The sequence below is a fragment of the Grampus griseus genome, assembly GCF_964374135.1.
Source record: "Grampus griseus genome assembly, chromosome: 6".
NCBI lineage: Eukaryota > Metazoa > Chordata > Mammalia > Artiodactyla > Delphinidae > Grampus > Grampus griseus.
In genome coordinates, this window is record NC_139000.1 from 12207277 (window position 1) to 12279365 (window position 72089).

General features: G+C 46.4%; 1 protein-coding gene across 1 annotated transcript; it reads right to left on the minus strand.

Annotated features, from left to right (window-relative positions):
* Nucleotides 1-37607: 37607 nt before the first annotated feature.
* Nucleotides 37608-58359, minus strand: PTGS1 (prostaglandin-endoperoxide synthase 1). Its single transcript, XM_082656942.1, has 11 exons — nt 58296-58359; nt 58114-58203; nt 51537-51653; nt 50966-51106; nt 50494-50637; nt 48968-49149; nt 48773-48856; nt 46778-47024; nt 44412-44698; nt 39667-39814; nt 37608-38150 (listed from the first exon to the last, which is right to left on the minus strand). Exons 1-11 carry the CDS (start codon nt 58300-58302, stop codon nt 37795-37797), a joined length of 1803 nt encoding a protein of 600 aa, XP_082513068.1. The 5' UTR covers nt 58303-58359; the 3' UTR covers nt 37608-37794.
* Between the last annotated feature and the right edge of the window lie 13730 nt (nt 58360-72089).

Below are 72089 nucleotides of genomic sequence, written 5' to 3' on the forward strand. Positions count from 1 at the left end.
GGCATGTGGGATCTTCCCAGACCGGGGCACGAACCCGTGTCCCCTGCATCAGCAGGCGGACTCTCAACCACTGCGCCACTAGGGAAGCCCTATATGTTAATCTTTTATCTCTTCAAAATTGATTTTGGTTTCAGGAGTGAGGTTGAGATTTAAATGTATTTATTGAGTTATGAAAACACCATTCCTTGTATAATTCATCTTTTCCTAATTGATTTGAAGTGCACCTTGATTATATGCTGAATTCTCACATTCATTTGTGACTATGTTTAGACTTAATATTTTTTGCCTTCTCATATCTCTCTATTCATTACCCAGTACCAAACTCTTAACTAATAAATGTGGTATTTTTGTTTTTGGCTGTTCACAAACATTTCAGTTCCCTCTCTTTCCAGGCACATGGCAGGATTGTACTTGTCCATTCCTTTGAAATTAGATGTGGCCATGAGACTTACTTTGGCAATGAAGTTAAAGTGGCAATTATGTGTTTCGCTTATAGGTGGGAGTTTAAGATCTAGGATGCAATTTGCCATACTCCTTCTTTCCTGTCCTTGTAACAAGCAACACTCTGCATGGAGGCATTGTCAGCCTGTACTTCCAATCAAGGCTGATGCAAAGCAGAGTCCCTTTATCAAACTTCAGGGAATTTACAGAGTCACTGGAAAACAAACTCTATAGTTTTAATTCATTTCTACTTTGGGTCTGTTTGTTAATGCAGAATGATCTAGTCTATCTCTTTTTTTTTAACATCTTTATTGGAGTATAATTGCTTTACAATGGTTTGTTAGTTGCTGCTGTATAACAAAGTGAATCAGCTAAACATATACATATATCCCCATATCTCCTCCTTCTTGACTCTCCCTCCCACCCTCCCTATCCCATCCCTCTAGGTGGTCACAAAGCACCAAGCTGATCTTTATTGATGTAGAATTTGTGTCTAGAATGGGAGTAGTACACATAACCAAAACCTAAAAAGTAAGGTTTAGGGGCAGGGTAGGGGATGTAGGGAAGTTGTTATTGGAGAGTGGAGATATGTCAATACAGATTATAGTGGAATATTTGGTAAAACTTTTGCCGTTGACAACTTGAGAAGCAGATCATATTACTAATGAATTTGGAGCTCTAGAAGAAAAACTCAGGCATCTGAATGTTACTAGCATATGTTGGTGGATATCGGCTGCTTTTGAAAAGGTATTATAAGAAAGAGTTGAAGTCAGAAAAGATTTGGCCAATTTGTAAATAGGTCTGGAAAGGGATAGAAATAATGGATGAATTCAGAGGCTTGATAGGGATGGATGAGACAAATGCTTTCAACATCAAACAGTGAAACATATAACTAAGGAAGTCTTGGTGAAACAAAGGCCAATTAACATTCATATATGTGGGAAAGTTAAATTACAGGTGTACCAATTACTGAACCCTCTGAATTGATTAAGGTGTCATGGAGTAAAAATTCTGTGAGGTATCTGATAAATTCCTACAATGGACTAGATGGCTCAAAGGAAATAGAATAAGAATAGATTCTCCCAGGCCCTGAACCAAGATGGCGGAGTAGACGGATGTGCTCTCACTCCCTCCTGTGAGAACACCAGAATCACAACTAGCTACTGGACAATCATCAACAGGAAGACACTGAAACTCACCAAAAAAGATACCACACATCCAAAGACAAAGGAGAAGCCACAATGAGATGGTAGGAGGGGGCGCAATCACAGTAAAATCAAATCCCATAACTGCTGGGTGGGTAACTCACAGACTGGAGAACACTTATGCCACAGAAGTCCACCCACTGGAGTGAAGGTTCTGAGCCCCACATCAAGCCTCCCAACCTGGGGGTCCGGCAACGGGAGGAGGAATTCCTAGAGAATCAGACTTTGAAGGCTAGTGGGATTTGATTGCAGGACTTCGACAGGACTGGGGGGAACAGAGACTGCACTCTTGGAGGGTACACACAAAGTAGCATGCACATCAGGACCCGGGGGAAGGAGCAGTGACCCCAGGGGAGACTGAACCAGACATACCTGCTAGTATTGGAGGGTCTCCTGCAGAGGTGGGGGGTGGCTGTGACATACCGTGGGGACAAGGACACTGCCAACAGAAGTTCCGGAAAGTACTCCTTGGCGTGAGCCCTCCCAGAGTCTGCAATTAGCCTCACCAAAGATCTCAGCTAGGCTCCAGTGTTGGGTTGCCTCAGGCCAAACAACCATCAGGGAGGGAACCCAGCCCCACCCATCAGCACTCAACCAGATTAAAGTTTTACTGAGCTCTGCCCACCAGAGCAACAGTCAGCTCTACCCACCACCAGTCCCTCCCATCAGGAAACTTGCACAAGCCTCTTAGATAGCCTCATCCACCAGAGGGCAGACAGCAGAAGCAAGAAGAACTACAATCCTGCAGCCTGTGGAACAAAAACCACATTGACAGAAAGTTAGACAAGATGAAAAGGCAGAGGGCTATGTACCAGATGAAGGAACAAGATAAAACCCCAGAAAAACAACTAAATGAAGTGGAGATGGTCAACCTTCCAGAAAAAGAATTTAGAAGAATGATAGTGAAGGTGATGCAGGACCTCGTAAAAAGAATGGAGGCAAAGATAGAGAAGATGCAAGAAATGTTTAACAAAGACCTAGAAGAATTAAAGAACAAACAAACAGAGATGAACAATACAATAACTAAAATGAAAAATACACTAGAAGGAATTGAGAGCAGAATAACTGAGGCAGAAGAACAGATAAGTGACCTGGAAGACAGAATGGTGGAATTCACTGCTGCGGGACAGAATAAAGAAAAAAAAAATGAAAAGAAATGAAGACAGCCTAAGAGACCTCTGGGACAACATTAAACGCAACAACATTAGCATTATAGGGGTCCCAGAAGGAGAAGAGAGGGAGAGAAAGGACCAGAGAAAATATCTGAAGAGATTATAGTCGAAAACTTCCCTAACATGGGAAAGGAAATAACCACCAAAGTCCAGGAAGTGCAGAGAGTCCCATACAGGATAAACCCAAGGAGAAACACGCCAAGACACATAGTAATCAAATTGGCAAAAATTAAAGACAAAGAAAAATTATTGAAAACAGCAAAGGAAAAACGACAAATAACATACAAGGGAACTCCCATAAGGTTAACAGCTGATTTCTCAGCAGAAACTCTACAGGCCAGAAGGGAGTGGCATGATATACTTAAAGTGATGAAAGGGAAGAACCTACAACCAAGATTACTCTACGCGGCAAGGATCTCATTCAGATTCGATGGAGAAATCAAAAGCTTTACAGACAAGCAAAAGCCAAGAGAATTCAGCACCACCAAACCAGCTCTACAACAAATGCTAAAGGAACTTCTCTAAGTGGGAAACACAAGACAAGAAAAGGACCTACAAAAAAAAAAATAAACCAAAGCAATTAAGAAAATGGCAATAGGAACATACATATCGATAATTACCTTAAAGGTGAATGGATTAAATGCTCCAACCAAAAGACATGGGCTTGCTGAATGGATACAAAAACAAGACACATCTATATGCTGTCTACAAGAGACCCACTTCAGACCTAGGGACACATACAGACTGAAAGTGAGGGGATGGAAAAAGATATTCCATGCAAATGGAAATCAAAAGAAAGCTGGAGTAGCAATACTCATGTCAGATAAAATAGACTTCTTTAAAATAAAGAATGTTACAAGAGACAAGGAAGGAAACTACATAATAATCAAGGGATCAATCCAAGAAGAAGATATAACAATTATAAATATATATGCACTAAATCTAGGAGCACCCCAATACATAAGGCAACTGCTAACAGCTATAAAAGAAGAAATCAACAGTAACACAATAATAGTGGGAGACTTTAACACCTCACTTACACCAATGGACAGATCATCCAAACAGAAAATTAATAAGGAAATACAAGCTTTAAATGACACAATAGACCAGATAGATTTAATTGATATTTATAGGACATTCCATCCAAAAACAGCAGATTACACTTTCTTCTCAAGTGCACAGGGAACATTCTCCAGGATAGATCACATCTTGGGTCACAAATAAACCCTCAGTAAATTTCAGAAAATTGAAATCATATCAAGCACCTTTTCTGACCACCACGCTATGAGATTAGAAATGAATTACAGGGAAAAAAATGTAAAAAACACAAACACATGGAAGCTAAACAATACGTTATTAAATAGCCAAGAGATCACTAAAGAAATAAAAGAGGAAATCAAAAAATACCTAGAGACAAATGACAATGAAAACACGATGATCCAAAACCTATGGGATGCAGCAAAAGCCGTTCTAAGAGGGAAGTTTACAGATATACAAGCCTACCTCAGGAAACAAGAAAAATCTCAAATAAACAATCTAACCTTACACCTAAAGGAACTAGAGAAAGAAGAACAAACAAAACCCAAAGTTAGCAGAAGGAAAGAAATCATAAAGATCAGAGCAGAAATAAATGAAATAGAAGCAAAGAAAACGATAGCAAAGATCAATAAAACTAAAAGCTGGTTCTCTGAGAATATAAACAAAAGTGATAACCGTTAGCCAGACTCATCAAGAAAAAGAGGGAGAGGACTCAAGTCAATAAAATTAGAAATGAAAAAGGAAAAGTTACAACAGACACCGCAGAAATACAAAGCATCCTAAGAGACTACTACAAGCAACTCTATGCCAATAAAATGGACAACCTGGAAGAAATGGGCAAATTCTTAGACAGGTATAACCTTCCAAGACTGAACCAGGAAGAAATAGAAAATATGAACAGACCAATCACAAGTAATGAAATTGAAACTGTGATTAAAAATCTTCCAACAAACAAAAGTCAAGGACCAGATGGATTCACAGGTGAATTCTATCAAACATTTAGGGAAGAGCTTACACCCATCCTTCTCAAACTCTTCCAAAAAATTGCAGAGGAAGGAACACTCCCAAACTCATTCTATGAGACCACCATCACCTTGATACCAAAACCAGACAAAGATACTACAAAAAAAGAAAATTACAGACCCATATGACTGATAAATACAGATGCAAAAATCCTCAACAAAATACTAGCAAACAGAATCAAACAGCACATTAAAAGGATCATACACCATGATCAAGTGGGAGTTATACCAGGGATGCAAGGATTCTTCAACATATGGAAATCAATCAATGTGATTCATCATATTAACAAATTGAAGAATAAAAACCATATGATCATCTCAGTAGATGCAGAAAAAGCTTTTGACAAAATTCAACACCCATTTATTGTTTAAAAAACTCTCCAGAAAGTGGGCATTGAGGGAACCTACCTCAACATAATAAAGGCCATATACAACAAACCCACAGCAAGCATCATTCTCAATGGTGAAAAACTGAAAACATTTCCTCTAAAATCAGGAAAAAGACAAGGATGTCCACTCTCACCACTATTATTCAACATAGTTTTGGAAGTCCTAGCCACGGCAATCAGACAAGAAAAAGAAATAAAAGGAATACAAATTGGAAAAGGAGAAGTAAAATTGTCACTGTTTGCAGATGACATGATACTATACATAGAGAATCCTAAAGATGCCACCAGAAAACTACTAGAGCTAATCAATGAATTTGGTAAAGTTGCAGGATACAAAATTAATGCACAGAAATCTCTTGCATTCCTATACACTAATGATGAAAAATCTGAAAGAGAAATTAAGGAAACACTCCCATTTACCATTGCAACAAAAAGAATAAAATATCTAGGAATAAACCTACCTAGGGAGAGAAAAGGCATGCATGTTTTGCACAGCAAAGGAAACCATAAACAAGACAAAAAGACAACCCTCAGAATGGGAGAAACTATTTGCAAATGAAGCAACTGACAAAGGGTTAATCTCCAAAATTTACAAGCAGCTCATGCAGCTCAATATCAAGAAAACAACCCATCCAAAAATTGGCAGAAGACCTAAATAGACATTTCTCCAAAGAAGATATACAGATTGCAAACAAACACATGAAAGAATGCTCAACATCATTAATCATTAGAGAAATGCAAATCAAAACTACAATGAGATACCATCTCACACCGGTCAGCATGGCCATCATCAAAAAATCTAGAAACAATAAATGCTGGAGAGGGTGTGGAGAAAAGGGAACCCTCTTGCACTGTTGGTGGGAATGTAAATTGATACACCCACTATGGAGAACAGTATGGAGGTTACTTAAAAAACTAAAAATAGAACTACCATACGACCCAGCAACCCCACTACTGGGCGTATACCCTGAGAAAACCATAATTCAAAAAGAGTCATGTACCAAAATGTTCATTGCAGCTCTATTTACAATAGCCAGGACATGGAAGCAACCTAAGTGTCCATCAACAGATGAATGGATAAAGAAGATGTGGCACATATATACAATGGAATATTACTCAGCCATAAAAGGAAACGAAATTGAGCTATTTATAATGAGGTGGATAGACCTAGAGTCTGTCATACAGAGTGAAGTAAGTCAGAAAGAGAAAAACAAATACCATATGCTAACACATATATATGGAATCTAAGAAAAAAAAAAAAAGGTCATGAAGAACCTAGGGGTAAGATGGGAATAAAGACACAGACCTACTAGAGAATGGACTTGAGGATATGGGGAGGGGGAAGGGTAAGCTGTTACAAAGTGAGAGAGTGGCATGGACATATATATACTACCAAACGTAAAATAGATAGCTAGTGGGAAGCAGCCACATAGCACAGGGAGATCAGCTCGATGGTTTGTGACCACCTAGAGGGGTGGGATAAGGAGGGTGGGAGGGAGGGAGACGCAAGAGGGAAGAGACATGGGAACACATATATATGTATAACTGATTTACTTTGTTATAAAGCAGAAACTAACACGCCATTGTAAAGCAATTATACTCCAATAAAGATGTTAAAAAAAAGAAACAACTATGTAAGAATCATTTTAAAAAGAAAAAGAAAACTATAAGACACTGATGAAAGAAAGTAAAGATGATACCAACAATTGGAGAGATGTATCATGTTCTTGGATTGGAAGAATCAATACTGTGAAAATGACTATACTACCCAAAGCAATCTACAGATTCAATGCAATCCCTATCAAATCACTAATGGCAGTTTTTACGAAACTAGGACAAAAAATCTTAAAATTTGTATGGAGACACAAAAGACCCAGAATAGCCAAAGCAGTCTTGAGGGAAAAAAACAGACCTGGAAGAATCAGACTCCCTGACTTCAGACTATACTACAAAGCTACAGTAATCAAGACAATATCGTACTGGCACAAAAACAGAAACATAGATCAATGGAACAAGATAGAAAGCCCAGAGATAAACCCACACACCTATGGTCAACTAGTCTATGACAAAGGAGGCAAGGATATACAATGGAGAAAAGACAGTCTCTTCAGTAAGTGGTGCTGGGAAAACTGGACAGCTACATGTAAAAGAATGAAATTGGAACACTCCCTAACACCATACACAAAAATAAACTCAAAATGGATTAGAGACCTAAATGTAAGACCGGACACTATAAAACTCTTAGAGCAAAACATAGGAAGAACACTCTTTGACATAAATCACAGCAAGATCTTTTTTGATCCACCTCCTAGAGTAATGGAAATAAAAACAAAAATAAACAAATGAGACCTAATGAAACTTCAAAGGTTTTGCACAGCAAAGGAAACCATAAACAAGACGAAAAGACAACCCTCAGAATGGGAGAAACTATTTGCAAATGAAGCAACAAAGGATTAATCTCCAAAATATATAAACAGCTCATGCAGCTCAATATTAAAAAAACAAACAACCCAATGCAAAAATGTGCAGAAGATGTAAATAGACGTTTCTCCAAAGAAGACATACAGATGGCCAAGAAGCACATGAAAAGCTGTTCAACATCACTAATTATTAGAGAAATGCAAATCAAAACTACAGTGAGGTATCACCTCACACCAGTTAGAATGGGCATCATCAGAAAATCTACAAACAACAAATGCTGGAGAGGGTGTGGAGTAAAGGGAACCCTCTTGCACTGTTGGTGGGAGTGTAAATTGATACACCCACTATGGAGAACAGTATGGAGGTTCCTTAAAAAACTAAAAATAGAATTACCATATGACCCAGCAATCCCACTACTGGGCGTATACCCTGAGAAAACCATAATTCAAAAAGAGTCATGTACCAAAATGTTCATTGCAGCTCTATTTACAATAGCCAGGACATGGAAGCAACCTAAGTGTCCATCAACAGATGAATGGATAAAGAAGATGTGGCACATATATACAATGGAATATTACTCAGCCATAAAAAGAAATGAAATTGAGCTATTTATAATGAGGTGAATAGACCTAGAGTCTGTCATACAGAGTGAAGTAAGTCAGAAAGAGAAAGACAAATACCATATGCTAACACATATATATGGAATTTAAGAAAAAACAATGTCATGAAGAACCTAGGGGTAAGACAGGAATAAAGACACAGACCTACTAGAGAATGGGCTTGAGGATATGGGGAGGGGGAAGGGTGAGCTGTGACAAAGCGAGAGAGAGGCATGGACATATATACACTACCAAACGTAAGGTAGATAGCTAGTGGGAAGCAGCCGCATAGCACAGGGAGATCAGCTCCGTGCTTTGTGACCACATAGAGGGGTGGGATAGGGAGGGTGGGAGGGAGGGAGACGCAAGAGGGAAGAGATATGGGAACATATGTATATGTATAACTGATTCACTTTGTTATAAAGCAGAAACTAACACATCATTGTAAAGCAATTATACCCCAATAAAGATGTTAAAAAAATTTTTTTTGATTGGAGTGTTGTTGATTTACAGTGTTGTGTTAGTTTCAGGTGTACAACAAAGTGAGTCAGTTATACATATACATATATCCACTCTGTTTTTTGTTTTTTTAGATTCTTTTCCCATATAGGCCATTACAGAGTATTGAGTAGAGTTCCCTGTGCTGTACAGCAGGTTCTTATTAATGATCTATTTTACATATAGTAGTGTGTATATGTCAATACTTTGGGATTGGGCATCAAAATGATTTTGAGCTGAATGCATTTAGTTTCTGAAATCCCATATCTGCCTAAAAGCAGAGCCTCCCCAAAGATCTCAAAAGTCACTAAATCTTCTTCTGCAAAGCAACTGTAATCTTCTCATCACACCCAAACAGACTTTGTCACAAGACTGACATATCCCCCATTGGTTCTTCTAAGGTCCCTTTGATCTTTCCAAGATGTCATTTGTTTTTCTATAAATGCCCTTTCTCCCCTTCCCCTTCCCCTAGTGAATTAGGTCTATAGACCCCAAATTCCAACCATCCCTTTGAGGTATTCATCTCTGAGTTCTCCCTTGTGTATGCTCAATGCACATGTAAATGAATTTGTTTTTCTCTTGTTAAAAAAAAAAAAGTGGGGCTTCCCTGGTGGCAGTGGTTGGGAGTCCACCTGCCAATGCAGGGGACGTGGGTTCGTGCCCCAGTCTGGGAGGATCCCACATGCCGCGGAGCAGCTGGGCCCGTGAGCCATGGCCGCTGAGCCTGCGCGTCTGGAGCCTGTGCAGCAGGAGAGGCCACAGCAGTGAGAGGCCCACGTACCGAAGGAAAAAAAAAAAAAAAGTGAACTCATAACAAATCAAAGTTCTTATAATTGTTTCCATTTTTCTTTAAATTGGAATGTACAAACTAGGAAAGACCTTTTCTTGCTAATAAGCTAATACATTCAGAAGAGTAAAAGTTGTGAATTAATTTCTGTCACACTAAATTGTTTTCTTCATGCTGTATCAAAGTTTCAATGACTTAAAAAAAGTTGACACAAAGGACTTATTTTATAAAATATGTTTCAGTTCGAAGAGTTTAGTCTTTAAACATAAATTGTTCAATAGACATGTTAAAGATGTTGGGCAATTATTTCATGCTTGCTTTGGGACAAGCCATTTTGATGGTATGTAGAATTCCTTAACAACATCAAAATTGGGTGATCTCATTTTTATGTTATTTTGTTGCAATTGCCATGGTAAATAAATATACGAGTACAAGCTCTGGAATTTCATGAATTAGGCTTCTAAAAAGAGGCCTCCAGAGTCCATTATATTACTTGCTGCCAAAGATCAAACATAGGCCTGAGTCCCTGCCTCCCATGATTTAATCAGCTGATCACTGTGTTTGTTCTGTCTCACTTACATGAATAGGATTAAAGCACCATAAAATTGTGTGAAAGCATATTTTATTATTTTAAAAGATAATAACACGTCGATCCCTATTTTTTTATGGATTATGGGTGTTTAATTATCCTAGTGATAAGATTGGAGAATGGGTTAGCTAATTGATTGTGAAAACAAAGGAAATAATGAGGAAAAAAAACCCCTTAATCCCATCAATATTTACTCTTGGTAAACACTCGGTTGGAGAATGATATTCAAGCTAGGACATTTCATTGGGTAAGGAATTAGGCTGAATGAGAGAAGGATTGTCACTCGTTGGCCATTTATCCAGCCACTCTTTCTTGAGTGCTTGCTTTGTGCCAGACACCATGCTAGGCACTGGATACAGAGGTTAATGAACCACAGCCTCTTCCCTCCAGGAGCACAGAGTCAAATAGAGGAATTGAGCTTTTCAAAGTGCATCCTACCAACATGTGAAAAACCTGAATTCACTTTGGTTGTGTAATACCCACAGTGATTGTAGCAGTAATGGTGGCAGCAACAAGAACAATTATTATTTGAGCCTTTTACTACATGGCATCCCTATAAGCATGTAATACTTAGCCAGTGTTGTAGACACATTTCAGATAAGAACACTAATTAAAAGACATATGATGTTGTTTAAATGAAACTAAATCATTTAGTGGTGGCATTAATATTGGGGATTTTAAATTCAAGTCCAGCTCTGAATCTTTGTTAAATTAAGACTGTGGAGAACCTCAGTGATCTACTTTTGAAATATTTCAACAGGAATAACAATTCTTGTGTGCTTTTTCCTACGTATAAGGCCTGTTTTAAGCATTTTACAAATCTCATTTATAGGTATGAACTGTTATTACCCCCATTTACCAATGAGAAAACTGAGGTGCATATAGGTTAAGATTTTTGCCCAAGATCACATAGTTGGTGAGCGGTGGAGGTGGGGTTATAACTTCCCAGTCTATTAGCCTAAACACTAAGCTATTCTGCCTTTCAAAGTACTAACCCCAAAGTGCTGTTGTGAGCACAAAATGAACAAAGCATGTAACACTTAGCATGGTATCTGTCACACAGTCAACACACAACATATATTAACTAGTATTTTGTCATCACTACCCTCCATATACCTCAGAGCCATTTCCGTCCTGGAGAAATGTGTCCCCTTTTCATCTTGGTCAATGAACAACGTCATCAACCAGCTCTTCTCCAGTCACTATAATCAGAACTTTATATATAACATTCTAATCCTTAAAGCAATCATTTATTTAAAAACTTGGTGTTATTAGCACTTTATACATAAACAGACTAGAAAAAAATAGACTAGAGCTCAGAGATGTTAAATACCTGCCAAATTCACAGAATTTGTAAGTGGTAGATCTCAGCATTATATTTACTTTTATTTGGCTCCAGAGCTATATGTTGGGCCATTATATCATGCTTATTATTCCACAGGAAGAAAATAAAGTGATGACTGAGTGAATGATTTGGGTGATGAGACAGAAGTGTCTGCCATTTGTGAGGTCTGGGCATTGATGAAGTAGTCTCCCATCCTATCAGTATCAGTGGCATGAAGTTGTTGCCAGGGACTTGAGGTGCGTTTAAACTTCCCTTGAGAGTATGTCCATACTTTCTTGCCCCTGCAATGGCAGGCATTGTACCTGACTTCCCCCATGTGGCTCTAGAGGAAAGATCTCAGGGACCCCACAATCTCTAAATCTCACCTCGACTCCCTAGTCCTGACTTCCAGCCCCATGCACTGATTTGTCCTTCAGCACCATGGCCAGATCCCTGAAATCTGACAGAAGGCTGGAGTCACAAAGTCCAGGGTCAGAGAAGTCCTTTCTTGCCAGGTGAGTGTGTGGGTAGGGAAACTAGACTTCATTCTACATCTTGTTTCCCCCTGACCAATTTTTATCTTTCTTGATCAATAACCTGTCTCTCACTCTGGATCCATCCTGTTTAACATCATCCTTTCTCCTTTAGGTCCTCACAGCCATTCCCCTCTCTTTCCTCACCCTAACAATCTCTCTCACCAGCCCTCCTTTCTGTTCCTACTCTGATGTTCCATTTTTCACACCTGACCAGTTATTTTTCATTTACACCATATCATGACCCCCCATTCTGCTCTCCTTCTTCCCTTTCCCTTTTTTTTTTTTTTTTTTTTGCAGTATGCGGGCCTCTCACTGTTGTGGCCTCTCCCGTTGCGGAGCACAGGCTCCGGACGCGCAGGCTCAGAGGCCATGGCTCACGGGCCCAGCCGCTCCGCGGCATGTGGGATCTTCCCAGACCGGGGCACGAACCCGTGTCCCCTGCATCGGCAGGCGGACTCTCAACCACGGGGCCACCAGGGAAGCCCCCCTTCTTCCCTTTCTACATTCCCACCTTTCTCCTAGTCATCATTCACATGCCTTCCTCCTTTCTCCCCCAAATCTTTATTTCTGCTCATTATCTCTGCCCCAGTCATTAAGTTTTCCATCTTCAATTATGCTCCTCTTCTCATTTCAAAAGTTCTTCCTCTTATTTCCTTATTTTCTTTCCATTCATCCATTCACTCTGTACTCTCTTTCCATCCTACATTTCCATTCTCTCATTCCCACCACTTTGCATTCTTTCTTTGTTTCCCCTTCCCATTTATTCTTTTCTCCACTGTGTCTTCATTTCTATGTCTCTGCTCAGCGTTCCATTCAATCATCTCTTCATGGAAACCACACAATTATTTTTAGAAATATGGAACATCCAGAATGAAAGTTTAGAAGAAACTCCCATTTGAGAGTAAATTCTGCTTTCCAATCATTATTTTCTGAATTTTTGTCACATACATGCAGCTTATAATCAACATACACACATATGCACACACACGCACACACACATGCACACACAGGCACACAGACAGTGTGGCACACAGACACATTCACTTCATTCAGAATGCCAGCTGTTCTCTAAGTAAAACAGAGGGCAGTTTTGGTATCAACTAGAAGAGTTTTTACGTGTTACACCCTGCTGTGATTTTGTTATCACCTGGAAATCTCTTCATGACCTCAGCCCATCCTTGACCTCACCTAAGGCTGAGATGGGACCTGCTCCAAATAAGTTCCACCAGCCCCTTTGCTTATATTTGTTGCATCACTTATCATGCTGCTTTTCATCCAATGTTGATCTTCCTTTCTTTCCATACTGTGGTTTCTTCATGGCAGAGTCTTTGTGTAGTGTGTCTTCATGTCCCATTATAGAAAAGAAATATTTGTAGAACAGATAAATCAATCAATAAGTGGACAATAAAGAAACGATCTACTGGATCATGTGATTACCTTCTGCCCTTGATCTAGCCAAAATTATTTACTGGGAACCATAGGCAGATTCAGGTATTCAGATAAATTTTTTAAAACCTAACCCTTCTCTTCTCTCTCCTCTCATATACTTCCAGAGGCACAGATTACAGTTGCCCATCACTATTCAAAGTAACAGTTGTGCTTTGTGAGAAAAGTAGTCTTTGCAGTTGCTTTTATAAACTATCAAAAATCTCCATTGTGACTGATTTGTAGTAATTAGATCTACATTTTCTTCCCTGCTCCATACTCCACCGCCTTTCCTGCTTTTCTGTTGATGGTCCCTGTGTCTCTTTTTCTCTTCCAATCCTCATTATTCTTTCTGGGTCCTTCGTCTATATTATTAACCCTCCCTATATACTCTGCTTCACTATGTACTTCATTTTCTACCAGAACTATAGCATGGATCCTTCAGCCCTTTATTGTAGCAGTGAGGTCAGCAAGGTTTGGAGATATGGATTTATGAATAATCAGTATTAAGTTGGTCAGTGAGGCTCTAGAACTAAATAGGTTTTTCAGGTTTGCTCTTGGGGACCTTGCATGGTGAAGGAGAAGGGAGAAGAAGAGAAAAACTGTAGATAGAAAAGAGCTAACCACTGAGAGAAGGAAGAAGAAATTCATAATTTTGCAGCATAAAGGAGATTAGAAAAAAACCAATGTCAAGAATGTGGGGGATAGTGGTTAATAAAGCCGTCATTAGAGAAGGAAAATTAAGAAGGGTTGAGAGAAAGTCATAACGATGTCCAAGTCTCTGTGTTAGAATTCTAGCTCTGCCATTGACTAGCTGCGCGGTATTAAAGCAAGTTTCTTAATTTCTCTGTGCCTCAGTTTCCTCATCTATAAAATGAGAATAAAATAGTATTTAATAAAATACAGGTTTAATAAAATCACGCATGCAGAGTGCTTTGTACTGTATTTGGCATATAGCAAGGTCTCCAAAAATGTTACTTATTACTACTACTATTGTTAAAACTACCAACATTGTTACATACCACTGCAAATGGTGAAGACTGTTCGTTGGTAACCTTGGAAGCAAAACTTTGAATTGATTATTTTATAAGTAAACTATATTTAATTATACTAAGTGTATGAAGTGGAGCAAATAGTTGATAGAGTATAAGATATGAATTATATTTTTTAAAACACTAATTGGCATTTTATTGTATTCTTCTAACAACTCTGCAAAAGTAGTTTCTAAGTCTATTCTGTGGTGGAGGAATCTGAGGCTCAGACAAGTCAAGACACTTGCCCATGTAAAAGAGTTAGTAACTTGGAACACAGAAATATAAACTTATGTCCATACTCTGTGTAGCAGACGTAAGTAGACAACCCAAAGACACATCACAGAGAGTGGATAAATACATTGTGGTGTATCCACACAAAAGGCTATTATATAGCAATGAAAAATAAATGAACAACAGCTATCACCAATGGTATCAGTGAATCTAAGTAATATAATATTGAGGCATAAAATCAGGTCACCACAAATTACTTAAAATTTGTTATCCTTAAAAAAAAAAATTTGTTATCCTTTTATAAATTTCGTGTCATCTTCAACTTAATATTCTTCTTGGAATACCAATAGCAGATACGTATCAAATATTAATATATATTAACAAAGGAAAGAGAATGACTACCCCGAGATTCAGAAGGTTGGTTACCTTAGGCAAGGAGTGACGGGGAGAGGTGAAGGAGAATGTTCGTAGAAGTAGATATGAATTATAATCAAAGTTCTAGTTTCTGTGTTGAACAGTAAGTTAATGGTTGTTTATAATCATATTCAAAGCCAAGGGAGCAAGCAAGAAGGTGATGCTCAGACCAACGAAGAAAATGTAGCGTAAACCAAGGATTATGATTAATCCGGTCCCGGGCTCCTGAGGCTGGAGGAATACAGGCAATTATGGATCCTCCACCTTTGTCTTTTACAGTCTTGCTGAAGATTTCTCCCTCCTATTCCAGAGTCCTGTCTAAAATATTTTTCTGGCTCTAGATCTCTAGAATCAGCCCCCAAAGAAAGAGCTTCCATCAGAAACTCACTATAGAACTTACTAGAGTGAGAGAGAAATAGGAACAGTAATTAGAAACATGGGATATACCTGAGATTAGGGAAAAACAATTTAGGGAAACTTCTTGGTTCATTGGTTTCTTGTAGGTCTGACAGTTATAGTGCACATGTATTGTGACATCTTTCTTTTTTCCATAAGGTTTTGGAAAATTGTTTTGAAGCTAAATCTCGGGTTCTCCCCATTCTAAGGTAAATGTGACCTAATTTTGGATTCTCCATGATATAATGGCTTGAATGTCCTGATGCTGAGTGTGTGATTGAATTAACTATTTGAGCTAGAAAGGTGTGCTTAGCCTTATGAAAGAATAAAGAAAATATAAGAAAATGCTCTTATATTTCAGTAGTTACCCTTGCCTTTACTGTTTATGTTTTTAATAGGAAATTTGCATAATGTAGATATAGAGACCAAGACAATGAAACACATATATGTAATAGTCAACTTTAACAAAACTTACCATTTGCCCTTTTTGTTTCAATTCTTATTTTGGAAAAATAAACTGCTACTCATACAATTAAAATCCAAACTACTTCTCTAGCCTATTCTTTATCCTTCCTCCTTCCCCAAAGAAGGTACCCACTGTCCTAAATAAAGTAGTCATAATATATATTATATCTGCTTTACAAAAATAATACAGTATTTTCATGTCTTAAAATTTCATCTGTCGTACTTTTCTAACATCCTGAACCGGCAGTTTTCAGTTAACATGATGTCTTGAAGACTTAAGCTTATTGATGCATGGGGTTCTGCTTTCAACTACTTTGTAATATGAGTATATCACAAGTTAAAATATCTGTATATAGTTATGGTACAATATTTAAGTGAATAATACATCCTCATTCACCAAGAATGCCATCTCAATTCTAAAAATTGTCAGTTTGCTTTGGGGCTGTCACTTTCTGTATTCCACAGATCCATTTAGCCACGTGTTAGGCCACAAAGTGAGTCTCAGAAAGCTTCAGAGAACTGATCTCATAGAGGTGTAATTATCTGGCCACGATGTTATTACCTTAGAAATCAATAATGAAAAAATAGTTTAAGAAACAAGTTTGGAAACTAAAATGCATCTAAAAACATTATTTAAGGCCTTCATGAACATTTGAGGAGGGTCCAGGTGCAGTTCTTGCCAGTGCATGGAGAACAGTTTGAGAAGGCTGTATTTCCAGAATTTGTTGGAACAAGATGTATGGGTTTTTCCTTGGGCTAACTGGATCCAAGGAGGGTGCAGGAGCTGTGTCATCCTGAAAGGCACCCCACCCAAGAAGTCTTCTTGTTAGGGTGAGGCAATCTTAGAAGACGAAGTCTAGAGGGGTACAGTCAGATGCCTGTCCTGAAGGAGGGATCTAAGTGATCAGCCAGTGTTTGAATTAGTCTTGTCTGGGAATCTGGGAAGAATGCGGCGATCATCACCTGTGGGCTCATGTGATGCTCCGAGGGAAAGATGCTGTATTTGCAATCTGTACCAATGGTACCACTCAATGAGACCTTACCTTTCCTTTCCTTTTTTCTTTGACACTGCAGTAGCCAGAGACAACTTAGAGGTAGGATGGATAAGATGCTGCAGTAATGAAGTCAGCCACATCCCTCCTTCCCTAATACAGGTTTATAAATAAGAGTATTCGTCTTGGGAAAGGAAGAAAAGTTTAAATTACTTGAGATGTAAAGTTTTGATATTCAATTGAATTGGGGTTTTTAGGACTTAATACAGATTTTTCAAAAGCAGTGACATGAAAAAAGTTACTTCCTGCTTTGCTTCCACAAGGTTCAGTTTCTTCCAAAATCACTGTTTTGGCAGGAGATTTTTCTCCTTAAATCTTCACTACCTTTTGAGGTAGATACCATTTTATTACTATTTGACAGATGAGAAAACATAACTTGTCTAATATCACATAGCTAATAAGTGGCAGAAATGGAGTTACATTCCATGTAAGTCTGACTCCAAAAGCTTTGCTATTAACTTAAAGGCCTATTGCCCTTTAATAGAAAATCTGTTTCATTTATTTAACAAATAGTATCTACTCGCTAATTGCCAGGCTCTATGCTAGGTATAAAGAAGCCAATGATTAGTATATGTATATATGTGTATATATGTACATACGTGTGTATGGATATATACATCTGTGTGTGTATACACGTAAACATACATATTCAAGTGTCCTAACAGTCTACTTTGGGAGACAGGTAAAAACAGCAGTTACAAAGTGAATTGAAGAGTGAAAAGTTGTCTAGTGATAAACTGTGCAGGGATTCAATGAAAACTTGAAACAGAAATGAAACTTGACTGAGCCCTCAAGATGAGTAGCCTTTCACCAGTTAGCTTGTGGGGTTGAATTTGGGCCCTGAGGTGATGAGAGGATTGGAAGAGAGAATTGCCTATGTCAAAACGTTTTTATTTTTGGATAGTTTAAAGGGCTATAAAATTTGGGTTCAGTATTTTCTCCCAGCACTTAGAAGATATTTTCTTCTTTTCTAGAGTCTTTTGTTGCTGAGAAATCTTCTGTCAGAGAGCCTAATTATCTTTCCTTTGTTCGTAATCTTTCCTTTCTCTCTGGTTGATTTTTTTTTTCTTCTTTTTTTACGGTACGCGGGCCTCTCACCGCTGCGGCCTCTCCCGCTGCGGAGCACAGGCTCCTGACGCGCAGGCTCAGCGGCCATGGCTCACGGGCCCAGCCGCTCCGCGGCACGTGGGATCCTCCCGGATCGGGGCACGAACCCGTGTCCCTTGCATCGGCAGGCGGACCCTCAACCACTGCACCACCAGGGAAGCCTTGACTGGTGACTTTTGATTCCCTTAATATCCTTCTGATTTCAATGAAATTTCTGTGATGAACTGGCTTTTTGAAAGTCACTGCAATGATTTAGAAAAAGAGAGAAGCAGAGAGACAGAGACAGTGACAAGATGAGACTCTTATAAAACTGAAACTTCCACCAAACGAGGAATATGTCTGGTCCAACAGTTATGCGGGGATCATGCCTCTTCCTTCTTCCATATCTTTGACAGCAGAATGTTCCGGGCTCTGTAGTGAATAAAAGCCCAAGGCTTAGCCCTGCTTAGCCAAGTGACCTAGTAGCTCAGCACACAACTGCCCCGATGATCAGTCCAGTGTGCACGGGGCTGAGTTGCCTCTGGGTCTCTACCCTGGTCATCTGGTATGTGTGCATCACAGGCACTGGCTCCTCTTGTCCCCTCGCTTAGCTTCAATTCCCCTTAGGGATTCCCCGGTTGTCACCATTCAGATCTGTCTGCTTCCCAGGGAAAGATTTATTGTATGTACTTAGAACTATTCTCGGTAGCTTTTGAGGAGAGAGTTAAAACTCATATGTGAACGTTGAAGGCAGATATAACTAGGAGCTTCCAGAACCAGACAGAGACATATTGGGCTGCTCTGGGAAGTAAAGTGTCATCCTGTGCTCCAGACAAGGACTTTATTCCGTTACTTTTGTTTCATCCTTTATTCTCTATTATTCACTCCGTGATTTTAGACTTTATTTTATATATTAATATTTTATCATTTACTATTCTCCTACATTATTTCTGGAGGTGTTACTCAGTAGGTCTTATGTGAGGCCGGTGAATCTGCATTTTAATAAGCACCCCCTAGAGAAAACCAACCTGGTCTTTATGTGAGAAGCTGCATGATTGAAAATTTCTGATCACTCCTTATGTCCCATTGTTTGTATTTCTTGGATTCATGCCTATAGTAATACTATATGAGCTGTATAAAGCTACCTGTATACAGACACTCACTGATTGCAGCATTGTTTGTAATAGTAAAAAATTAGAAAAATTAGAAACAATCTAAATGTCCATCAATAGGGAATTAGATAAATAATGGTGCAATTTTTCCATAGAAAGAAATAACATGTAATAGTTACAAATAATGAGGTATATCTCTATATCTCTATCACTGACCTGAAAAGCCATTATGAATAAAGGGCAAAATGTTTAGGAGTAAGCCTGTTAAGGTAAACATATATATATATATGAATGTGTATATAGACAAGTATATATGTTTGTGAGTCTGGTGAGATTACATACCCAGAAAGAAAACCTCCCATTTAAAATAGTTAATTCTAGGAAAGAACAATGGACTGGAGAAGAAGGAAATAATGTGTGCTTTTCAGTTTGTGCATATTTGTAATATCTGAATTTTTTAAAAGGGGACATACATTTTTGCATTATTAAAACACTAATCACTAAGAAAAGTGTAATAAAATCTATTGCTCTGGTGTTCATCAAAACTCACCATCACTGAGTTTTGTTTAAACGGCAATAATATCATGTCATGATAAGAAGGAGGTGATATAAAGGAGGTCAGATCAGCAAAGGGACCCTCCATTGAACTTCCTCATTCTCGTTTTGGAGAGAAACTAGATAAAGAGGAAACACTTCCTGCATGAAGCAATCTCACCTCTACATAACGTAGAGTTGTCCTTTATCACTATCAACACTTTGGCTTGTTAGCCCACTTTATGGGTGGAGAAACTATGTCCCCAGAGAGGTTAAGTAACTTGGCCTTGACCACTTCCCTGGTGAAGACAGGACCCCGTACCTAGAAAGTGGGCCAGAGACCATGTTCTCAGCCTCTGCAACAGGCAAGGCATAACCTCGCTTCAGTGAGAAGCCAAGATGCCTGGGTTCCAGTCTTGGCTCAAACAATTAAAATGCCATGATAATAAGGTCCTTCCACCCACCAGGCCTCAATTTCCCCCTCCTTTAAGATGAGGGAATTTGACTACATGATCTCTAAGGGTTTCTTCAGCTCAGAGCCCCTCTGTGTCTGTTTTAAAGTTGAAGCAATTAGAAATCAAAAAGCGCCTTCCAGGAGAGAAGGCTCGTGCTCTTCCTGCGTGGACTCTGCCCCACCCACACGTGGTGAATGACATGGGATGCTGCTCTTAAGACAGCGCCTTGATGTCCACTGCAATTCTTCCTTACATCTGTTCAAAATCATCCAGGCATTCTTCCCTTTTTCAAATATTTATCAGGGGACTTTTCTGTTCCAGGCATCGCGCCAGGTTGGGTGGTGTAGGAAAGATCCAGACGCAGTCCACATCCTTGCACAGCTCAAGTGGGGAAGACAGCCTTGCAAGTACTGAGATTCAGTTCTGTGTTATGTGTGCCAAAGGGGTGCCTGATCCGGAACTGGTGGAGAAAGGACAGGCCAGGCTTCTGAAAGGATGGCGTGTCTATTCTGAGTGACCGCCAACCACCAGAGCTAACAAACGGGGGGAATGAGCATTTCAAACAGATGAAACAGCAAGTCCCCAAGGCAAGAAGAAGGAAAAAATGCTGGCATGAAAGAGAACAGGGAGGGAAGGAGGAGATGAGATGCACAGCCCAGCAGGAGCCAAGCCATAGGATGCTCAGTAAGCTTAGGAAGGAGTTGCCCTTTAGTTTGTGGGTAATGGGGAGGCTTATGCAGCAGAAAGTGACTGTTAATGGGTTGAACTGTGTCCCCCCAAAAAAAGATATATTGGAGCCCTTGTCCCCAGGCCTCAGAATGTGACCTTATTCGGAGATAGGGTCTTTACAGAGGTAATCAAGTTAAAATGAGGTCGTCAGGGTGGGTCCTAATCCAACATGACTGGCATCCTCATTAAAAGGGGAAATTTGGACACAAACACACGTGCAAAATGGAAGAGGATGGGAAGGGACACAGGGAAAAGACCACCATCTACAAGCCAAGTAGAGAGGCATGGAGCAGACCCTTCCCTCACAGCCCTCAGAAGGAACTAACCCTGCCGACACTTGGATCGCTGACTTCTAGCCTCCAGAACCGGGAGAAAATAAACTTCCATTGTTTATGCCACTCAAGGCGTGGTACTTTTTTACAGTAGCCCCAGCAAACTAATATAGCGACTTATCTAAATTTGCATTTTAGAATAATTGATCTGCTTACAGTGTTGAGAAGAAATTGAAAGGGGACAAGAATGGCTGCAAGGAGGCTATCTTGGAGGCAGGAGATGATAAAGGTCTCCGTCTGGGCAGTGACGGCAGAGACCCAGAGACGCTGACAGGCAGCATCCCCAGGATGTGATCATAGGTTGCGTGTGGGAAACGAGAGAAAATGAGGAATCAAGGGCAGTGTCTGGTCCAGGTTTGTAGCTCAGGTAAACATGTGGCCAGAGCCAAGTCTAGTCAACCACCCCATCAAGAATCACAGGCACAAGTTCTACACAGACAGGCAACTTGGGGATACATGTCATTGTCATCTCCATCATCTTAACACCCAATTCTGACTTCTATCTTGAGGTACCCCCAGCCTCATCAATGCCAGGAATGACTTCATTTCCTCCACAAACATTTCTTTTTTTTTTTTTGGCTGCGTTGGGTCTTCATTGCTGCACGTGCGCTTTCTCTAGCTGCGGCGAGTGGGGGCTACTCTTTATCGTGGTGCGCGGGCTTCTCACTGCGGTGGCTTCTCTTGTTGCGGAGCACGGCCTCTAGGCGCGCGGGCCTCAGTAGGTGTGGCACGTGGGCTCAGTAGTTGTGGCTCGAGAGCTCTAGAGCTCAGGCTCAGTAGCTGTGGCGCACGGTCTTAGTTGCTCTGCGGCATGTGGGATCTTCCCGGACCAGGGCTCGAACCCGTGTTCCCTGTAGTGGCAGGCGGATTCTTAACCACTGCGCCACCACAGAAGTCCCCACAAACATTTCTTGACCACTCACGATGTGCCAGACACCGCACTAAGCTCTGGGGATAGAATGGTGAGGGAAAGGAAACAGCTTCCTGTGTATTAGGTCAAGAAGAAGGCAAACATCAATCACGTTAATAAATGAATAATTACAGACTGTGGTAAGTGCCACAGAGGGAGGGAAAGGAATGCCATGGGAGCATAAAACAGGGTGTATTGGCTGAGCTGCTATCCAAAGGAAGATAGAGAGGAAAAGCGTGCTGGGCAAGGACCATAAAAGGCCAATGTAGGAAGGATCTTAACACATTTGAGGAATAGGATGAAGCCCTTGGGGAAAAGAGGCGTGAGATGAGGCTGGAGGGGAATAGGAACGCAATACATATTAAATGAAGGGAGGCTTTGTGCTGGATTGAGTAGCCTCTCCCTCAAATTTATATTCACCCAAAACTTCAGAACATGACCTAATTTGACAGTAGGGTCTTTGTAATCGAGTTAAGATGAGGTTATACTGGAGTCAGGCACCCAAAGGCTGGTACCTTTCTAAAAAGAGAGAAATTTGGACACAGACACAGAGAGGAGAAGGCTGTGTGAAGACATGGAGGAAAGATGGCCATATGTAGACAGAGACAGAGACTGACGTGATGCATCTTCAAGCCAAGGAGCACCAAGGATTGCCCGCAGCCACCAGGAGCGAGGCAAGAGATCTGGAGCAAAAGCTCCCTCAGAGTCTCCAGAAGGAACCAACCCTGCCAACAACTCGATTTTGAATTTCTAGCCTCCAGCACTGTGAGAAAATGCATTTTCATTGTTTTAAGCCACCGGTTTGTGGTACTGTGTTACATCAGCCCTAGGAGACAAACACAGACTTTAACCTAAAAAGTTAGGTGATCAAATTTTTATTGTTAAAAGATCATTGTGGCTGCAGGGCAGAGAATGATGGTGGAGGGGAGTGTGTCAAGAGGGGACATAGGAACCATGTATATCATTTTGATGACACGGCAATAATCTAGGTGGGAAATGATGGCTTTCAACAGCGTGCTGGCGGGGGAGAGGAAAAGAATTTCAAGATTCAAGAGATATTTAGGAGGAAAACCCATGGAGATCCTTGAAGACACAAAGCCCACATGATGGGTACTATATAGAATGGAAAATCTATATAAAATGGGAAAATCATTGATTCCAGCAACACCTACCCACCATGCTTCTAGCTTTAGCCTCCTCTGTTTTCATAGCCAAAGTCCTTTCCCTTCTCTGCATTGAGTCTAGCTCCGCCTCTCCCTCCCCTGCTGCTAGTTTCTTCTTTATCAAACATTTCCCAGTCATCCTGCTGACGTCTTGTGTTTGTGGTTTCCAAACTGGCTTCACACCCATGTTCCTTGCTTTTCTCTTGAGAGCAGGTTTTATTTTGTCCTATGGATGTGGAAAGTGAAACTCAGAGCTGTGAAGGGATTTTGCCAAAGACACATTGTGAACAGTTAGTGGAGCCAAGATTTGAACCCACATCTTCTGTCTCTATATCCTGAATATTTCCCTCTGCCCTGCCACAGATACACAGCTCCACAGATACACATCTTCCAGTCCACGCAAGGCTTGAGAGAGGTCCTATGTCTAGCACTTATGGTAAGAGACTTCATGTAACATTGATTTTGCAAGCCTGTCATCACTGGAATAAAGATGTTACGGTGGAAAATTCCACAGTGAGAAACAACACCCCTGCACATTTCTTTCTGGCATAAACTTTTGAAGCTTTACGAAAGCATTTTGTGTTTCAAACCATCCTGATTGGGATCCAGGCTCTGGCCCTTCTGGGCTGCGTGATCTTGACGAAAGCACTTAACACATCTAACTTCAATTTCCTTTTTTTTTTTAAAACTGGGAATACTGTTTTATTAAGTTGGTTAGTGAAGGCCTATCCAATAACAGCATTTAATCAAATTATAAACAAAAGAAAGCTAATGTTGCAATAGTCATTTCACTCAAGATATTATATATGGCAACATAATAGGAGTAAAGAATAATTTCACAAAAAGGTAAAAGGAGCAATCTAAAAATAAGATACAACCATGAACTATCAGCAGAGATCCTGCTATGGAAGTTGCATGATTAAGAATGTGACATTCCTGGGCTTCCCTGGTGGCACAATGGTTGAGAGTCCGCCTGCCGATGCAGGGGACGCAGGTTCGTGCCCCAGTCCGGGAGGATCCCACATGCCGCGGAACGGCTGGGCCCATGAGCCATGGCCGCTGAGCCTGCACGTCCGGAGCCTGTGCTCCACAACGGGAGAGGCTGCAACAGTGAGAGGCCCGTGTACCGCAAAAAAAATTTTAAAAAAAAGGTAAAAGACTAAATGCCGTCACTCTAAGATGGGAACAAGGGAAGGATGCCATCATTTGCCAACTCTACTAAATATTGTACTAGAAGTTCTAGTAAATATTGTACTAGAACTTCTAGTTCTAGTAAACTTCTAGAACTAGAAGTTCTAGAAGTAAAAGGCAAATATATTGAAAAGGAAGAAGTAAAATTGTTTCTCTGTGAGGATAACACTATTAGCTACGTGGAAAGGCCTAAGGAATCTGCAAAAATATCTCCTAAAACCAATATGTGAATTTAGCAAGATTATAGGATCCAAAAATCAATTGTATTGCTATATACTAGGAAAAAAAAATCAAGCCATACCTTTTCATTCTCTTAATGGTGTCGTTTGACAGACAGAAATTCTGAATTTTAATGCAGTCCAATTCATCAATCCTTATTTTGTGGTTAATGTTTATTTATTTATTTATTTTTTATACAGCAGGTTCTTATTACTTATCTATTTTATACATATTAGTGTATACATGTCAATCCCAATCTCCCAATTCATCCCACCACCATCACCCCCACTGCCCGGCTTTACCCCTTTGGTGTCCATACGTCTGTTCTCTACATCTGTGTCTCTATTTCTGCCATGCAAACCAGTTCCTCTGTACCATTTTTCTAGATTCCCCATATATGCGTTAACATACAATATTTGTTTTTCTCTTTCTGACTTACTTCACTCTGTATGACAGTCTCTAGGTCCATCCATGTCTCTACAAATGACCCAATTTCATTCCTTTATATGGCTGAGTAATATTCCATTGTATATGTGTATTGTGGTTAATGTTTTTGATATACAAATATTTGATATTTGTATTTATATTTAAGATAGCTTTTCTAATTCAAAGCTGTATTGATTTACCTGTCCTGGTTAGATCTACAATCTACCTGGGTTTATTGTTTGTATGTGGTGTAAGGTAGGGGAAAAGTTTCATTTTTTCCATATGAATATACAATTGTATATTTGCCCCAGTATCACTTATAAAAAATACTGTCTTCTTACCACTACTCTGTAGTATCACCTTTATCATGAATAAAACATATATGCATAGGAAGAAAATCCAAGCCAAATTAAAAAAACAATTCTATTTACTAGAACATCCAAAACCTTTAAATACTTCTGAATGAATTTAACAAAATCATGCAAGACCTGCACACTGAAAACTACAAAACAGTGTGAGAGAAATTAAAGAAGATCAAAATAAATGAAGAGCTCCAGCAAGATCCTGAATTGCAAGGCTCAACATTAAGATGTCAGTTCTTCCCAACTTGATCTGTAGATTCAACACCGTCCCTGTCAAAAGCCTAGCAGGTGTTTTTATAGACGTGGACAAGGTGATTCTAAGATTCGGATGGAAATGGAAGGGACCTAGAAAAAGCAAAAAATAATCTTAAAAAGAAAAACAAAGTTGGAGAATTTGCACTAAACAATTTCAAGACTTATTAAAAGCTACAAGCCAGTGTGGTCTTGTCATAAGGTTAAATAAATCAGTGAAACATAGCAGAGTCCAGAAATAGACCCACACACATGCAGTGGCTTAACTAGTGCAATTCAGTAGGGGAAAGAACAGTTTATTCAACAAATGTTGCTGGAGCAACCATATGTCTAAATGCAAAAAATAAACCTTGACCCTCACATGATACACAAAAATTAATTAAAATGGAATTTCGACAAAATCTATAAGGCTTCTAGAAAAAAAATTGGAGAATATCTTTGTGACTTTGCAGTAAGCAAAATTTCTTGGCTAGGAAAAAAATAAACACTAACCATAAGGGGAAAAAATGGTAAGTTGGATTTTATCCAAATGTTTTAAAATATGTGCTTCAAAATTATATTAAGAAAATGAAAAGGCAAACCACAGATGAGGGGAAAATATTTGCAACACCTATAGCTTGTCATTAGAAGACAAACAACCTAATAAAAAGTGGGTAAAAGATTTGGCCAGACGCATCGTAAAAGAAGATATGCAAATGACCAACCATCCTCAACATCATTAGTCATCAGGAAAATGAAAATTAAAACCACAGTTTTAATTAATACCCACCAGGAGATTGGCTAGAATTTATTTTATTTATTTATTCATTTTTACTTTTGGCTGCACTGGGTGTTCATTGTTGCGCCCGGGTGTTCTCTAGTTGTGGTGAGTGGGAGCTACTCTTCGTTGAGGTTTGCAGGCTTTTCATTGCGGTGGCTTCTCTTATGGTGCAGCACAGGCTCTAGAGTGCACAGGCTTCATCAGCTGTGGCTAGTGGGCTCAGTAGTCGTGGCACATGGGCTTAATTGCTCCGTGGCATGTGGGATCTTCTCGAACCCGCGTCCCCTGCACTGGCAGGTGAATTCCTAACAACTGCACCACCAGTGAAGTCCCCAGAATGGCTGGAATTAAGATGACTTATAATAACCAAGTGTTGCCAGAAATGTACAGCCACGAGAGCTCTCATACTTTGCTGATGGGAGTGCAACAAAGTACAACCACTTTGGAAAACTATTTAGCCATTTCTTATAAAGGTGAACATGTATTTATCATATGATTCAGAAATTCTATTCCAAATATTTATCTAAAAGGAATGAAGCCATATATCCACAAATGACTTGTATCAAATGTTCATAATAGTTGTGTTCATAATAGCCCAAACTAAAAACAATCTGAATGTTCATCAACAAATAAAAGGATAAACAAACTGCTGTGTATTTACATAGTGGAATGCTACCCAGGATTTTAAAAGAACAAGCTACTGATAAACACAACAACATGGGGAATCTTACAAGACATTACACTGAGCAAAGAAAACAAGAAACAAAAGAGTACATATAATATGATGCCATTCATATGAAGTTCAGAAAAATAGGCAAAGGACGTGAATAGACATTTTTCCAAAGAAGGCATACAGATGGCCAACAGGCATATGAAAAGATCGCTCAACATCACTAATCAGCAGGGAAGTGCAAATCAAAACCACAAAGAGATATCACCTCATGCCTGTCAGAATACCTATGATCAAAAAGACAAACAAGTATCATCAAGGATGTGGAGAAAAGGGACCCCTCTGCCTGGCTGAATGATAAGGATGGTCAGATTCAGACCAGTGGGAAGAATGTTACCCGACAATGTTGATGCAGGATTATCCAGAGAGGCCCACAAACCAGGGTAGTCAGTAAACCCGTGGGCAAGTGCCTGACTTGAAGGGCTTATGGAATTTTAGTTGCGACTTAGAAAAAATAATGTATTGTCCAAAATGCTAAAATAAAATGGTAAAATTGAAATTATAAATGTTTAAATGTCTATAAAATATAATATGTTAACCAGTCAATTAAAACCCATATATGAAAACTATACTTATGTAAATTATATTAGATGTGGTATATGAATGCATTTTAATATGTTTGGTAGGATATAGGTATGAGTATACAAAAAGTATCTGCCTTAACAGCACAGAGGCCAGGAAAATGTTGATTACATGTCAATTATAACTTTTTTGTTAAATCTAATAAAGACCCCCATTCTTTCTGTGCACAAGGAGATTGCAATTTCTTCTTCCATTTCCGGAACCACAGGAGAAGTCAATCTACGTTGTCCTGGGAACCAGGAGCCCAAGCTCTTGAAGAGAGATTCCTAAGTGACCAACAGACAAGAACTAGGGATCAGGCACTTGTTAGAGCCTTTCCCTTCATGGAACCCCTCAGCCTGGGGCACATTTGGAGTCCCTCCATTTCTTCTTATTCTGCTGCCTTGTGTGCTGTCCCAAGATTTGCAAAGGCAGCCAATAATGTCTTGGGTCACATTATCTGGGATCTTGCCACCGAGCTGCTTCCCTTAAGCGAGCAACCCAGATCCTGGAAAATTCCTAAAGCATAAGTCATTTATTTGAACATGTGCTTACTGCATTTTTTGTGACCGCTGACCTTCAGAATGCAAAGAATATGGGTTTAGGCGTCACTCAACCCTATGCCACGTTCGTCAGAGGAAAGGCCTCAGACCTTGGTCATCAGTTAGCAGGGGTTGGACACAGCACTTGGCTGTGGGTTCTGGTCCTGGTTCTGCCATTCACAGGCTTTATGACCTCACAGAAATCTCTTCTTTCTGAGCCTCCATCATTTCATCTGGAAACGCAAGGAAGAACCCCAATTTCACAGAGCTGCTTTCATGATAATTAATAAGATATTGTGTATGATGGGATTAGCACAATGCCAGGCATGTAGTGAGTGCACAAAACACTGTCAAACAGGGAGCAGATTTGCAAGGCAGAAATAGAGACACAGATGTAGAGAACAAACGTACGGACACCAAGGAGGGAAAGCGGAGGGGGTGGGGGTGGGATGAATTGGGAGATTGGGATTGACATGTATACACTAATATGTATGAAATAGATAACTAATAAAAACCTGCTGTATTTAAAAAAACAAAACAAAACAGGAAGCTGATTAACATTTGTCAGGGCGGGGTGGGGCGGAAGAGTAGGGAATGGAGAGTGACTACTTAATGGGTCCAGGGTTTCCTTTGGAAAGATGAAAATGTTCTGGAGGTAAATATTGCACAACATTGTGAACGTGCTAAATGCCACTCAGTAGTACAATTTGAAACGGTTAAAGTGGTCAGCTTAATGTTTTAAAAAAAAAACCACTGCCCGACACCACCCCCCCACCCCCGACACCCTTCTCCACCTCATAGAGTGAGTGGGGAGGAAGTAGAAACCAGGATCTGTCCTGAGTCCCTCCTACAGAGGCAAGAACTGAGCACCAAGGCAAGAGCAGGCACTTGGGTATCCCTGTAGTGGGGGGAGGGAGGAGGGAGGGGTTGGAGCTTCACCCAATGTGGCCAGAGGTGGGGAGGAGGGAAGTCAGCAGCAGATGGGAGATACGTGGGCACAGCTTTTCAGACTTCAGGGAACCAGTTTTCAGTGAATATTATCATGGTGTGCAGAGGGCAAGTTACAGATCAGAAAGGAGATAGCAATCCTGGGAAATGTGAGTCACGGGGAGAAGAAAGAAAACGTCACTCATCTAAAGAGGAAATGAATGACCAAGAGGCAGCCCGATAGGGTGCACAGGTCTCCATCCAAGGCTTATTAACAGAATCATCTGGAAGTATATTACCATCACCAACGCCCACCACATCACAGCACCCTCCATCCCCCCCCCCACCTTCCCTGCTGGGATCCTGGTTATGGAGGTCTTGAGCCTTGGGGCATGTGATGGAAATTGACCACACATTGGAATTTCACTGTTGCCTCCCATGACTTTCTAGCTGTACCACTCTGGACAAGTAACCTGATTTTTCTGCATCTTAGTTTCCTTGTTTATGAAACAGGAAAATCTACGCATAGGCTGTTGGTAAGAGTTCATGAAATAGGTAAAGTACATGCCACAGAGTCGGCTCTTAATAAATATTTATTTATTCCCTTTCCCCTTCTCTAATGGTGCAAATCACACGCATGAATCCATTCTCTCTTTCCATCAGGCCATAAAGCAAAAGAAGGAACAGCAGGGGATTTTAAATAGAGAACAGGAACCATTTCCTGTAATATATGTGTTTAAAAAATGACATTTTTTGGGCTTCCCTGGTGGCGCAGTGGTTGAGAGTCCGCCTGCCAATGCAGGGGACGCGGGTTCGTGCCCCGGTCCGGGAAGATCCCACATGCCGTGGAGCGGCTGCGCCTGTGAGCCATGGCCGCTGAGCCTGCGCGTCCGGAGCCTGTGCTCCGCGACGGGAGAGGCCACAGCGGTGAGAGGCCCGCGTACCGCAAAAAAAAAAAAAAAAAAAAAATGACATTTTTTAAAGAGAGCCCTTGTGTAAGGGTTAAAATCAGCCCTAGAGGCAGCTTTATTCACAGTAGTCAAAAAAAAAAAAAAAAGAAGAAAAAAGAAAAGAAACAACCCAAATGTCCACCGACAATTGACTACATAAGTCAAGTGGGGTATACATTAAATATTTACACAGCAATAAAGAATATAAAACAGCTGATACACACAGCAACATGGATGTCAGCAGACATGGTGAACAAAAAAGCCAGACACAAAAAAGTACATTCTGTATCATAGCAGTATTCTGTATACTGTGTGCCATATCTCTGCTCCTCTGTACTTCCATAATTTCACTTGTTAAGTTCTTTGCTTGCAGTTATATTGAGATGCTGCCAGGTCAACAGTTGTGCCATTGTGATGTTCTTTGCAGAGTTCTAGGGCTAGGGCCCTCAGGGGCAAAACAGAACTAAAAACTCAGATCCACCGAGGTGGACTGTCCCTGCTTCCCAGCCCTTTTGAACACCCTTCCCGTGCGTGTATGGAGAATATCCCACACATTATGTGTCCCTCCTCCCCAAGGTACAAGCCAGAAAGCTTACTTACCCACCCTCTCTTGGAGCTGGAGTGCAGGCGTGTGAGCTAGGCTCTATGCATCAGACATGGAATAAAAGTGACTTCAGGACTTCCTTGGTGGCACAGTGGTTCAGAGTCCATCTGCCAATGCAGGGGACACAGGTTCAAGCCCTGGTCCGGGAAGATCCCACATGCCGCGGAGCAACTAAGCCCGTGTACCACAACTACTGAGCCTGTGCTCTAGAGCCTGCGAGCCACAACTACTGAAGCCCGCATGCCACAACTACTGAAGTCCGCACGCCTAGAGCCCGTGCTCTGCAACAAGAGAAGCCACCACAATGAGCAGCCCGAGCACCCCAGAGAAGACTAGCCTCTGTTCGCCGCAACTAGAGAAAGCCCGCATGCAGCAATGAAGACCCAATGCAGCCAAAAATAAATTAAAAAAAAAAAAAGTGACTTCAATTTCTAAATAGAGAAAACTGGGCAAGCAGGCACTATGCAGAATGAATCCATTTTCTGGCAAGCGTGGCTGTAGAAGCTGCCGGCTTTCAGGGGCAGCAGTGATGGGGTTTTGTTAGCCGAGGTGCAATCTGAGACGCCTGTGTCTGATGGCTGCAGCAGAGACACCTCAGTGGAGCAATAGCTGCTGTTCCTGGGCGTGAAGCCTCTGAGCCTGATTCTCTGGTCCAGCCAGTGTTTCCATGAGCTACACAATGTCCTTTAATAAATTCCTTCTTGCTGAAATGGGCTAGAGGAACCTATTCTGTTTCTCTGGAGAACCCTGACTGATACAGTGGGTGATCCACTCAGGGCTCTTAGCACAATAGGACATGTGTTTATGTACGCACATATGTATATGGGGGAGATAGATATAGATAAAGATATAAATAGCCTTAGTTTTAGGTGTTCGCTCCCACGATTGTCAGGGTTGGAGAGTGTGAAATTAATGGGGCTGGCCGGCAGGCTGGAAACTCAGGTAGGCGTTGATACTGTAGTCTTGAAGCAGAATTTAGGAGTTTGGGATTAACTGATACACACTACTCTATATAAAACAGACAAACAACTAGGGCCGACTGTATAGCACAGGGAGCTATATTCAATATCTTGTAATAATCTATAATGGAAAAGAATCTGAAAAAGAATATATATAGGTACGTATATATATAACTGAATCACTTTGCTGTACACCTGAAACTAACATAACATTGCAAGTCAACTATACTACTATTTTTAAGATTAAAAAAAAAATTTCTTCTTCTCTCGGAAACCTCAGTCTTTGTTCTTAAGGCCTTTCAACTGATTAGATGAGGCACAGCCACATTATCAAGGGTTATCTCCTTTTCTAAAAGTCAACTGACTGCAGTGTTAACCATGTTTGCAAAATACCTTCACAGCCACACCCAGATTAGTGTTTGATTAAATAACTGTAGCCCAACCAAGCTGACCCAGAAAATGAACCATCACACCCACCAAATTCCAGAAATGAGCATTAAGATGCTTCACTCTGAAGAAGCCTTCATGGCACATTTGACATAGTTTCTATGTACGAAAGTTTCACACACAGTTGTCCATACAAAACAAAGTCCACCTAATCTAGGAACCTGCATTCAAGAGGAGACTATCTCTAGAATCCATCCCATCCCCCCATCCCCACAGCCCTTCACCTGGCACCCAGCTGCTATCCTCTCTCACCTGGACCACAGCCACAGCCTCATCACTGTTCTGCCACCCTCCAGATCTTCCTGCTCTACTCTGTCATCCACCCTACCCGAGGGTACTCTTTCTAAATCTCTAAACTGATTGTGTCTCTGCTGATTCAAATTCCTTCCAGAGCCATCCTACCGCATCTGTCACCCCAGGTCAGCTGCTGTTAAGGTTTGGTGGCAAGCAGCAGACCCCCAAATCTGACCAATTTAAGTGACAGGGGAATTCATGGAGCATCCCTCCAGGATGGAAGTAAGAGTTAAAGTCTTGATTAAGAAGGTCAGGAATCCAGGTTTCCCTGGTGAGCTTGGAAGCTAGAACTAATGGACAGTGTTTTCAGAGCCCAGCTGTAGGGATAAATCAGAGTCAGTCATCTCAATCTCCATGCAACTCTACTAGGGGAGCAATGTATAAGAAGAGGGTGTTTAACCATATTAACAAATTGAAGGAGAAAAACCATATGATCATCTCAATAGATGCAGAGAAAGCTTTTGACAAAATTCAACATCCATTTATGATAAAAACCCTCCAGCAAGTAGGCATAGAGGTAACTTTCCTCAACATAATAAAGGCCATATATGACAAACCCACAGCCAACATCATCTTCAATGGTGAAAAACTGAAACAATTTCCACTAAGATCAGGAACAAGACAAGGTTGCCCACTCTCACCACTACTACTCAACATAGTTTTGGAAGTTTTAGCCACAGCAATCAGAGAAGAAAAAGAAATAAAAGGAATCCAAATCAGAAAAGAAGTAAAACTGTCACTGTTCGCAGATGACATGATACTATACATAGAGAATCCTAAAGATGCCACCAGAAAACTACTAGAGCTAATCAATGAATTTGGTAAAGTGGCAGGATACAAAATTAATGCACAGAAATCTCTTGCATTCCTATACACTAATGATGAAAAATCTGAAAGTGAAATTAAGAAAACACTCCCATTTACCATTGCAACAAAAAGAATAAAATACCTAGGAATAAACCTACCTAGGGAGACAAAAGACCTGTATGCAGAAAACTATAAGACACTGATGAAAGAAATTAAAGATGATACAAACAGATGGAGAGATATACCATTGGATTGGAAGAATCAACACTGTGAAAGTGACTCTACTACCCAAAGCAATCTACAGATTCAATGCAATCCCTATCAAACTACCACTGGCATTTTTCACAGAATTAGAACAAAAAAATTTCACAATTTGTATGGAAATGCAGAAGACCCCGAATAGCCAAAGCAATCTTTAGAAAGAAAAATGGAGCTGGAGGAATCAGACTCCCTGACTTCTGACTATACTACAAAGCTATAGTAATCAAGACAGTATGGTACTGGCACAAAAACAGAACTATAGATCAATGGAACAGCATAGAAAGCCCAGAGATAAACCCATGCACATATGGTCACCTTATCTTTGATAAAGGAGGCAAGAATATACAATGGAGAAAAGACAGCCTCTTCAATAAGTGGTTCTGGGAAAACTGGACAGCTACATGTAAAAGAATGAAATTAGAACACTCCCTAACACCATACACAAAATAAACTCAAAATGGATTAAAGACCTAAATGTAAGGTCAGACACTATCAAACTCTTAGAGGAAAACATAGGCAGAACACTCTATGACATAAATCACAGCAAGATCCTTTTGGACCCACCTCCTAGAGAAATGGAAATAAAAACAAAAATAAACAAATGGGACCTAATGAAACTTAAAAGCTTTTGCACAGCAAAGGAAACGATAAACAAGATGAAAAGACAACCCTCAGAATGGGAGAAAATATTAGCAAGTGAAGCAATTGACAAAGGGTTAATCTCCAAAATTTACAAGCAGCTCATGCAGCTCAATATCAAAAAAACAAACAACCCAATCCAAAAATGGGCAGAAGACCTAAACAGACATTTCTCCAAAGAACATATACAGATTGCCAACAGACACATGAAAGAATGCTCAACATCATTAATCACTAGAGAAATGCAAATCAAAACTACAATGAGATATCATCTCACACCAGTCAGAATGGCCATCATCAAAAAATCTACAAACAATAAATGCTGGAGAGGGTGTGGAGAAAAGGAACACTCTTGCACTGTTGGTGCGAATGTAAATTGATACACTCACTATGGAGAACAGTATGGAGGTTCCTTAAAGAACTAAAAATAAAACTACCATACGACCCAGCAATCCCACTACTGGGCATATACCCTGAGAAAACCATAATTCAAAACGAGTCATGTACCACAATGTTCATTGCAGCTCTGTTTACAATAGCCAGGACATGGAAGCAACCTAAGTGTCCATCAACAGATGAATGGATAAAGAAGATGTGGCATATATACACAATGGAATATTACTCAGCCATAAAAAGAAACCTAGAGTCTGTCATACAGAGTGAAGTAAGTCAGAAAGAGAAAAACAAATACCATATGCTAACACATATATATGGAATCTAAAAAAAAAAATGGTCATGAAGAGCCTAGGGGCAAGACGAGAATAAAGATGCAGACCACTAGAGAATGGACTTGAGGACACGGGGAGGGGGAAGGGTGAGCTGGGACAAAGTGAGAGAGTGGCATGGACATATATACGCTACCAAACATAAAACAGATAGGTAGTGGGAAGCATTCGCATAGTACAGGGATCAGCTCGGTGCTTGGTGACCACCTAGAGGGGTGGGATAGGGAGGGTGGGAGGGAGGGAGATGCAAGAGGGAAGAGATATGGGGATATATGTATATGTGTAACTGATTCACTTTGTTAGACAGCAGAAACTAACACACCATTATAAAGCAATTATACTCCAATAAAGTTGTCAAAAAAAAAAAAAAGAAGAGGGTGTTTAATTGGCCAGGATTGATTCACAGGCCCACCTCTTGGCCAGGAAAGGGCCACTGATGGAACCACGAAGACTAAAATTAACGAGAAGGAAGGATTCTCAGCAAAGTCGGCATATTAGCAGAAGAGAGGAAATAGAGACTGGTCCAGCAAGGACAAGACACAGCCACGCCATACCCACTTCTGTCACCGGAAGGATCCCTCCACATCAGCACAGTTAGGGGAGCAAGAAGGGATTGCATTCTCTGAATTCAACAGGGCCAGGAAGGAATGATGGAAGTAGTCCCCAGCCAACTAAGGAGAAACAAGAGCTTTCTGGACCATAAGACAGTAGACACAGCCAGGGACCCTCAGCCTGGACCCCAATTTCCCCCGCTGTTTCTGTGCCATGGTTTTCCACAAGGAACTCTAAGCCTAGAGTCACTTAAGGAACTCTTTATGGGAGCATAAACAACCTTTCCCAATCTCTTACCTTATCCCTCTGTCCTCTCCTCTCTCGTAGCTGGCTATTGGGATCTGTGTGGCTGGGCAAAGTGTCTCAGGGCTCTGCAGTCAAGCAGGGGAGGACAGAGCAGCATGAATTAGAAGGGAGATCACACTTACCTGAGTTTCTCTCCTTTCATTGTTTTCTTCTTTATTGTCTGCTCTACCCCTACTGGAATGTGAGCTCCATGTGGGCAGAAGCCCATCTGTCTTTTTTGAGTTTGAACTCTATTGAAGATTTTTTTTAATTGAGGTATAGTTGATTTACAATATTCATTTCAGGTGTACAACATAGTGATTCATAATTTTATAGATTATACTATATTTGAAGTTATTATAAAATATTGGCTACATTCCCCATGCTGTACAGTGTATGAAATAAACTACAACGATCTGTTGTGCAGCCTTATCGGTCTTGATCGCTCCCTGCTGTAGCCCCAAGCATATGACAGTAACTGGCATGTAGTAGGCAGCTAGGAATATAAATATCTGTGACTGAACAAATAGCCTGCAAGGAAGGCGGAGGCTACAGCCCACCTCCGCCTTTGACCCTGAGCCGGACAAGCAACATTAGGCCTGGAAGTGAGTGAAACCAGGAAGCAAGAGGATGCTGGATGGAGGAAAGAGCACAGCTCTAGATTCAGCCAGACCTGGGTCCTAACCTGGCTCTGGCACGTGTGGAGCACGTCACTTAACCGCCCCAAGTCTCGGTATCCTTGGTTTTGAAACGTGGATTTACCACCTATTTCACACTGTTGGGTTGAAAATAAAAGAATGAAATGTGTAAAATTGGCACAGAGTAAATGCTCTCCGCCCCAGATGCCTTTCATCTCTGTTGTATGCTCAGTAAGGGAGGAAGTTGTTTTAATCAGATGGTGGGAACTGAACACTACATTTCCTGGGGCTGGGGAGTTGTGCATTTTAGGAGAGCAGCCTGGAAAAAGCAATTCCTAACCCACAGGATCGGCGGTGGGGAGGGGGGAATGAAACATCAGCGGTGAAAGATCTAGACCATGACAGGCCCAGGGATCCCAGTGGAAAGTCTCCTGCTGCAAACCTCCAGCACATCTAGCCTGTGGCTAGGAGAAAGGTCACTTCCGTGTTACCTCTGCTTCTGGGGATGGTATCAAAAGCATAGCAGGCAATTTGGAAAAAGAACTTTATTAACTTCATGAAAAACAGCTGCCGTGAGTCAAGATCTGGACAAAGACAGAGCTCTGGTGGCTTCCAGTCAATGGCCTGGAAAAAGCCACCTGTTCTCTCTATAGCCTCGGACCAGGGTCTCAGTTGGGGTCCCAAGCAGAACACCCCACCTCCTTGCCTCCTCTGTGCAGGCACAGATTCAGGCAATGCATTCTCATCAGACATTAGATTCCCCTGCTCTGTGGATGTCTCACTGAACAGGAAAATGAATCATCAATGCTCCAGACATTCAGGACAGGACAGATCTATAGCACACCAGCTACTGTTCTGGATCAGCAACCAGGAACACCACATTCTGAATAACCAATCAGAAAGTCAACACTCCGGAGGACCACCCAGAATTCTAGATGCAAAATAAGAACCCCTTAACTTTCTAGATGATTCCATCAGGAGTCCCATATTTTAGAATGCCTGTATTCTGGATCAGCCAGAAATCTGACATTCTAGGTGATCAACCGGAAACCAGTGTTCTGGCATTCTGAAGGAGAACCACTCCTCACTTTCTAGATGGCTCACCAGGAATTCAGCATTCTAGATCGACAAACAAAACCACAGTGTTCCAGATCGTGGTGAGAGACCCAGAGTTCTAAACGTCCACGCTGATGCTCTCAACACCAAATCAGAAACCCAACATTGAAGATTATCAACCCTGGCCTCAGCATTCTGGAATGATGAGCAGTAAGCTCTACCCTCCAGAATGCTGCTGCCCTGGCCACTCAGAGCTCTGTGGATGGCCGCCCCACTCCAGGCCCGTCCTCCTGGCGGGGGTCCGGCACGTGGAAGGAGACGTAGGGACAAGTCTTGGTGTTGAGGCAAACCAGCTTCCTCAGCGTGGCCGTCTTGACAAGGTTGAAACCCATCTCACCGCCAAATGTGCTCGATTTCCAGTACTCCGGAGAACAGATAGGATTCCCTAAGAGGCCCTTAAGGGAAAAAGGAGCCCCAATTTCTATCATACTCTCCCCAAAGATGGAGTTTGGAGAGCACTTCTCAAGAAGCAGCCCTGGGTAGAACTCCAAGGCATCGATGTCCCCATACAGCTCCTCCAAGTCAGCTGCCATCTCCTTCTCTCCTACAAGGGGGAGAAGCCAAAGTCAGAATCATGATGCCACCCATTACGGTTCATCTGGGCAGGGAACCTTCTAGGTCCACCTTTTTCTGGGGAGGAGAATGGACTTCAGAAGAGCACCTTGAGCAGATGAGCACATGCCCTAAGATCTGGCCCGGCTCACCGACCCTGCTCCAGGGCTGCATCTAGGGAAGGAATTTGCTACTGCAGATGGAGTCAAGGGCCTGGATCTGCCACCACACAGCGTGTGACCTCGGGCAACTCACCCCACTTCTCTGTGCCCTAATTACCTGATCATTACAACAGGCAGAAGCTACCTATCTTGTTTCCTTCACAGGCAGGTTTCAAGGGGCCTTATCCTGGTCCAAGACCCTGCGCTCTACCGGAGCTCAGAGATGCAATGTCATTTGTCCAAGATCACATAGAGACTTAGCGACAATGTTCTTCCTGTCTCTCTGGACTGTCATGGGAGACAGACATGGAGTGTCCCTACCTGTCTCCTCAAGTCCACCCTCCACAGGGTACCAGTACACAGTCAGGTGTCACGTCACACCCTGGTCAAAACCTTTCAGTGGCACCCCCGTTGTCTGGGACAGGGGTCCCCAAACTTGGCTGCCCAACAACTGGGGATCTTGAACAACAAATATATATATATATATGACATATAGACATATATGTTACATATATTTATTATATATATATTATACAATTTGTGTTTTTTATATATATATACACTTACATATACATACATATGTATACACATACACATACATATATGTATATATATATATACATATATATATATATATATATATATATATATATATATATACACACATACATACAGATTCTTGGGTACCTCCTAGGTCTACTGAATCAGAATCTCTGGAAGAGCCATCTCAGATTTGGTATTTTTAATTAGTTTTCTAAGTGATTCTCAGGTAGCTGGCCCATAAATGGGACTTAGGAACCACTAGACAGAATAAAACCCAAAATCTTAGCGTAGAATCCAAGATTCCACACACAAGGAGGTTAGCCTCCTATCACTAACCTCCACCCAGCCACACCTAGGACTGTTCTCCTGAATAGGCTCACTTTTTGTTTTCTTTTCTTTTAGGCTCATTCTTTTTAACCCCTGTGCCTTTGTACTTTCTGTTCCTCCACCTAGAATGTTCTTCCCTCTATCCTTCAGCTGGAAAATCCCTTTTTTTTTCTTTTTTGGCTGTGCCATGTCTGTGCCTCCTGCAGTGGAAGTGCAGAGTCTTAACCACTGGACCGCCAGGGAAGTCACGGAAAATCCCTTTTTATCCTTCAAACCCAGCTGAGAAGCCACCTTCCCTCCCCAAGCAGAGTCATCTGCCATCCCTCGCCACCCCTGGCACCGTGCTCCCACACCCCTCAAATCCCACAGTCACGGTGCTGGCCATACGGATCACCCCGTTCTGTTTCCTCAATGTCTCCTTCACTTCAGCTCAAGCCCCTCGAGGGCAGGAGCCGTGGCCGGGAAACAGCTGCTCACCTGTGAGCTCCTGGAAAGAGGTGTAGGGCTTCATGCCAAACCTCTTGCGGTACTCATTGAAGGGCTGCAGCCGCAACTCTCTCGATTCCTTGATGACTTCCACAGCCACGTATAGGACATGGTGGTCTGTGTTCCTACCCCCGCCGATCTGCCAAGAGATAAACGCAGCTGTGGTCTGAGAGCCAGGCCACATTGTCCTGGAGAAGGAATTCAGGTCAGGAGTCCTTTCTGAGCAGAAAGGATGGCTCAGCCTAGCGGCCACTAAGCTGGCAACCCAGCCCTAGGTCTGCACTGCCATGCTTCCTCAGGGACCCCTCTGAGGCTCAGCTTCCTCATCTTTAGAATGTGGAGTGGGCCAGGAGGACTTCTCTAGTCGCTCACCAGACACACTGTTCCCCAGCCCTTTGAATTTAGGTGAGAACCCACAACATTCTGTTAAGGAAGGTTCTGGAACTATTAGGTTCAGCAACTAGGACTCTGCAGAGGAGATGGCCAGCACAGCCACAGTCCAGAACTCAAGCAGAGGGGACTGGCATTTCAGATCTGGAAATAAAAGGCAGAAAGGTTTCTGAGCTTTCAAGTGATGGAGACAGTTGGATGGACAAATGTTAGTTTGAGGGGTCAAAACTTTATGGCTTTCCTAGGATATTTTTTAAACTCTACCTGGCAGAACTGACATGTGTCTGTCACTCTCCAAATCAGTTTTTATCATAGAACAAAGACGTTTAATCTTTTAATGGATTCTGCTAAGGAACCTATTTCTATTGCTTTCCATTCTCTATATCACAGAATTGAGATTAAATAAAATTTACTGAGCATCTAGTATGAAAAAGTGAACCCCAGGGACTTCCCTGGTGGCACAGTGGTTAAGAATCCGCCTGCCAATGCAGGGGACGTGGGTTCGAGCCCTGGTCCGGGAAGATCCCACATGCCGCGGAGCAGCTAAACCCTTGCGCCACAACTACTGAGCCTGTGCTTTAGAGCCCGCAAGCCACAACTACTGAGCCCACGTGCCACAGCTACTGAAGCCCGTGTGCCTAGAGCCCGTGCTGCACAACAAGAGAAACCACCGCAAAAAGAAGCCTGTGCACCACAACGGAGAGTAGCCCCCACTCGTCTCAACTAGATAAAGCCCGCGCGCAGCAACAAAGACCCAACACAGCCAAAAGTAAGTAAATAAACAAATTAAAAAAAAAAAAGTGAACCCCTAGTAACCGGCCACCACTAGAAAAGAGAAACTGAGCTAGAAGGTAGGAACACAGAGTATCAAGTCACTCCATTCAGACCAGATAAAGCTACACACAGAGACAGGTGATTATATCTGTTTCTCTTTCTTTCTGCCAAGCCTCCTGGGAGAGGAATTGTTGTGAGCTAGCAGGGAGGGAACTAAAATCTTGCCATGAAAAGTGTAATATATAAACACATTTAGTTTAACTAAACTTGTAGTTTTACTTTAAGACCAAGGCGGTGGCGTAATATATCCTGTGAAGGGAGGGAAATAGGGTTCAAAGCCCAAGTAACCTGGTGAGATGAAGGCTCCAGAGGGAATTCCCTGGTAGCCCAGTGGTTAGGACTCTGAGCCTTCACTGCCAAGGGCGCGGGTTCAATCCCTGGTCGGGGAACTAAGATCTCACAAGCCGCACAGCACAGCCAAAAAAAAAAAAATAAGGCTCCAGAAAAAGAAAAATCGGATTCATAACTGTTAAGGAGCACAGGTCTACTACTGTACAGCACAGGGAACTCTGCTCAATAGTATGTAACAACCTGAATGGGAAAAGCATTTGAAAAAGAATAGATACATGTATATGTATAACTGAATCACTGTGCTGTACCCCTGAAACTATCACAACATTGTCAATCGTCTCTACTCCAATATAAAATAAAAAGTTTAAAAAGATATTCTTAATGCAAAAGAATTGTCAAAAAAAAAAAAAGGAGCATACATCTAAAGAAAGATCTATTGCTCAGGGTGAACTGCTAATGCTAATGCTAAAGAAAGAGTTCTGTTTGGGCAGAACAAGGACAATTGGGTGAGAAAGAGGAAAAGCATAGTTGGGTGAAGTTGTACACCCTGGGGCAAAGCCAGAGGAGGCTGGTGCCAATCTCAGCTGAACCATTTACAAGCTGTGGGGCCATTGTGGATTGACTCGCCTGTATCCGTGTTGGAGTCCTAACCTCCAGCACCTGTGAATGTGACCTTATTTGCAAATACATGTAATCAAGGTCACACTCCACTAGGGTGGCCCCAGATCCAATGACTGGCGTCCTGATAAAAAGAGGAAAGAGAGACGCAGGGAGAGCACCACGTTGGATTGACGCTTCTACAAGCCAAGGAACCCCAGGGACTGTCAGCCATCGCCAGAAGCTGCGAGAAAGGGAGGGAACAGATTCTCCCCTGGAGCCTTCAGCAAGAGGACGGCCCTGCCGACACCTTGCTTTTGGACTTCTAGCCTCCAGAACTGTGCAACAATACATTTCTGATTGGTATTAATACCATCTGGGGGAGTTAACTACAAGGGCTTTCTAGAGAAATGTTTGAGGATCGATCTTTTTCACGGCCTAGATGTTAGTCACGTGTAGTAAACGTTTAACAGGTGCTTGGACGGATCGATGAATAAATGAATAAAAGGTGATACTTCTCAGGTGTAAGGTGGGAATATTTCTTTCCTTTTCTGGATGTTTCTTTGTCTATGGAGGAAACCCCAGTAGCCTAACACTCTTAGCATCTTTTGCCAACCTCTCCCCCTCCCTCCTTATTAGAAGACGAGGAGTAACAGTATTATTGGTTTGAGCACAGTAACTAGGCATGCGTTGTTCAAGCTGTCCTCTCTACCCCTCTTGAATTCAGTTGACACCAGGGAGTATGTTTTCTCTCATACTCCTTGTTCTGGGGGGACAGGAGGATGTTGGGAGAGACCTTCCTTGTTTCCATGCTTCCATGTCTTGGTAGCCAAGTTTGTCGATTTGGGCGTTTATTATTAAAAAGCCTGCTTTAGGTTTTCTAGAATCAGCTTTATCAGTAATAGAGGTGATATTTTGAACTTCCAAAAAAAGAAAAAAGAAAAAGAACAAATGTCTGCTGCTGAAAACCCCCTGGTTTGTGTTCCTTTTGCAGCCCTAGGAAACAAATACAGGGACTGTAGGCAAACGACTTATGCTAATCCTCTGTTTCTTCATAGCAACAATGAGGAAGGTAGAAGCATCAGTCTGATATGCTTGTGAAATAAGCACCTGGTGAAATAACCGAGATAAAGAATACAAAGCAGTTAGCACAGCGTTGGTCACACGGTAACCCCGAGATGGAACCAGGGTGGGGGTTATCAGGGGAGGCCCTGTCTTATCACTTCTCACACTCTCTTTGATATCCTGAGAATCCACACACTTCTGTGACCCTTCTGCCTGGTACCGGGAAATACCAGGGCTTTTCACACACGTCACCAGGGACATTGCTTGAAAATTCTTTGGAAACCATGAAGCCCCGCACACGAGTTATTGTCTCTGTTCATGTCTGTGTCCCCACGAAGAACAGAGGCCGTAAACCAGCCAGCAGCTGCCCGTTGGTGGCAGCATATGCTAAGTGCAGTCAAATTACCAGGGGGAAACCTAAATCCATATGGTGCCACAACTTCATGGTAGGGCTGAGGGGAGCTAGGGAAGGAGATGGGAGCCTCCAAACATGGGGAAGGGAAGATTTCGGAGGAAATTAGTTAGAAATTCCAGAGGGAAAGGCTGTATTATTTTGCTAGGGCTGCCGTACCAAAGTGCCTAGGTGGCTTAAACAGCAGAAATTTATTTCCTCACAGTTCTGAAGGCTGGAAGTCCAAGATCAAGGTGTGGGCAGGGTTGGTTTCATTCTGAGGCCTCTCTCCCTGGCTTAGAGATGGCCAACTTTCCCCTAGGTTTTTCCTCTATGCACATCTGTATCCTAATCTCCTCTTCATATAAGGACGCCAGTCATAGTAGGGCTCACCCAATGACCCCATTTACCTTAATTAACTCTTTAAAGACCCTAGCTCCAAATACAGTCACATTCTGAGGTATTGGAGGTTAGGACTTCAACATGGGAATTTGGGGCAGGGGGCAATTCAGCCCATAACAGAGGCCTCTAATGTAATAAAGACCTACTATGTGCAGGCACTTTTGCATATATTGCCATACCCTGAATGTCTTCCTGGTCCTCAAATTGCCATGCCCTCTGACCTCTGGGCCCTTGCCATGCTGTCCCCTCCATCTGGAACACAGAGACCCCAGGCCACGAACGCTACCTCTTGCCCTGGGAGACCCCTATCCATTGTTGGGATCTCTGCTCAAACATTACTTCCTTATCCACAATCCCCAACTCTGGGCCAGAAGCCCCTCTCTGAGTTCCCAGAGCATGGTGGGCTTTCTATATTGTGGTTCTTAACATGCTCTTATAATTCTGAAAACATCAGAAAAGCCCTTGGTACAGTGCCTAACATGTAGTAAGTGCTCAAACGATGTTAGCTGTCACATGACTGTCGTTCCTTTCTCGGGTGTACGCACCAAAAATACAAGGACCCAAGAATCACATTGACCTGGTTCACTTCTGTATCCCCAGCATCTGCAGTAACGCCTGCTATCGTTGAATGAACGAAAGAACGACAGAATGAATGAAGGAATGATCACGACCTCTCAGTAGGGGTGACACTCTCCCCCTTTCACAGAAACCTGGGGTTTGGATCCCAGAGCCCAGCGGCCCTCCCCAGCGCTCCTCTGAGGCTCACCTGGCCCGCGGGCTGGCGAGAGAAGGCGTCCACCAGGGCCTCGACCCCGTAGTCCACCAGCATGGAGGTGTTGAACAGGAACTGCTCATAGCTGTAGTTCTGGGGGCCCACCCGGAAGGAGTCGGGCATGAGCGGGTGCCAGTGGTAGAGGTGATTGAACTCCATGGCAATTCGGTTACGGTACTGGAACTGGGTGCCTAACAGCAGCTCTGGGTCAAACTTGAGCTGCAGGAAGTAGCCACTCAGCTGCTGCACGTACTCCTCGATCACAATCTTGATGGTCTCCCCTGGGACGAAGTATGGGGAATGGGGTCAGCAGAGCACAGGGACTTAGCCACCAGGCTTGGGAAGTGGGCCAGTTCATGCAAAGGGCTTGCTTTGGCCTCTTTATCATTGTAATGGTTGTTTGATTTTATTTGGCCACTTTCACTTTGCCTGTTTGTCACGGGGCGTGAAAATGCAACTTTCTGTCTCAGGCCGCATTGATGTCCCAAGACAGGAGCCACCTGCTAGTCCCATGTTCCCTGGGGAGGTCACAGGCCGGGCTGAGCAGGACACGCAAAGGAAGTATCTGAGGATGGGTTTTCTGACCCTCTGGTGGCCACCTTCCCACAGCCCATTAAAAGAGGCTGGAGACACCACAAAAGGTGGGCACGTAGAGATGAACTTAGTGAGGGAATCTCAGCGTGCCTAAGATGATGGGGGTGAGGGGAGCTCCCAAGAGACCATTCTAAGAGCTGCAGCAGCAAACAAGGGACACTGGAGACATCAGTGAATCTTGTCCCACATATAACCCTCCTGTCTTCCTATGTGTCAAATTCCTCTGCCCCCTCAGGAACAAGCTACAGAGCAAAGAGCCAGGGAAGACACAAAAGGAACATCCATAACACAGTGAAAACTGGTCAGCGAGATAGCAGAAGAAACCGGTATTTTGGCCAACTAACCACTAGACAAATTGACTTGTAGCAAATTGACCTGGAGCCACTGGAACTGCAATCAGCAGACCTGGGTTTAAATCTTGGCTTCACCCTTTCTAGCCACCCAAGCTGGGGCTGTGCTACTTACTCTCTCTGAAGCTCACTCTCCTTATCTGTAAAATGTGTACTAGAATCATACCAGTATAACAGTATTCACAGGGTTCCTGAGAGGAGTAGACAATGAATGCATCTGAACCGCTTGGTACAGGGCCTGGCATAACACGGAGGGTCAATACGTGTAGAAGTGGGAACACTACGTGGAGGTGTGAGGGGAGAATCCCCTCCCCATACGCACACGTCACAAGAGAGTAGATTAAGGCTCACACCCTGTCCCCACTCAGGAAAGCACTCCCCTCAAGATGTGGTGGAAGCAGCATAAACTCTGGTGGCAGCCAGACCTGGTTCAAGTCTCTCTGCACTGAATGGCCTTGGAGAATTCACTTACCCTCTCTGCCTCTTAATCTTCACAACAAAGGGTAATCCTATCTGGGTCATAAGGCTGTCGGGGAGGGTTGAATGAAGCACTGGAGGTGCAGGGCCCTAGGAGTCCCGCCTCTGGCCACAGCTTCATCACCAGTCAGTATGCTGGGCAGCCTGCAGACACAGACTTGCCCTCTCTGATCAAATTCTCTATAATACTGGGACTTCTCCATTGTAAAGCAATTATACTCCAATAAAGATGTTAAGAAAAAAAAAAAATACTGGGACTTCTGAACCAGCCCCTTCTCATTCTTTAGGCCGTTCCTAACCCCAGTGCATGGCTCTTCCGGGCACCAATGAATCAGGCAATATAATTGGGAACAGTCACGCCCAGTGACGCTAAGGCGGGGGCAGAGGCTCACTGGTGACACAGAGTGAATATGGTCTGGACAGGGGTGTCGGGGGCCAAGCTCCCAGGCCAAAAACCATCTGACATTTTAGGCTGCAGGCTCACCCCTGTAGGGGACACAAAAATATCTTGTCCCTGAGGCACCCAGAAGCTACCAACCTCCAGGAAGGCAGATGCATGCAGGGCAGGAAACGTAAGGATTCCCGAAGCCCAGGCAAGCTGGGGTATTTGCTGAGGATGCCTCTGAGTGCTCCTGGGATGATGGGGAAACTGAGATTTGGGGTGGCTAATCAGATTTGCTGCTAGTCACCCAGCTACTAATCAGCTACCGCAGCCCTCCGTTTTCTGAAGGCCTACTATGTGCTAAGTACTTTCCCATTCATCATCTCAACAAATCCTTACCACTGTCATTATTCCCAATGTATAGATTTGGAAAGTGAGGCTCACACAGGGGAAGGACCCTGTTCAGAATTCGAATCTCTCTGTCCCCAAACCCTCCACTCCGCTTCTCAGGACAGAGGGCGTGACCTTCCAGGACAAGGCTGGCTTGGAGTCCTCACCGATGAGGATGAGGCGGGCCGTCTGGAAGAGCTGCTCATCGCCCCAGGTGGGGTGCTCAGCCTTCAGCAGGTCACACACTCGGTTGTGCTCACGCAACCAGAGCGTGGCGTAGAGCATGAGCCCCGGAAGCAGTCCAAACACCTCCTGGCCCACTGCCATCTGGCTCTGGGGCGGGATGCCCCGGGGGTAGTGCATCAGCACGGGCGCCTCTTCCACCGATGGCGGGTACATCTCTCCGTCCAGCACCTGCAGGATGGGGCCACCTGGTAACCTGGGGAGGGGCCGGGTGCCTGCACCTGCGCAGCTGACAGCCTTCCACTCCTACTGACAGCTGCCCGTAACACGCAGGGTGACCGCCCGGCCTCCCTGACCAAGGCCTGTGGATTCTACCTCCTAAAGTGAGTCCCTTTCTCTCTCCCCTCTGCCGCCACCCTCTTCCAACCCACCCTCATCTTCCACCCTGACTCCCCTCGTAAGTAACTCCATCCCCCCAGACAGTCCGTTCTCGGCTCTGCAGCCAGAGCAATCCTTTAAAACACCCAAATCGAGCATCACACCCTGGCTTAAAACCCTTCCAAGTCCTCTCTCTGCTCTTGGCAGAAATCAGAAATCCTTAACGCGACCCTCGCTCATCGGGAATCACTCAGGTGTCCAGCAGCATCTCCCTCATTTTCCTCCCTTGAATTCACTCAAGCTGACTTGCCCTCTCCAGCCTTGATGCCTGATACCCTGGCCTGTCCTGTGCCCTTCTTGGCCTCCCTAACTTCTCATCATCATTCATGCAACTCTTGGTTTATTCGTACTTCCTAAGGAAGCCTTCCCCATCCTCTGCACACTCTCGTGGCTTCTCCCTGGTGGCAGCTATCACAAGTGTAATTAATTATATGGCAGTGTCGTCATTCACTCAATAAATGTCCACCGAGGACCTACCATATGCTAGATACTGTTCTTAGCCCAAAAGATTCAGCAATGAACTTTCTGTCTTGGTTTTTGTTTGTTTAGATTTGCATGGTCCAGTATGGTAGCCACTAGCTACGTGCAGCTACTAAGCTCTAGAAACGTGGTCGGTGTGAATGAGGAACTGGATTTTTAATTTTATTTTCTTTAGATTTAAATTTTAAAACAGATACCTCAGCTATTGGGAAGTCGTTATGCTTAGAACAACTTGGGCATGTGAATCTACTTTCTCAACTGTAAATTTTATGAAATCTACATGCAGATCAGAATCTCCAACGAAAATCTGGCACCCAAATTGAGATGTGCTGTAAGTGTAAGATGCAGGTCAGATTTTGAAGATTTAGCACAAACAGTGAGATAGTTTATTGACAATTTTTGTGTTGATTACATGTTGAAATGATAAGATTCTGGATATATTGGGTTAAGTTAAAAATATATTATTAAAATCAATGTTGCCTGTTGCTTTTTACCTTTTTTAATGTGGCCACTAGAAAAATCCAGATAACTTAGATGTGGCTCACAGCAATGAAATAGGGCAAATGATACCTATTTCATGCAGCGGATATGAGAAGTGCATGAGATAATTACCTATGTGGCTCTAGCAACACTGAACAGTGCGAGTTCAGATGAAAAGTCTTCATGGAACTAGCACCCTACTGTTTGTGTCTGTGGTCCCTGAGGAGCTCGAGGGTAGGGCCCATAACTATCACGGCCACTGCTCCCCTGTGCCAGGCACATCATAGTGCCCAATGAATATTGTAGAATAATTAAATGAATAAATGCAGGCTGGAAATGGTCATCTCCTGTGGAGCCCCAGAACCCACCTCCCAGGAGAACATGAGAGGCTACGTCTGCTCCTTGTCTGCATCTCTCGCCTGGCACCCTTTCCCAGGGTTTGCTGTCTCTCCTCCGACCACACACCTCCAACTTCTGCAGCTGGCCATCTCAGGACACCCTGGAGGCCCCCACCAACAGCTTCTGCCAGGGAAGACTGCGGAAGGTTCTTCCCAACGCCCCATCCCAAGACCCAGTGCTACCTGGTACTTGAGTTTCCCATCCTTAAAGAGCCGCAGGTGATACTGACGTTCCAGATTGTCTCCATAAATGTGGCCAAGGTCGACCTGAAGACAGAGAGAGGGTCCACTCAGACCTCTGGGTCCTGCCCCACCTGTAACAGCCTCCATGTGCCAAGTGCAGCCCAGAGAAGTCCTGAGCCCCTCCCAGGTACTCACCCCATGGCCCAAAGCCTTGGTGAAGCCAGGACCCATCTTGCCAGAAGTTTTGAAGAACTGATGTGTGAAGTGTTGCGCAAAGAAGGCAAACATGAGGTTGCTGCCTTGGGGGTCAGGGATGAACTTCCTCCTAAGCAGGAAGTGACGGCTCAGGAGCTCGGCATCGGGCAACTGCTTCTTCCCTGGTTGGGGAGGTGGGAAAGAGCAGTAGCTGCTTCCGGTCTCGATCTTCCTGCCTCAGGGCCTTCCAGGCTCGCCAGACCGAACTGGTCCACGCAGGAAGCCCAGAGTGGCCTCCGCAGGACCACCTCCCTCCCACTTGATGGCCCCTTGCACCTTCTCTACCAAAAGACTCTAGAAGCATTTATGGGTGAAATGGCATGATATCTGGAATCTGTTTTTAAAAACTCCATAAAAAGTAAGGTGAGAGGGGATAGATGAAATAACATTGGCAAATTGCGGACAAATCTTGAAACCCAGAGATGGATACAGAGGACTTTCTTATACTTTTCTCTCAACTTTTGTGTGTGTTTGCTACTTTGTACAAGTTAACCCTCCTCCCCCTAAAAAAGAAAGAGAAAACACACAAACAGAAGACCTTGGACTCCCCAGCCGTGGAGCAAGGTAGCCTGTGTCTGAAATGGGTTACGCCATTTACTAACTGTGTGAACATGGAGAAGTCATCCCATCTTTCTGACCCTCAATTTCTTCTTCTATAATAGAGGGCAAATGACATCTATTTTATGCAGTGGATTTGAGGAGTGCCGATGTAACCGGCAGAAAACTGGTGAGATGGAATCTTTTAAACCAAGGGTCAGCGAACTTTTTCTGTACAAGTCCAGATAGTCAATATCTTAGGCTCTGCCAACATGTGGTCTCTGTCGCATCGGCTCAGCTTGGCTGATACGGCAGGAAAGCAGCCACAGGTGATACCTAAGGAATGTGACTGTATTGTCCTTTGTGTACTTGAAACTGAATTGATGGCTCTAAACTGAGTAAACCCCCCTGTCTGAAGACAATCACAGGAGCGGATAAGGAAGAAGGTCTTGGGAAGAAGACCCCTGCCAACGAGACCAAGTGGGGGTCTTGAACAACTAAAGAAAAAATTTGACTTTATGTGTAAACTGCGCCGATGAAGCGCATAAGACTGTTTACATTAGTAAAGACCCGAACTCAGAGTTAGCAGCCAGTAAAGAGCTCACTATTCTTTCCTTCCTCCATTTCAGCTTTAAAGTCACCCCCATCCCAGCAGGATCCCACCCGTCTAGTAGACAAGGTTCAGGCAAAGAGGCACCCTGGAAATATGGAAGCACTAGTCTGACTCTGCCGCTGACCTCAGGCAAGAACCCTCCACAACCTCTTCCTGTCCTCATCCCTGGTTCTGGATATGCATATGTCTTGCCTTGGTCCACCCATCTGTGAAATGGGTCAGTAACTGCTCTTCTGCTTGTTTTTTCCCAAACAGAAGAACTAAGCATCTCCTGTGACACAGCCCAGGCCCAGCCCCCTCACCCCATCGCCATTACCTTTGGTCCCCATGGGCGTGGGACAGTCTTGGGGCACAGAGGGCAGAACACGCGTGTAGTAGCTCACGTTGGAGAAGGATTCCCAGCTGATGTAGTCATGCGCTGCATTGTAGGTGGGGGGGCTGGGGATGAGGTTGGAACGTGCTGCAGAGGGCGAAAATAATAGTGACAAGGGGTTCCTGCCCCCAGTTACACACCCCCTTCCCCGCCTCTTCTTGGGTTGCTCTATTTTTGGTCCCCCCACGCGGCCAAAATCTTACTTCCCCGACCAGGGATTGAACCCGCACCTCAGCGGTGAAAGCACGGAGTTCTACCCACTGGACGGCCAGGGAATTCCTTGGGTTGTTCTTTTTTTATTTGGCACCCTAGAAGCCCCCCGCCCCCAACCCCTGCCCTTATCATATGCCAAGAATTCCAGGAAGTGGCAGGATTTCTTGCTCCCCTAGATTAGGAGGGCCCCGCCCCCACCCACCTATGAGTACCAGACGCATGAGCATGTCCCGGATGTAGGTGGCATTGACAAACTCCCAGAACCAGCGGCCATGCGTCAGCAGGAAGTGGAGGAAAGAGGGGCTGGGCCGCAAAGTAGTCCGGAGCCAGGTCCATAGCTCAGCTGTGAGGGCAGTGGGAGCTGTTCAGTCAGGCCCTCCTGGCAGGACCAGAAGCAGCCAGACGAAGATGGGAACGGGGGACGAGGGCCAGGATGGAACAGGGTAGAACCTCTGGGGCAGGGGTAAGGAGGGAACCTTGGGAGTGATGGCTCGTGACAGAACCAGAACCAGACCTGAGGACAGGAGACAGGACCAGGGACTGAGGTCAGTAAGGCCGGAGCTGGGCAGTGAAAACTCACTACAGAGCCCGGAAGCGGGGAGTGGGTTGTGCCAGGAGTGAGGGCTTGGGCTGGAGCCAGGTCAGGGGCAGTGTCAGAGGTCAAAGGCAGGCAAGAAAAGAGAACAGGGCCACGGCCGGAGGCGAGGGTAAGAAATGGGGGTCTTGGAGGACGAGCCCAGGGGAGAAGGATTGGGGCTGGAGGCCCAGCTCACGGATGGTGCAGTTGGGGCCGGAATAGCCCGTGCGGGTGCAGTCGCACTGGTAGCGGTCAAAGCCGAAGCGGACACAGATACCCTGGTGCTGGCACGGATAGTAACAACAGGGGTTCACTGCGGGGAGAGACAGAGATCAGAGACCACTCCAGGGCGACCGCTCGTTGGGACCAGAGGCATGGAGTCCAGTCACAGCTCTCTCCTAACTTACTGGACTCCTGTGTTCCCCAAGGGTCCTCTCTGTCCCCACAGCTATGAACAGAAAGCCCCTGGCCCTTCCGTTTCCAGACCTTGCTCTGGGTTTCCAGTCTTCCCCACATCAGGCCACCAGGGGAAGCCCCCCCCTCCCTCCCTGCTGTCACCAAAGTGGGGCAGGAGAAGAGTCCAGGCCCCAGGCTGTGACATCAAAGGCTAGGAAACAGCTGATAAGACACTGCAGCCACCGGCTTTTCTAGAGCATTCACTTTCTGCCAAGTCAGAGCTCAGCACCAAGGGCAGAGTTTGTGGGGTTCAGTAAAGGGAAAAGGATAGGGGTTCTCAGACCAACCCCCAACCTCTGGGCATCAGGACCTTCCATTCCTTTATTTTTGCAGAAGGGAAGGAAGAGCAGGTATCACAGCGTCCAGTTATAGGCAGATGGGGTGGGGTGACTGAGGCCAAATAAGGGGAAACCCAGATAGGTCACCCAGCAAGTGGCACCAGACCAACTGCCCATCCCTTCACTTCCACCCCACCCCCAGACACTCAGCCGTCAAGTCCAAGGAAAGACGTTTCCCAGAACCCAGAAGACAGAGAATGGGTTTGAGGGGAGTCTCAGCTCCCGTCCTGACAGACCCAGCCCCAGCTCACATCAGGGTGGAGTATGGGCTCTAGGATCTTGAGGGAGGTCAGGCACCACGAGAACAGGAGAGATGTGGCCGGAAAACTCCCTGCAGAGGGTGAGTGGAGCTCTAGCATCACTCCCACCAACCCCCTGGAGAACCCCCCCCGCAGGAAGTCCCTCCTTGTGTCTAACCCAGATCTCCCCAACCACAGCTTCAATGATTCTCCAACAGCAAGGTCAGAGTCTCCTTGGAGCTCCCTCTGCTCGTTCACAGCTCAGCGAGGGACACCGAGGCTTGGGAAGAGGTGGCGACTTGGCCAAGACCAAGGAACAGAGCCAGGCCTCCTGCAGACCCAGGGCGCCTGGCTCCTGGCAGCAGCTCCTTCCCTGGCCTTCCACAGAAACACCAGGTCCCTCTTGCAAACACATTTCCTTAACTGGGCTCAGAGCCAACGTTACAGGGAACTCTGATTCTTTGTGCATCTGATTATAGGAGGTTGAGAGGATAGCAACGGGAGGTGGGAGGCTGAGACGCCACCGCAGGCTGACCACCTGCCATGGTTACAGGGCAGGACCCTCTGGTTTAGGGCCCCTCACATCGCAGAATCATGCAAACAGTCTTGCTTAGGCCCTGGCAACTCCCCACAGCCCCACAATAGCACCTCTGGGACCCTTGCAGGGTATAAAAAGAAGGAACCCACAGGAAGAAGTCTGAACAAAAAGGCCTTATCAGACCAACGCAGGCGGACCGGCAGGTGGGGCCCAGGGCAGGGGCCTGGCAGGGGCCACAGGCCCAGAAACGCCAGGGAGCTCAGGCTCAGCCGTGCAGCGGGTTCAGGGACCTGGGATCTCATCGATCCCTCCTGCTCAGGACACTCTGCTGTTCTGCCCAGGAGCTCCCGCGGTGCCACACTGTCCAGCTCCCGACCCTGGCGCACCAGGCCCTCTGTCACAAACGGGTCGCCCTACCACTCAGCGGGCACAGGGGCTGAGGCGCGGCCCTTCTCTGGGCTGTCTCCCCATCTCTCCCCCAGTAGGGATCCCAAAAGGAACTCAGTTTGTTCTGTGGCAGCAGATCCCGCGACCCCAAAGCCGAAAGCTCTGCTCTGCTCCCTCCTTGACCCAGGCTGCGGCTCTGCCCTAGTAAATTTCCTCCGGATCTACCTGACCCTGCCCACTGCGCATGCACCAGAAAGCTGCCCCCTAAGTGTCCACACTCCGCCGCGCTCTCTCGCCCCTGCTCCACGTTCCAGCTCGACCTGCTCTGCTCCACCACGAGCCTCCAAGGAAAAGGGCTTTCCCTGACTTTCTCCTCCCTCACAGAGGCCGTGCACACAGCTGGGGCTCAACCCATGTCCTGGAGAGATCCAGCCACCCAGGGAATCCAGATGTGGTGGCCAGAGCTTCAATGTTTGCGGAATTTAAACTGCAGCGAGGAGACCAGCCAGCCCAGGCTTGGCCAGAGGGACTCCCTGATCTCCCCAGCACCCCCACAGCTGGCTCTGAAGTCTGGCTTGAGGGCTTCAGCAGGCAGCAGAACTGTGTCCCCAGACGCAGAAGTTCCTGCCCGCATCCCTCTCCGTCTCCTGTCAGGAGAGTCTGTGCGCCGGGCGCGGGCAGAGGTCCCTCCCTCCCAGACCTGCTGCCCAACTTTCCCTCCCTCCTCTTCCGCGATCTTTCCAGCGATCTTTCCATAAACACCGGCGGCCCCACGGCAGGGAAAGTTCTTCCCAGCAAGGATAGCAGCTGCCGCTGGCGGCCCCATGATGTCAGGATGGGCAGAGAGGAGACTAGGCGCTGCTTCCCCCGCTTCCCCGGGGAGGGGAGCCTAACCACAGCTGGACGGTCACGATGTGCCGGGAAGCCAGGGCTCTGGCTGACCCTCCAACCTTGCATATCTACCTCGTTTATCTGCTCAGCACTCCCTGGTGGGTGGGTGAGACTCCCCCTACCCCTGCCACCCCCACCCCCGCCCCAACCCTGCCACAGATGAGGAGGCGCGCCCAGGCCCCACTGCTTCAAAGCTGCAGAGCCAAGATGAACTCCCTTCTCTTCCCTGCCCTTCCTCCTCCTGGAGGTGCCCAGGCCTGGATTTGGGGAAGGGATGCAGAGGGAGAGTCACTTTGTCCCACAGGCTGGGGATGACCCCAGGTGAGATAGGTTTGTCACCTTTCCTTCAAGGTGGACCTGAAACCAGGACCCCAGAGGGAGCGCCATCCCCTACCTCGACCAGAGCTCTGGGAACTATTCACAAAGGAAGGCCTTCCTTCAGTCTAACTTAAATCCCACATGCTTTCATGTGCCCAGCGGAGGACACCCTGTATAATAAAACATCAAGAAAGAGAACTAGGGAGATGCAGACACAGAGTCTAAAGTGCCTGGAGTTCCCACACCCAGCACAGGGCGAGGCACCAAGTCGGTGCTGGGTGAAGCTTTATGGGAGAGTGACTACTCTTTATTGGCTGTGTGTCCTTGGGCAAGTACCCTGTACCCTCTGGGCCTTATTTTTCAGCGTTTTCCAGGAAGGGGAGGGAACAGACAGGCTCTAAGGAAAAACCTGCCTCTCTGCCTCCCCTTCTCTTCTCAACTCTGGGCGAAGCCAATCTATCTCCAAATATCTGGGTTATTTGCATCAATAGGATTCCCTAGCCCCATCAGCAGAGAACCCTGCAGCTTGCTCTCACTGCATCTTCAAGCCAGCCCAGAGGTGGGGTTGACCAGCAAGCCCACACTGCACACATTCCCACCGATGAGGAACTGTTTAGGACTTCCCAGCTCCAGAACTTTCTGAGGACCTGGCAAGGAAATGTCCCCCAGCCCAGGAGTCAGGGCTCCAGGCACAGTGAGGGAACACCAAGTCGTCAGGACTTGGAAGCACCAGGCAGCAAGAGGGCCCGTTAAAGAAGGAGGCTGGACTGAAATTCCCTAAGAATAATATTTAGAGAAGCTCCAGGAGCTTGGCAGCCAAAGAGAAAAAAAAAAAAAGGGGGCCCTCACCAGCCAGACCTGGGCCCCAGGCCCTACACCCTACCAGGTCAGCGGCCAGCCGCCAGGCACCACCGCAGCGGGCCCCGATGGCTGGAAGAGGAAGTCCTCTCCCAGCCCACAGACTCCTCTGGTGCTGCAGATAGGAGGCTGCAGTCAGCAGGAAGGTTTGGCACAGGCGGGGTTCCTGCCCCACGTTCCAGGGTTAGCTGGCCTCAGGCCCCTCTGCCTGGCATGGAGCTCCGGTTGCCAGGTCATGCCCTATCCCTAGCCAAAGAGAGAGCACTAAGCCCAGTCCAGGAACTGGAGGGGATGAACTTGAGCATTAAGGAAGCCCTGGCACATCCCTGTCCTCCAAGCCGGACTCCACCTCGTCCGTCACAACAGAGGCAGAAGCAACATTCCCTCCCGCCACCTGCCCCCATGTAAGCTTGCAGCCCTTGTCTCCTGGGGGAATCAGCCTTTGCTGCTGCTCTGGGGACAAAACACAAGCTTTGGCTTTCCAGGGCAGACGTCTCCCCTGAATATCCAGGCATCTTGGACCTCAGTTCACCCAGAGGCGTGGAAATGGGAAGGCAGCCCAAACCTTCTGCCCCAAAACCCAACTGCTCCTCCGCTCTTTCCCTGACCCTTGCAGCGGCCTCCTTAACGGTTCCCCAGCCTCCAGCCTCACCTCCAAGTCATCCGCCCAATCTCACTCTTCTGTTCCCAGTTACCCTGAGGCCCCAGTCCCTCTCCTCATTCTGCATCTAAAGGCCCGTGTCCACCAGCAGCTGCCTCTGTCCTACTGCTCCCTGTGCGCCCTTCCACTCCCACAGTTCAGACCTTTAGGCTTCAGCTCATGCCCTTGCTTCTGCCAGGAAGACCCCTTCCAGAGTTTCATAGTAAAACCTCACAGGATTTCCACCAACTCACCACCTCCTTCGGGGTCCCGGTCAAACGTCACCACCTCCAAGAAGCCTCCCGAAATTCTTCACATGTAAGGGACGAGAGATAACTGCCCCCCACCCCCGAGCCCCACACACCCCTGTGCTTCCCTCAGTCATGGCCCTGACCCCCTTGGATGACAGTCTGTGGGCATTTCTATCTCCTCCACCAGACTGCGAGCTCCTCCCAGCTCTGTCACCAGGCTGCAGCCAAAGACTGGCATAAAGCACCCCCCTGGGGATGTTTGTGGAGTGAAGAAAACAATTCTGTTTAAACACAATATAAAGATAAGTAGAAAAGGCTAAAAGCAAAATGGCACAGACCATGGCTCACTAAGTACTGGTAAACAGACACAGGAGGACAGGCAGGGTGAGCCCTGGGTACCCTGGGGGCCTGGATGGGGCTTCAGAGGAAGTGCTGGGCTGATCCAGGGGCTAACAAAAGGGGCCACTGGGTCAGCCTAGTCAGCCTCGGCTCTGCTACTGGGGTGTCAGACAAATGGGCTCACCCCTCTGGGCCTCAGAGTTCCTTTCTGTAGAATGGGACTAACATCTCCCTGGCAGGGCTGTTGTGAGCACCAACAACAGAGGTGCCCACAGCCTGGTTTTGTAAACTGTAAAGTGCTGGCCACGTGGGTCTTCCTCCTCTTCTTCCCACAAACTGGACCTTTGCTCGTGCCCAGCATCCTCCATCCTTTCCTTGACTCCCCAAATGCCATCCTCTCAAACCCTCTCCTCCAGGAAACCTGGTCTGATTACCAGTTCACACAGGTACCCTTTCTCTCTCCTCTGAGCATCACAACAGAAGGCTCAGATCCCCTCCCCACCATCCTCTGTTGACCCCATTTTGCAGATGGGAAATGGAGACACAGAGCTCACACAGCTATGTGATGAAGGAAGCTCTGTCCAGACCCTGCACAGACACACACACACACACACACACACGCGCGCACACACACAAGCAGTAAGCTGGGGGAGGGAGGCCGTCTGAAGGAGGAACTGCAGTCCTTCACCCGGAACCTGGTACATGCATGGTGGAGGGGGAGGAAGGTGTGAATTTTACAGGACCTGACTTTCCCCATCTTCTTTGGGGTGATGAAACCAGGGTCCATTGGCAGGGGGTGAGAAGGGCAGGGAGGACTCTGAGGAAAGACCCTGAAAAATGCCTGGAGTCAGGTAGATCCAGCTTCCAGCCCTGAGCCCACCATGCACTGTGTGAGCTTGAGAGGATTATAGCCCCCACCTGAGCCTCAGTTAACTCATCCGCCCAGTGGGGACCTCACAGGTGAGGATTTAAACCTCAGGGGAAGCAACCCAGCCCCGTAAGTGTATTTCCACCTCCACTCTCTCCGGAATGGCTGGTGTACCCCGGGTTCTCACCGAGGGAGATCTTCTCCACTGGGGCTGGGAATCCGGAAGGGTACCAGAAAGTTAGAGGCTGGAGAAAGAGAACCCGCCAGCCCGCCTTCCCCTGGAGCCTGCTGCTTCCTCCAAAAGTGGCCCGCAGGGGAAACAGCGGGATTGTTGGGGATGAGCTTGGACCGCTGGGGGCCCAGAACAGGTGAGGGCCTGGAGAGAGGCTGTCCCTTTTCCCAAAGCCGGCCCGAGATCCCAGTCTGCCCTTTCCCCCCGAAAAGAACGCAGTGGCGTCCTAGCCAAAGCCACACCCCCCGGGGGTCTGCAGAGAGCCCCCATCCCACCGACAGACTCAGCCCCCTCCCCACTCCCAGGCACCGCGAGCCGAAAAGGGGAAGCTGGGCCGGCCGGAGGGAAGAGGCGGGTGGGGGCCAGGCCAGGGACGCAGGACCTGGGGCTCTTCGGGGGCAGGAAAGGGGCCGCCTACCCGGCGCGGGTGCCCCGGGGGCCACTGGCAGGACGGGGGATGGCGGCAGCAGCAGCAGAAGCAGCGGGAACCGAAGCGAGACACTCCGCCCTGCAGAGGGAGAGAGATGAAGGGCTGAGCCTGGCATTCAAGGCTCCACCAGGAGGCAAAGGGGATTCTGGGGCCACCAGGGCCGGACTTACGGCTCATGGTGCAGGGCGGTTGATGGATGCGGGATGCGGACTGCCTGCTCCTTGGGTGCGTCTCTAACTGTGCCCCGGAGCTCTGGCCCGCCTGGCCCGCCCCTCCCCACCCATTCCCTGGCTCCACCTCTCTAGCCAGCTGTCACCTCGGCCTCCGCCCACTTACTTCCTCTGCTCCCGCTCCAGCCAAGATATTTTATTAATTATTCTATGACGGACACTAAGGTGGTTTTTCACCCGAGATCCGTGAGACACTGGAGCCTTTAAAACCCAGTAGCACCAGAAGTGTGTCCATTTGGTTGATAAGAAACTGAGGCCCGGATATGGTGTGCCATGCTGAGGGCCCCCAGGGCTTCAGGGCAGAACGGCTGGTATCTCAGCCTAGAAACGTCCGCTCAGAACCACATAGCCTCCCCCCACCCCCACCGCTACCCCCAAGCGGAAGGAGGATGGAAAAGGAGCAGTCCAGGCGGGCCTGCACACAGTCTCCGGGGTGGGAAACCCACTACCCTCAGATCCAACAGGGAGGATGGGCTTCCGCCAAGGGCTGGGCTCTGCCCTCTAAGGTCCCGCGTCTCTGCCTGAGTCTCTACTGCCAGAATGAAGAGCACAGACTCCAAGTCCAGGAGACCTAATTCAAATCCAGCCTCTACAGCTTACTAGCTGTGTCTCCTTGGACCTGGTACTTAACCTCTCTGGTCCTCAGTATTCTCTTCTATAAGGCGTGGATGCTAATAAGACCCATCCCAGAAAACTGTTGTAAGATTCCGTAAGGTAATGCCCACAAACTCCCTGAGGCGGTGCCTAGCACAGAGTAGGTGATCTGTCATCAGGAGGCATTCTTTTCAAAGATCTCCTGACTCAGGTTCCAGGGTGGCCAGGGTGGAAGCTCCAGCTGGACTCACATCTATCTGCCTACTTTCTAGAATCCCAGCACTCAGCTCCTCTTTTTTTGTAGCTGGGGAAACTGATCTTCGAAGGGGGATGCGCCCTGGGTCACACAGGGTCTCCTGGTCCCCACATCCACAGATTTTCTCCCTCAGTTTCCCCCCCACACCCAGCCATCCTGTGGGCCCCAGAGAGTGGAAGGGCAGGCAGGAGGGCTCAGAGGTCCGTATGTGGGCTCCCAGACATTCCTGGGTACAGAATGGGAACCGTGTGAGTTGGGAGAAGTGAGGCCTACTGGGGATCCCCTCCTACGGCCCCACCCTAGCTGTTCACATGCTCCACTGGGACAAAAGCCAGCTGCCCCAAGGAGACAGAGCAAGCCAGGGCAGATGCGGGCGGGAGTGGAGCAAGTGGAGGGCCTGGGGCCCTGGGGTGCTGGGGAAGTCTGACCCACCACCAAGATCCAGAGCCCCCGGTGACTACCCAGGCAGGGCGAGGAGACATAAGGCATGGATATCAGCCAGAGGGATGGGGGCAGGGTGAGATTCGGGGGTCCAGTTACCCAGACTAAAGGGGGATTTCTGGTGATGAAAAAAGAAGAGTTTGGATGAGGCCCCATCTTCACTCCCAGGTCCTCTCTCCCTTCAGACCCTGAGCCCAGGCATTTCCCAGGCCTGTACCTCCTGTTGACTGCTCACTCCCAAGCCACTCTCCTGAACTCAAAGGAACAGCACCTGTGTGGCCCTGGCACTGAGAAAAAGAGCCTGCAAGTCAGAAGGACCAAGTTCAAGTCTCTCCCGCGGTTTGACCTCAGACAAGTGTCTGCACCTCTCTGGACTTCTGCTTTCCCATTTGAACAATGTAAAGATCAAATCAGATGGTTTCTGAGAACAGGCATGGAGGGATTGAGCCCTCACTGTGGCCAGGCTCTGTGACCAGTGCTGGAGATCTCACAAAGGATGCAGTGAAGGAGAGGCCAGAGGCAAGATGGTAGACAGGGTGCCTGTGCAGCCCCCCAGGGACAGGACCGCACCAAGAGTGGGCATGGGGGAGGGGAAGACAAGAGAAATGGTGGCAAGAGCCTGGTGACCGATTGGCACTAGAGCTTCAGGGAAAAAGAGGTGTTCAGGAGGGCACCTAGGTTCCTGGCTTGATGCTGGCAATAATATGCAGGGAGGGAACGAGGGATGGGGCGCAGGCTGGGGTAGGCGGCATTCGAATTTGGACTCACGGGCTTCCCTCGTGGCGCAGTGGTTGAGAGTCCGCCTGCCGATGCAGGGGACACGGGTTCGTGCCCCGGTTCGGGAAGATCCCACATGCCGCGGAGCGGCTGGGCCCGCGAGCCATGGCCGCTGAGCCTGCGCGTCCGGAGCCTGTGCTTCGCAACAGGAGAGGCCACAACAGTGACAGGCCTGTGTACCGCAAAAAAAAAAAAAAAATTTGGACTCACTGTGTTTGGTCTCTCTCAGTGGCAGGGTCTGTATGCAGCTAGATACACAGAGAGGGGTCCAGGCCAGCCCTTGCCCCAACCCTGGGAAAGGCCATAGCATAGGGTCACTTTCCCTGTCCGTTTACTCCAAAGCCTATAGCTTCCATATCCAGGGAGTTTTCCTAACCCTCAGAATGGTGAACGTCCATTCATTGCTCAAGGCCCGGCTCTGTGTCCCCAGGGAAGCATCCTCTGGCACACCTCTTCCTCTTTCTGTCCTCTGAGGAAACTCCTATGTCACCCCTGGTCACAGCGGGCAGCATGCTGATTGTGTGGTCCCTCTCTCCCTTAATTAGGCTGCAAGCATCTTGGTCAGTCACATATCCCCAGGGCAGAGTGCAAGGTCTGGCATATAGAAGGCACCCAGCAAATGTTGGTTCATTGAATAAAGAAGTGAATGAGTACCTGTATGAGTGACTGAATTCGTGAAAAAATATAGACCTTCTATGAGTGAGTAAGGGTCCAGGGCCAGCCTCATCAAGGTGAATGCCACCCCCATCCATCTGCTGTGACAACTACAAAAAGTGTCAGTACTCTGCCTCAGTTTCCCTGACCTTCCCAGCTGGGCCCTTGGCCAGCACCCTCAACACCCTCACAGGCCCAGCTCCACCCCAGGCCCTGAGCCCCTCCCAGCTAAGGTGGCCAGGACCCCCTTCCCTACACCCTGCTCCCCCCACCCAATCCCCCTGACATGGGGTGGGGTTTCCCTCTGCACACCCCCCCACCCTGGGCTCCACCCCAATCACATGCTCTCCTGGCAACTCTACTCGGGGAGTTGGATTTTAAAGCTCCTGGAACGCTCTCACCCCTGCTGTGTCCCACCCACTATTTGGAAATCTGGAGATGACTCTTACCTGAATCACTCGGGGGCCCAGCCCCACCCAGCCCCACCTCTGGAGGCAGCTTCACAGCCAGACAGGAAAGCTCTGGAATCAGCCCAACATCTCTTCAAATTCCCCTCCCCATTTCTGACCAGTTTTCAGTGTGACCTTAGGTAGCCAACTGCCCTTCTTGGGTCTCAGTTTCCCCATCTGTAAAATGGAGTTCATAATTCCATTCTCGTAAGAGTTACTGTGAGGACAAAATAAGATTACGTGCATGACTCTGAGCAAGATTATAGGCATGACCAACCTCCAGTAGGAACTCAATGTTAATTCTTTATCTGCTCTCCCTAACATTCCCTATCTGAGCAGGAGGGTTTCATGCAAAGTTCACGTCCTCTTCTTTACCTCCTCAGTGCCAGGCTGAGGTTGGGCATTGGTGGTAATAATAATGATGGTTAATATTTCGAGTACCTACTGCGGGCCAGGCAGCGTGCTGTGTATTTCACATGCACTATCACATGTAATTTTCTCAACAGCCCTACACAGTATTATCACCTCCATTTTACAGAGAAAGAAACTGAGGCCCAGAGAGCTGACATGACTTATCCAAGGTTGCACAACTAGTAAGGGATAGGTTTCAAGGCCCAGTCCCTTTATTCTGAAATACCAGGTACCACATAACCTAAGCCCCAGCAGAGCTAGCCAGTGTTTGGAGTTAGTTAAGAAGAAATGGGACTTCCCTGGTGGCGCGGTGGTTAAGAATCCGCCTGCTAATGCAGGGGACACGGGTTTCAGCCCTGGTCCGGGAAGATCCCACATGCCGCGGAGCAACTAAGCCCGTGCACCACAACTACTGAGCCTGCACTCTAGAGCCCGCGAGCCACAACTACCGAGCCCGCACGCCTAGAGCCGGTGTTCAGCCACAAGAGAAGCCACCGCAGTGAGAAGCCTGCGCACCCCAACGAAGAGTAGCCCCCACTCGCCGCAACTAGAGAAAGCCCGTGCGCAGCAATGAAGACCCAATGCAGCCAAAATAAATAATTTTTTTTTAAAAAAGGAGGAAACAGAAATGCACTGTTGGGGGTGGCGGTGTGGGGCGTTGGATGGGACAGAGATGGGGGAGGCTAGGGGGTCCAATTTAAGCAGCATAATTCAGCTGAGAAGCTAAGCACCTAGAATCACAAAATGTTTTCACATCTCACATTGAAATCCTCACAACAGCTCCAAAAGGAAAGTATTAAGCATTATCCCCATTACACAAAAGAGGAAACTGAGACACAAAGATTTCCCTAGACTGTGCGGTGAAGAGCACATGCTAAGGGGTTTTGGTGCAACGTCTCCTTTATAACTTATAACAGCTCCATGAGATAGATTCTCTTCTTGTCTCCGTTTTTGTAAACAGGAAAACTGACCGCTAAAGGCCACGGGCTAGCAGATGGCAGAGCTGGAATCAGAGCTCTGGTCTGTTTGATGTCAAGTCTACAGCGTAACTCCCTGCTGCACTCCATCCCTGGCTCTCTTGGATCCCAAGCCATCTGAGTAATCTTTGAGGATCAGACATCAGCTCCTGGGATCTGAGGGCCCAGACGCCTGTGACTGAAGAGCTGGAGGAGCTGGGGAAGAACCACTGTCTTGTGAAGAGACGATAAATGCTCCGGGGGTTGCTGGGGCGAGAAAATATCAGTCCCTGCGTCCCCCTCCTCCTCCACCACAGTTGAAGGGGAGCTGTTTCCATGGTCCTCCTTTGGTAGTGGCATACTCTCCTAACTCTGCTGAGAACCATCAATAGCTCCCACGGTCCCCAGCCCTTAGCCTGGCCTTCAAGTCTCCTCTTTCCCTGAGCAGCAGGACGTCATAGAAAGAGCCCTGGAATGGAGGCCCCGAAGGTGTGGTCCTTGGGCAAGTCACTCTTCTCCCTCCTGGACCTCAGTTTCCCAACTTACTAAATAAGCCTGTTGAATTAGGGGTGCTGAAGGAGGGGAACAGGGGTCTCGGAGTCAGGAGGCACTGGATTTGGAGCCCAGCTTCCATATTCAATATTGCGGCCAGTCATAGTCATCTCTGAGGTTCAGTTTCCTCATCTGGAAATGAGGACCATAATAATATCTATTCCCTGGGACCACTGTGAAGATAAAACCACTCAACCCAATCTCTGGCACTCGGGAGATACTTGGTAAATGATGCTTACTGGTGGAATTATTATTATTAGTAGTAGTAAATAATTAATATTAATTAATAATTAATTTGATTCAGTCAGTGTGGTCCTAGATGTGAAAAAAACTTGTTCTGGACACCAAAAAGAAGTTAAGAGAGAATGGTTGCAGGCAGGTGCTAGCTTAGCGTACTAGGAATGCATTTGCCTACCCATAGCAAAGTCCCAAATGTGGCAGCTTAAACAAAAAAAAAAAAAAAGGAAGAGGATTCTTGTTCTGGAATGACAGGCCAGAGGTAAACCGCCCAGGCCCTTTGGCTGCTGGAGAATGCCGTCAGGAGGCCAGGCTCTTTCCATCTTTCTGTTCACTCTCAGAATGCGTTGTGTCCGCCAGCCTGTGTTCCAGGCAGGAAAGGATAGAAAGGGCAGAGGCAGCCCCAGCTGAGTTCCAACCGCATCTCTTTCACCAGAACTGTGTCATGTGACCTCGCCTGCCCGCAAAGGAGATTGGGAAATTGAGTTTTGGAGATTAAGCAGGGAGGGATAGGGAGTTGTGAATGGAGATGGGGCCAGCTGTGTCTGCCGGACTCAGAAGAGTCTCTTTCTGGTGTGGGCTGTGGTTTCTGATGTGTGGCTTCTCCAGAGAACCCAAGAACAGGTATGTGCCGCTGACTCCAGAGGTGAGCAGACCTTGCTTGGCCCAGAAGAGGGTCTGAGAATTGCAGAACCACAGCAGGTCAGAGACAGGCACTCCCTGAGACAAGGTCCAACCCAGCACCACTCAGTGTCAGACTCGGAGGGTCAGAGCAAGGCAGGGGCTTGCCCAAACCGGCCAGGCTCTTTCCTCTGTGTCCTGTGGCCTCTCATGACCAACCTTGGAACAATTCACCCATGAAACAGTGGTGCCCCAACGCAAGGACATCTCATCCTCTGAAGCTCTGCACCCAATGAACTGAAAACGCAGGGGGCAAGAATTCCCATTTCCAACCAACTCTTCAGTTCTCAGGCAAGAGCCTTAGAAGTCCATTTTCTAGAGCCTTTCGGATAGAACTGGTCTGACTCATCACTCACGTGGAATGTGTGCTCCTGCTTTAGCACCTCAGGAATAACTTACCATCATTCAGCCATACACAGCTTAGAAAAACATTTTCACTTACATCATCTTCTCTTTTGAGCCACACAGAAACCTTCTGACGTAGGTGTTTTAGCCCCTGAATAAGCCAGGGTTGGCTCTATGACAACCTGACAACAAAATCGATTCCAACTGCTTTTGGCAAAAGAAAGAGAAGAGTCGGCTCCCAAGCTGAAAAAGTGGGGACAGGTATGGCTGCATCCAGGTGTCAGGCTCCCCCCTCTCTGTCTCGGTCTGTCTCTGTCTGTGTGACTCTCTGTCTCTCTCTCCTTGATCTTTTTTTCCCTTCTTATTGGCTTCACTCTCAGGCAGGTGCTCCCCACGCACTTGGGCAGCTCCAAACTTACACGGTCCTAACACTCTGATCCCATATGAAGAGGATCTCTTTCCTGGACACTTCTGATTGCTTCGGCTTAGCTCACGTGCCCATCCCTGAACCAAAGGCTGTGAGCAGGAGGACGGAATATCCTGATTCTAACTGGCCAGTCCTAGACCATGCGCCCACATGAACTGAGAATGAGAGAGGGATGTTCCCCCAACAGCAAACTGGATACAAAAGAAGAGGGAAGGGGTGCAGGCCAGGCAGAGGCAACTGACGTCCACCAGCATTCCGTTTCCCCATGTGACAAACGAGGAAGCCAAGGCTCAGAGAGGTAAATGACTTTTGCCTGAAACCTCAGGGCTGGTAGGAAGGGAGGCTCTCTTGCCTTTGGCCGTGAGCCTGGATGGAGAGAAGAGGGAAGGGCTATGGGGGTGAGAGGTCCCCTGCCTTTCCGGAGCCTGGCAGGCTTCAGAGCCGCCCGGAGAGGGAGGGAGAAGGGTTTGGAGGGATGCTGGAATCCAAAGCTGCTTCTCCCCCTACTTCCTGGTGTTTGCTTGAGCAGGAAAGGATGTTCATGTTTGTTGAACAACCAAGGCTTGCCAGATACCTCTGGGCACTTCGCAGACCACGTTTTTCAGAGTTGAGGCTCGCAGAGGTGAAGCGACTTGTCCAAGTCACAAAGTCTTGGAATGTCAGGGCTGGGACTCAGTCCAGGTCTGGAATGACTCCAAAGCCAGTACTGCTTTCTTGAGTGTTTCTCAACAGGGCACTATTGACATTTTGTGTAAGGTTTCCCCACACAGGGCAGGAAGTTTAGCCGGCTAATGGTAAGCTCAGTCACGGCATCAACCAAAAATTGCTCCATGCATTTCTAACCTCTTGCGCTCCCTCTAGGAGGCTGCATCTGCCTCTGGATGAGAACCAGAACACCACGCTGACCGAGCCTGGCGCTCTTCTGTGGACTCAGGGCCTGACACAGAGAAAGCACTTAATAAGTGTTTGATGAATGAACAAATGAAACATTCTGGAGTCAAAGAGGACTAGGTACGAATCCCAGCTCTACCACTTACTAGCTGTATGGTGTCGAGCAAGTCACTTAACCCTTCTGTGCCTCAGTTTCCACATCTGTAAGATGGGGAGAACACCAGCACCATCTTCATAGGGTTGTTATAAGGATCCAACAAGTGAATTCTTATAAAATGCTTAGGACATTGCCCGAGGCTTAATGAGCTCTATATCACTGTTTCTTAAATAAATGAGCTAATAAATGAATGAATGAATGAATGACTATCTCTTATACACACACACACCCAATCAGGAGTATACAGTCTGCAAATACTTTCGTATTTGTTATCTCATTTGACTGTCTCCCTTACTCTGTAAAGGAAGGTTATGCACATTTGACAGATGCGGAAACTCACTTAAGAGGTGAGGCAACTTGGCTAGGGTCTTCCAGTTGTTCAGCTGTCGCTCCAGAATTTCAAACTCTGGCTTCTCTGTATTTTCCACCCCCTGCAAATACACACTTTTAAGCCATGAGTGAACGCGTGAAGGCTCTCAGAGGGCCTGGACAGGCAGGGGCCGACCTGCCCCGGAAGCTGTGAAGAACCACTTTCTCGTCTATCCAACCTGGGGCTCTCTCATGGGGCTGCCCATGCTCTGTGTGTGTGTGGGGGTGTGTGTGTGTGTGACTCACCAAGGGGTTGGGGAGCGAGGAGGCCCAGCCATGCAGCCAGGACTGCAGGACCACAAGAAAGAATTGGGTGGTGAGTGAGGACTGGCCAACTGCCTGCCCACAGCCTCCCACTCTCTGAGGAGAGGAACACTGGCTCTGAGGACACCCCAGAAGCCCCAAATCTAAACCCTCAGGACAGGAACTGGGTGTCTCCCAGGGTATCTAGCACCCAGCACACAGGAGTGACCTCACTGCTCTGTGATTCCTTTCAAATTCACTCCATCCATCCTACAGACACTCATGAGATGGCAACTTGGCCAACCTCCAGATGGGCTGCTGGAGACTTCTGCTCTCAAGGAGGTCTCAGATAATGGGGTGAGCCTCAGAGGAACAGAAGACAGAGAATGGGGTACTGCTGGGGATACACACACACACACTTGGGCACATACATATATGCAATGAGATTCCATTCTTTCCATGCCAAGATTCAAGTCACAACTTTAGTGAGCTTCCATAGCAGTGGAAGCATAGAGCGGTAGAAAGCTGGAGAAACACTGGGATGGACCACATCTCAGCTACTTCCCTTCACCAGGCCTCTCCTTGTTGGTATCTCACTTCACCTTTCTTCCCTGGCAGCAAAACTTACATTATGCTGGATCTGGAATCCTCCTTACTCCTGTCCACTTGGAACCTTTAACTTTCTTATCCAGACCAACCCAACCTAATTCAGCTCGACCCACCTCAACTCTCCTAAATTCAACTCAACACAGCTCAACTTATTTCCACCCAATCCACCCAAATCCAACCCAACCCAATTCAACCAAACTCCGCTCCACTCCACTCAGCCCAAACCAACCCATCTCAACACAACCCAACTCGGTTTAACTCTACTAAATTCAATTCAAGGAACATCAGCTCAGCTCAGGTCCACTCAGCCAAACCCAAATCCAGCTCTATTCAATCCAACCAAACTAAATTTTATTCAACCCAACCCACCCCAGCGTGACATAACACAACTCTACTCCACCCAAACCAAACTCAACACACTCAACCCAACTCAACACAACTCAACTCAACTTCCCTACCCAGCTCGATTCTTCTCCTTTTGCATCTCCTCTTTCTGTCTGACACTAAATACTTGTTTCCCAATCCTCCCCCATTGGCAGATTCCCTATCCTTCCCTAAATAGTGAGACACTGAATTAATACCTGATCTAAAAGAAGATGGGAAAAGTTTCCTTTGGACTATCTACCTCCTTGCTTTTCTCCCTGTGCTAACCACATCCCCCTACAGATAATAACCTTCATTTCTGACTCCCCACCACTTACCTCTCCCCTTTCATGAAACCCCGAGGCCATGAATCCTCAGAGACCTCAAGCCTGTGTGGGCTCTCAGCCCTGCACACCCTGCCCCCAGGGAGGTGAGGACATTTAGATTGGGCAGCAGGGAGGGTCCCGGCCCCAGAAGAAATTTGATGGGCAGAAGAGGGACCACCAGACCTGGGCACCTTGCAGGCAAAAGTAGGATCTGGCTTGACCCCCAGGGAGCAGAGGCTCTGTCACTGGCTTTCTGCCCCATCCACCGAGCTCTCTTTCCACTCCTTTATGGCCCTGCCTTCCTTTTCCTGCCTTATCGCTCAGTCGCTCAGTCTTCGTCTCTGTATCTCTGTCTCTCTCTGTCATTATCTCTCTGTGTGGGTGGCCCTGTCTCATCATCTCTATCTTGGACGCTCTCTTCCTCTTTTACCATCTTGTGTTGCTAGCCTTCCTCTTGCTGACTCTCCTGTCTCTGTTTGTATTTCTGGTACAATCTGCTTCATGTACTAAGCTGTAGCTGGGGAGTTGTTTCTCCCTCCATCCCCTCTGCCTCTTCCCGAACCATAGTCACCCCAGGCTGCCTGGGAACCACTCAGGCTGCTGAGTCGGGCCTGAAGCTTCCCATGCATGAGTTAAAACTTCTTTCCTCAGAAGGAAAGAAATCAGAACCACACACCCTAGAGTTGGAAGGGAATTTAGGCCAATCTTCCCATTTTATGGATGGGGAAACTGAGCCCCGGAGGCTGCAGGGGGCTTGCTCAAGATCATTCAGAGTTAGCGGAGTGAGAGTGAGGCCCTCCTGAGCTGGAGACCCCAGACTCTGAACCTAGAGGAGGAAGGTGGGGGACCAGACTGGCTGGGAGGTGGGTGGGAGGACAGTACCACCTACCCCAGAAGCCATCTCCAAGACCAAGAGAATTATGTACCTTCCCACAGCATCTCAGAACAGTGTCTCCCTGTCTGTCAGTCTGTCTGTCTCTCTCTTAGTAAAGTGTATTCCCTGGGGGGGGTGGGGTGGTAGGGAGGGCTAGAAAGGAGACAAGAGGCAACCGGGTTGCCCCTCTAGTGAGGGTCATTCACCACTGACCCCGACCTTTCCCACCTCTTGAGGTCGGGACCCAACATGGCACAAAAGCACAATTCTGAGAGCACAACGGGGAAGGCTTCATGGGCCCAGGGGAGAGGAGGAAGCCAGGCTTTGGCCTCCTGCAAGAGAGCCACAGCCTGTGAGGGTCAGGGCTGGGGTTTTAGCCAGACTGAATCCAGAATCCAGCCATTAGGCCCTTGGCCGCAGGCTCCCAGCCCAGCCAGGCACAGCCCCCCAAGACCGTCCTGGTCTCCGTCAGGGTGAGCCTACAGGGCCAGCGCCAGGACTGCATTCCTCTCTGGCCGCACCCGCCATCAGCCTCCTGGTCAGTCCAGGCTCCAGCAGGAAGCAAGCGAGGCCCAGCCAGGGAGACGGCCCTGCTCCAGCCCAGAAGCGAGGCCCCAGCTCTCTCCTCCTCAGCCATGGCTGGCTGTACCTCTAACTGCTCTGAGATGCTCCCTTAGCAGCTCAGAGTTCCTGGGCAGGCACTGGCCAGTCTTCCTCAGAATTCTAGGTTGTTTGAAAATAGAAAGGAGAAGAGAAGTCTGTGGTCTGTGTGGGCAGAGAGAAGCTGAGAAGGGGAGGCGTGGGGGAGGAATGAGTTTCTAGGCACATGGACAGACACCACCAGGACTGGCTCTGACCTGACCTCCGGTACCCTCCGCCCTCCTCCCTGAAGCCTCCACTTCCTGCCTCTCTGTAGAAAGGGCCCAACCCTCCACTGAACAGATCAGGAGACTGCGGCCCAGAGGGGGAAGCAGTTTGCCCGAAGACACGTGGCAGAGAAGCGGCCAGAACCCGGGGCTCCTGGTCCTTAGACCCAGCTCCTTCCCCAGCAGGCTCTCGGGGTGGAGTTCGTTATGGGCTCCTAGCTCACCCCATCCGCACAAGAGGCCAAATTCAGGCAGGTCAGTCCCCACGTGAATTGCCCCAACCCCAGGAGTGCCCTGGTGCTCAGAACCCCGAGCTCGGGCACCTCCTGAACTTGCGTTGGTGTCAGAAGTGAGGCAGTTTGTGTGCAGACTGTGACCTCTGACCTTGTAGTTGGCCCCAACTTACTGCAGCTTCATTCACTGACTCCTCACGATAACCCTCTGAGGTAGGGACCGTCACCATCAAGGCTGTTTTACAGATTGGGAAACTGAGTTAAGTCACCTGACAAAGGTTGCACCATTGGAAAATGAGAAGCAGGTGAGATTTGAGAGCGGGCAGCCAGGCCCAACTGGGAGAGCCAGAGGGGCATCAGAGGGGGGCTGACAGGAGACAGTTCCCTGAGAGGGTTCCCCGGTAAAGAGGCTGAACTTTGTCCTGGGGTCAACGGGGAACCATTGCTGGCTTTAAGCAGGGAGCGACGTGTGTAGCTGTGGGTTTTGGCAGGGTCCCTCTGGACGCAGCGTGGAGAGTGGATGCAGACAGTTCCGAGTGAGAGAAGAAAACATACGTGAGGCCACTGCAACAGACCAGGTGAGGAAGATGGTGGCTGGACCTGAGCCGTGGGCCTGGGAATGGAGAGCAATGGACATGTTCCGGATCTACCTAGAAGGTAGACTTGACAGGATTTGGGGACAGAGTGAATTTAGGGCGTAATAGAGAAGGGAGAGCTGAGGGTAACTTCCAGGCTTCTGGATTAGACAATTAGGGTGCTAAGTCCCCGAGACAGGGGAGAACAGAGGAAGAACAGATCTGGGGTGGGCCATACCACTACTAATGGTCCTAGAGTCCTGAAGGGGTTGATGACCCAGAACAGGGCCGTCCCTTCCCAATAACACAGGGTCCCTTGTCTGGACCAGGACTGCGGCTAGCTCCAGAGCCAAAGGGACACCCGCCCCTACCCCAGAGTTGCCACCAGGTGGTAGCAGAGGCCGCCTTTTTCCGGGAAGGCTGTGTAGCAGAGGAAAAAGGGAACTTCTCTGCTGGGGATGCAGACCCACTGGCAAGACCTGGCAAAATGGGCCAGGGGCCTCATCCGGGGGTTCTGAACCCAAGTTCCTGCAGGTACAGCATCAATAGAGCCCTGATCTAGGAGGCAGGAATCCTGGGTTCTAATATTGCCTGTGACCCACACCTGCCCCTCTCTAAGGCTCAGGTTTCTTGCCTGTAAAGAGCGCAAGCCCTTCAAGGGATCCAGAAGCTGGCAGAGGGACTTCTAACTCCTCCTCTGGCTTCTAACCCTAATAGCTATGGCTTCCAAACATATCTGTAGAGGCAACATCTTCTCTTTACAAACAAAATCTTAAGCGTTCCTCATCCACCCCATGTACAAAACAGAGAACAGATTTATACAGACCTACTCTAGTTGGAGTAGAGGTTGGGGACCCTCCCAAGCCACACAGAGGATAGTCCAGGCCCCCAACCTGGCATTCGAGGCCCTTCACTCCCTCTCTCTCCAGTGCCTTCTTTCACTCCCCTCCCCTCCCCCATTCTGTGTGATCCTACTGTGTGGAGGATCAAGGTTAGCTATGTAATTTGCAGGGCCCAGTGCAAAATGAAATAGTGGGCCCTTTGTTCAAAAATTTTCTAAAATTTCACAACACTTAGAGTAGAGCATTAAACCAAGCACAGGTCACACATCCATGGAGCCACTTGTGAAGTTTGTGTGTGATGCGAGGGGTCTGAACTCCAGCCAGCCTGTGCCCAAATGCGGGGCTCTGTCTGCCAAGAAGACAGTCACCTTTTCCTTCACTCAAGGGCACTTTCTGTTGTCCAGCTGGGGTCCAGCAAGGCTGCATGCGCCCAGGAGGGCGTGTCTTTTCCAAGGTCACATGAAGGTATCGTATTGGTCGGCAGACACCCTGCCCAAATCCTCTAAGGTGTCACGGCCCTGGCACGTGAAATGGGCTCCCAGACTGCTTGTTGAATGAGGGAAGGGGACCAGAAGTTGGACACAAGACACTGGAGAGCAGAGGTGA

Excerpts from the sequence above, each read along its gene's own strand:
- PTGS1 (XM_082656942.1), bottom strand. Across the intron at positions 51,654-58,113 it reads CCCCGGGGCACCCGCGCCGG|TGAACCCCTGTTGTTACTAT; the intron begins GTAGGCGGCCCC and ends CTCTCCCCGCAG. Across the intron at positions 48,857-48,967 it reads CCAAGGCTTTGGGCCATGGG|GTCGACCTTGGCCACATTTA; the intron begins GTGAGTACCTGG and ends CTCTGTCTTCAG.